The sequence below is a fragment of the Lipophrys pholis genome (assembly GCF_963383615.2).
Source record: "Lipophrys pholis genome assembly, chromosome: 2".
NCBI lineage: Eukaryota > Metazoa > Chordata > Actinopteri > Blenniiformes > Blenniidae > Lipophrys > Lipophrys pholis.
The window spans coordinates 17362660-17432830 of NC_137636.1; the positions used below are offsets into that span (position 1 = coordinate 17362660).

A 70171-nucleotide genomic window follows, 5' to 3' on the forward strand; every position below is an offset into this window, starting at 1 on the left:
CTTGGTCAGCTGGACAACAGGTGTGGATACCTCTTGTCCAACTTGATTTATCATCAGCAAACACAACTGTTGCGGGAGCAGGGGAACTCGAGTGACACACATGCATTTACCATATTTAGCTTATCGGGAAGGATACATCATGGGGCCAGTGTATTGATCCCCTTCTGTCTCACGCAATATAACATCAGAAGCAAAGTAACTTCGTGCTTGACTTTGTTTCCTCCATTTTTTTTTTCCTCCACAAGGTTTTGGTCTACTGACACAATCCACACTCAATATTTTTGATGTTTGCGTGTAGATTAAGGACGCATACTGTTCACGTAGACTGGATAAATTATTGTAAAACTTTTTAATTGTGCTAAAGAGATCTTTGTTTACTGGTCAGTGGCTCACTGCTCTGCGTTTATTTGCTCTGGTCTGTTTGGGTGGCTGACCAGACACATGCAAGCGCGCGCTCCTGGTGACCGTCGCGTGTCTCCCCCTACCGGCCACGAGGCGAATATCATTGGGTCCGACATAACCAGCTCTTGTTGCGTTTTTGTCAAGAGATAGTTCAGGATTTTAGAAAACAATTGATATCATCGGGGCTGTTTCTTTGCATGAGAGGAATAAAGGCTCACATACATTAATAAGTAATAGAGATTATCCGAGTAAATTTCAATGTTCAGAGCGAGAAGTCACCATTGAGCTAGATAAGAAAATAAATCTGCTATTAATTGAATCACCTGGAAGGACACATATATACTGTGTGTGTGTGTATATATGTATATATGTATGTATGTATATATATATATATATATATATATATATATATATATATATATATATATATATATATATATATATATATATATATATATATATATATATATATATATATATATATATATATATATATATATATATATATATATATATATATATATATATATATATACGGAGTATACAACAGCATCAAGCCACATTTAGCTGCTATAGAAAACTCAAGTCTACATGCCTACGTGACATTTCTTAGGTCTTTTGTCTTCCTCTGTACTCAACTCCATTTATTTCATGTGCAATAAAATCTCTTATGCTTCCTCTTTCTTCAGGAACACTTGCTGTTGTAACATTCAAGAGTTCCCCTTTGAGGGATGACCAATCATCATATGTTTTAGTATTATAAATGACATTTAACCAGAGGTGGAAAGTTAAGGGCAACTAAAAGTTTGCACTCTTGTTTACGTTTGACTTGTTTGTGTCCTGGGCACCGAACTTTACTTTGAAAGCCCGTACCGGAAGTGCGATTGGTAATTGCGCTTGTTTTGAAGGGCCGTACCGGAAGTGTTGCTGCTGGCGGAACCGCCGGATGGTTCACGCCATTTTAAGACATCGAGCCCGTTTTAACCGCGAGTGGTTGTTGCGCTGCGCGATCGACCTCTTGTGAAGCTATGCCGATTATTTAGTATTTTGTAAAACGCGCCACTACGTTTGTATTCACACATTAATCCAGTCGGTAACGCGTTTGTTACCCAGATCACTCGTCCAGCCATGACGACCGAGGGAGCAGCCGACCAGGTAGCTACATGCACCTCCACTGCGTGGCTAGCTAGTCCACGGACCCATACGTTGGCGTGTTCCGACGTTTGTTTTCAATCGGATAATATCACAAACTTTGAACTTCTTCTTCAATGTGCATTCAGCGTCGACCTTTTCCTCCGCGATGTTAACCGAGGTCGTGTTGATGCAGTCACTTGAGTTTTCTTGCCGTGCAGCTTTAACGTTAGCATGTAGCACGCCTAGCATTGTTGCTACTTAACGCGAGTTTTAACACTCACGGTTAATTGGACGTTTTCGCAATATCAGAACATGATTGTTACGTGCTTTCATATTGATTTCCTTGAGTTGAATTTTTTTCAAATGCACAAGCTGATTTAAGCCAAGTTATCGAGATCAGTGTTTAGCAGTCGATAACTTGATTTGCCATTACTGTTCGTCTCGTGTTTCTTATTCTAGTACGATCGGATCAACGTGTTTCCAAGGTCCAGTAATGAATGATCCACCCATGCCTTTTGTCTCTGTTCAGTCCCCTGTTGGCCCTCTCCCACCCTGGGCCTTCGTAGTCGCCATCACATTGTATTTCCAAAGAGATCAAGCATTTTGTTCTGTTGTGTTGTGTTGCAGGCAGCAGCCGAGTACATCCCCGAGAAGGTGAAGAAGGCAGAGAAGAAGTTGGAAGAAAACCCATATGACCTTGACGCTTGGAGCATTCTGATTCGAGAAGCACAGGTTTAGTGACACAGAGTTGTATTCCTGGGGTTAAGGAATCTGGGAATAAGGGTGGCTGGGGAGGGGAATCACGAGTTACTCTTTTGTTTAAAAACATCTTTTACATTGTTTCTACCCCTCAACATGATTGACATCACTGCTTTTCTTTAATTTTAGCTGTTGAATAGTTTTCAATGTAAATGCGTTCTCCTTCTTTAGAACCAACCCATAGATAAAGCGAGGAAGACATATGAACGACTTGTCTCGCAATTCCCAAGTTCCGGCAGATTCTGGAAGCTTTTCATTGAAGCCGAGGTTAATACGTTTTCTTTTCTTCAGTGTGCATGGCTGGGTTTTTTCTAACATGATCAACAATGTGAATTTCACACAACCAAATTGTTTATCTCAGTGACGTTTAAAGGCACAATTCTTTTGTTGCACTACAGAGCCTGGTTACTGTCGCTTCTCCGTATTTTTAGTCGAACAATATTAGTAGCTTATTGAATAAAGTCATTTAAAACGGCAGTAAAAAAAAGTTTATGTAGAACTTTTGGACGCAGTGTATCCAGCTTTTGTCCGTTTTATTTATTAATTTTTTTAAGAATTGTGTCTTTGAAGCCAAGCAAAGGGGAAAATAGCTCTAAACTTCTTACTTTTTTACCAAATATTTCTCATGTTCCCAGGATTTCAAAAACGATATTCTCTGCGTCGTTTTTTTTTTCTTTTTCTTTTTTAAACGGGGGTAAAGTGCATTTGTTGCATGTTTGGTCTGCAACAGTATTAAAACTATTTTAATAGTATTGGAGTGCATTATCCTTTTATTCACTTGTCGTGTCAATTTATTGCCTCCTGTGTCATTTCTTTTGGATGACTTTATAAACAAAGTATTTTGTTTGTGTGGCCCATTCTTTCCCTGGAGACAATACGAACCTTGATGACATCAACAGGCTACTGATACTAATAGGGTGATTACTGTACTTTCCCTTGCACATTTATATATTTATGTCTATGCCCCCACCCCCACCCACTAGCCCGAGCAATTCCTGATGCCCACCTCTTCTGCAAACCACTCCCACTCCCTGATCTGAACTACATTGACAGAACCTTCACAGAGGTATCGAGTGGAGGGGCCAGGGTGTATTTCTGGGAAATGGTGACCTCAATGCTGCCAATTAAATATTAACTGCAGATTGTATCTTGAACTTGTAGTAGCTGGTTGTGGAGGAGTTTTTTTGCGTTCTAAAATGGTATGTACTATACGTAGGCTCATCAGGCTAAAACTGCAGGGATTTCACATGATTCCATAATCTGCTACCTAATAAAGCCAAACTACTAAAAAAAAATACAATTTAGTCAGTTTGCGCTATGCAGTTCTTCCCCTAATAAGTATCAGATGAATGAAGTAAAGTGGAGCGATAACGGTCATCTCTTTGGAAGAGGATTAAATGTGAATAACAGTCAATAACTTTGGTTGGAAACTAGTAATTTTGCCTCGTGCAAGTCGAGATCTTTCCAATTATTCGCCCTGAAATACACCTGAAACTTTTTTTTTAAAGCTGTCAGCAGACTAGTTATTGAATCGTTTACACACTGAATGCCAGAATGCAATACATATAGCGCACATAGTTACCTTTTAAATATTGAATCCTTAATTGTTGAAATCTGAGAATTCTGTTCATGGGAGGAGAGGTAGAATGTAGAATAGATTAAACCCTTACATAGTGGGATCTATTTGTAATTAAGATTCCAAAGTTTCAAACAGTGCAAAATAAAGAAAAATACAGATACAAGCACATGACTAGCATACAACCAAAACCACCAACTTGTAATTATTTGTAACGGCTAAGAAAAACAACTACAAATTCTCAAAGCTAATTAGGGAAAACAACTCCGGGGATGGTCATTTGTGAGTAAATATGTAACATTAGTCTGGTTATTTCCTATATTTGTTCTACTGAGTCAGCTTCCCTACAATCAAAATTCCAACTCTTTTTTTTTTTTTTTTTTTTTTTTTTTTTTTCCCCTCCAATATCCTGTCAGCCTTTTATTTTTTAAAGAGGCTGTCTTTCAGTAGTCAGTTAAACCCAAACTACCAATCTGAGGTTTTTGCTTTGAGGTTACCATTTGCAGAAAAGACCAACTGGATACCTAAACTTTTGCTTTAGAAAAAGAAAAAGAAAAATCACTGTTAAAGCATTATACAGTAGTCCAAAGCATGTTTTACTAACTCGGCTTGCTATCATTATATAAAACCTCCTCCCCCGTGGTAAGTATGGACGGTCACTCAGCAGACCTGGCCAATAATGGCCCACGAGCCACATGCGGCCGTCTGACTGGCCTGTGGGCTCAGTGAGAGATTAGGAATAACAAAAATGTCCATATAATGCATGCAATGCAAGTGATTTGCTTTTTGAAAGTGCAAGCCTTATTTTTTCCAGCGTACATAGCTCATGGTTGTGGGTGTCCCTGTCGCTGGTGTTGGGAGATAAATTTGAAATGTCCTATTATCAGTCAAAACATGCAATGAATTGCAACTTTGACTGATGCAGAGCAGAAACGAGCTTATCTGAACCACATGGTGTTTTTTCTTTTTTTTTCCCTTTTTTTAAAACAAATGTCACATTTGCATTGAGCAGAACGGAGTTAAGCCCATGACCCGGCCTTCCACGATAGTTTCTCACCAAGAAGAATCAATAGTTCACTGGAGAAATACAGACAAATGTGAATTTCCATCCACATATCAGCCAAGTGTGTTTTCTGTTAGTGTGTGTGTGACAAACAAATTGCCCACCATGCAACTCACTACAGCTCTTTCATCATTCACACTTTTTAAGGCCCATTTGTAGAATTCACTTAGCTTTTATTCGCCCAATTCCTTCATTGAAATACCCAGCTGACTATAACGGATGTTGCTTTTAGCGAAGGCCAGCAGCTCCCAGCTTGAGCCCTCGGGGTTATTAATTGGTGCGTGCAGATAACTGAAGGACCCCGTTGAGGGCAAACGGCTTCAGGAGACTTTGCTCATGCTTTTTGAAAGTAGTTTTCTTGGATTAATGGTTAAAATACTGTGTTGAACTTCAGTTAAACTATGACCCCAGAGACTTAAGAAATGTCAAAACGTGTTTCCTTATGTGCTGATTTAAGAAACACTGGGATTCTGGAGGTGTGTGAGTCTTTATGTACGTCACAACTTGATCGCCGCACACGTTGCATGATGTGTCTTAACTATTTCTTGGTTCTCGTGCGCTTGACAGGAGATTTAGTCATTACGAGCAGTTAGGAACTGTAGGCAATAATCAGCTTAACTCTTAAGTCTTTCTTTATAGTCTGCAAGTGTTGCCCTCATTCATCTCCATCACACTAACACTTTAATAAAGTCATTCATAGTTTTTCCTTTCCCTCACGTCTTTTTGACATTATTTATTCCTAATACGTCCCCCTGACCCTAAGAGTTTCCGTCTCTAGTGTTCCATACATCGTCCTGCCGAATGTGTAACTGCCTAAATTTCTTCTCCAAGTTGAAAGTGCTTAAATGATGATCTGTTGCAGATATTTTGAGTAAATTCACTTCAGTAACTTTAAAAAAAAAATATATATATATATATATATATATAATATTTTTTTTTTCATTAATTAGGTGATGTTCAAAAGTGCTCAGTCCAATCTGAAAGATGTGGTTTGTGAGTCAACCAGGGGAGAGTCGTTAAAACATTATGAAAATGTGTGTTTATATTTCTGATCAATTTGAATCTTTACATGGGAAATTAGGCTGATTTATTTTATTAAACTACATAAAAACATTTTTTTTTTCCTTTAAGTAAATGTATTTTGAAATGACCCTGTTAATGTGTAATATCTGAAACTTTGAAACCTTAAATTTACTATTTAGACAAACTTAGATTGTATTTTTATGACCTAAACCGGCTGATTTTCAGTCGAACAGAACATGTAAGATAATTGATTCTGTCTTCACTGTACATTTTCATTTAAAAAGTCTGTTCTCTAAACGGTTATCTTTTTAATTCAATTGATTTCCAATTGCTTTATTTAAAATCAACATGATTTAACAGCGAAAAGCTGTACCATGTAAATTGAATATGCTATATAGTAGGAAGGGTTCATTGTTTGTGTTAAATAATATTTTAGCCTTTAAAGCCTCGCAACCCCTGATTAAATCATTAAGATTTACAATGAACTAGCTGGACAGGCTCGGATTAAGTCAGTATTTGTCTTTGTGAATAAATCATCAACAAAGTTCAGTCTAAATTCCTTAGACAGGCCTGTTTTGGGTAGAAATTGTCGTGTCATTTTCTCCAAAAAGACTGTCTTCCTACTCTCTAACCTCTTCCTTATTAGGTCCCAGATAACTATCATCTTGCATCCCAGCATTCCTTTCTCAGTCTGTAGGGGATATTTCCCAGCTAACTACTGCTTTTTGTCACAACAAGGCATGTTTAGCATATTTCTTGTTTTTTCCAAAGCACACTAATGATAATGGAGAGATAAAGCAGGTCTGCAGAGCAAGTAACGGCCTCATTAACGCAACATTAAGTCCACTGCTGTAACCGGTTTCCTCCCAGAAACACACCAGTGAGACAGTGAAAGTAAAGTGATGTTGAAAACAACACGACTGCTTTTCAGGCTCTTTTCAGCATTTTTTTTATTTTTTAATTAATATTCTAATTCTGCATTATCTGTTGTGGGTTCTGTGGCACAAATATAAAGTAAATAAACCCCTTTTCAAAAGTAATTTGTCATTCTTGTGTGAATTTCACTTTGTTGATCCTCTGGGTGTGTGTGTGTGTGTGTGTGTAAGCGTGTTGGACTGGTAACATTTGCATGAGTGCATGCTTCCTGTAAAAGCCTCTTGAGCAGAGGAGAAATTTGTATTAACATTGCATTTACACTCTCATTTGCAGATCAAAGCTAAAAACTATGACAAGGTAGAAAAGGTAAGTGTCCATCGCACTCGTGGAAACTGACAGAACCGTAACCACGTGTTCCAAGTGAACATTTTGGTTTTACCAAGCTGACAGAAGATGGTGTTTTTTCATTTTTCAGTACGAATGAAAAGTTGTACCAGATTTTTATTACAAACCTGCATTTTGTTCTGCCTTGGTCTTGATTGTTTTTATAATGGCAAAAAGTACCTATATGTGTCTGCTCTGACTGATGACATAAGTGTAACCTAAATCATTGTTTTATCTTAGACGATTACATTTTTCACCTCTGCGTTGTTTTTCTCCCCTCTATTGTTTTCATTATTACCAATAAATCCTACAAGACTTTTGCTAAATGTCTACTTTGTTCAGAATTTGTCCGAGTTCAACACATCTTGCCTGATTCAAAGCAGTTTGGAGTGTTTTCTCTTGAGTTTGGAGGAGCTCACTGATAAGTAGGCCACGAGCAGAATGCCTAAAGTGTTGTGCTGGATGGAAGCTGGAATCCCCCCCCACACCCCTTTTTAAATCGGGCTTTGCTGGCTTGTCTCCATGTGGCTGGTAATCCCACAACATGGCATAAACGACCACATTTTTATATCAGTTTGAACATGGGTTTATTACAGGAACATCCCCAAAATGGACATGAGCCTTAAGAAATGTACTCTCGTTGTTTACCTCACATCTTTCTGCTCACACAGTTGTTTCAGAGATGTCTAATGAAAGTCTTGCACATTGACCTGTGGAAATGCTACCTCTCATATGTCCGAGAAACCAAAGGGAAGCTTCCCAGCTACAAGTAAGGCAACATTCTCACATGAGGCGTGTTTTTATACTTTGCTGTGAAATCCATTTGTTATGTCCTCCATTTCTTTCATTTTTCTTTCTGCAGAGAGAAGATGGCCCAGGCGTACGACTTTGCTCTGGATAAAATCGGCATGGAAATTATGTCTTATCAGGTACACACATGCAATCTGCTCAGCTGTGCCAGTGAATATGCGCCGTTGGTAGCTACTGTCGCCTCACTGATGTTCATTCCTCTTTGACAGATTTGGGTGGACTACATCAACTTCCTCAAAGGAGTGTAAGTGTTTCCCCTGTGATGTTGTGAGCCCTCCTGATTCAATGCCCGGAGATCTTCCACTGACTCTTGTGTGTTGCTGTTTGATCAGCGAGGCGGTGGGCTCGTATGCAGAGAACCAGAGGATCACTGCAGTTCGTAGGGTTTATCAGCGAGGCTGCGTGAACCCCATGATCAACATCGAGCAGCTCTGGAGAGATTACAGCAAATATGAAGAGGTGAGTGATCCACCCACACTTATATTTTTCTTCTGTTTGCTCTCACTGTGTTGTTTTAACTTCTCAAATGTACCAGCACTGGAAAGAAATTGACTTTTCCTTTTGGATTAAAGGGAATCAATGTGCATTTAGCCAAAAAGATGATTGAGGATCGGAGTCGAGACTACATGAATGCCAGGAGGGTCGCTAAGGTGAGATACTGAAACAGAACGAAATGTCACGAGCACGTACCGACCTGTCTTCAGTCCATCTGATATGAACTGTTTTCCTCAAATTCTGCATACTGGCTCGCGTTTGGCATAATTCAGGAGTATGAGACTGTGATGAAAGGGCTGGACAGGAATGCGCCCTCAGTCCCTCCCCAGAACTCCCCTCAGGAGGCACAGCAAGTAGAGATGTGGAAGAAGTACATCCAGTGGGAGAAAAGCAACCCACTGCGCACAGAAGACCAGACCCTCATCACAAAGAGAGGTGACCACTTGTAGCCGAGATATACAGCACCGTGACTTTGGAATCATGTTTCTATTTGAGGACTTTAATTGTACTGGCATGTCACTTTAAAGGGATTTATAAGTGCATCACAAATCATTGGGATTCATTGGATTTTGTTCATCTTTCACACCCTACTTTCAAACAGTAAATCTGACATTGAAGATTTTTTGCACACATCTGAACCATTCTCGGCCTTTTTGTTTTATTTAGAAAACAACAAGTGACCATAATCATCCCAATCAATTAAAAAGAAAAAGAAGAAGCTTGAAACGTTTGAGTGTATGTTATGAGTGTTCTAATTTAGTTTATAATATTCCTGTGAATATTGGATGAATATTTCTCTCTGCATGTAGCCACTAGGGGGCAGAAATGTACAGTTTGGTAGTGTTAGAAATGAGAGTGCCGGGCTTTTTCCTCTGGCCTTTGTGATCCCTTCACTTTTCTAACAGAAACTCACGTGTGTGAACATCAAAGATTGTTTTAGATTAAGTGACTCAATATTGTGACTAGACGCTGTAGTTAACTGTTGTGTTGTGGGTTGCAGTGATGTTTGCCTATGAGCAGTGCCTGCTGGTGCTGGGCCATCATCCTGACATATGGTATGAAGCAGCCCAGTATCTGGAGCAGTCCAGCAAACTACTGGCAGAAAAAGGGGTAAGAGATACAACCAGTCATTTCATTTTGAATAAATCGACTGTAAAGTCTGACTTTCTACTGACTCTGAAAATGTATTGCTGTACTTCTCTCTCATTTAGGACATGAATAATTCCAAACTGTTTAGTGATGAGGCAGCAAACATATACGAACGTGCCATCGGGACTCTCCTGAAAAAGAACATGCTTCTGTACTTCTCATTTGCTGACTATGAAGAAGTGAGTATTTGGTTTTTTTGGGTGTTCCAGCATTATCTAACTCAGGCAGTAAGGAACGCCAGTACCCACCAGCACGTGTCGTCTCCTGTCCCCACAGAGCCGCATGAAGTACGAGAAGGTCCACAGCATCTATAACAAGCTGCTGGCCATTGAGGACATCGACCCCACGCTGGTCTACATCCAGTACATGAAGTTCGCCCGGAGGGCAGAGGGCATCAAATCGGGCCGCACCATCTTCAAAAAGGCCCGCGAGGATCTACGCACACGTCACCATGTGTACGTGACTGCAGCACTGATGGAGTACTACTGCAGCAAGGTAACGGCTCCTTTACACTTGCTATCTTCAAAATCTCAATTTTAAGTGTTATTTTTTTATTACGATTATATTTATTTTCTTTAAAGCACACAATGAAATAAATAGTAATCTGGTTAAAAAATAAATAAACTTCACTCCTGTTCCACCTTTAAGGTCCAAACCCACTAGTTTAATGTTTGCACAATGCGTCGATCTCAATACTGAGACATTCTCTCTACTATTGAATTCCTCAGGAGCTTGTGTGTCCTTTTTCTATTTTTTTGCCAACAGGATAAATCAGTGGCCTTTAAGATTTTCGAGCTTGGATTGAAGAAATACGGCGACATTCCAGAGTACATACTTGCGTACATCGATTACCTCTCACACCTCAATGGTATGTAAATCTGTGCTGTTATTTATATTGCATGCAAAATCAACTAAAATAGTGATGTCTTTGTATCCTAAATTTAAAGACACGTGATGGAGGTCAGTCAAACACGGTTTAACATTGTTTTTGTGTTTTGCTCCTCAGAGGACAACAACACTAGAGTTCTGTTTGAACGTGTCCTCACCTCAGGAAGCCTATCACCAGAAAAGTCGGGGTAATGTCGGCTCGTCATTCGGCGCTTCTTGTGATTGCGTGCATCGCACAAGCGATGGTCTTGGTGACATTTTTGTTGACTCTTCCTCCTCAGTGAGATCTGGGCTCGGTTCCTGGCCTTTGAGAGTAACATCGGAGACCTGGCCAGTATTCTGAAAGTGGAGCGCCGGCGTTTTACTGCCTTCAAGGACGAGTATGAAGGCAAAGAGACAGCCTTACTCGTAGACAGATACAAGTTCATGGACCTGTATCCCTGCTCCGCTAGTGAGCTGAAGGCTCTTGGGTACAAGGTGTGGATTTTCTCCTTTGTGGGCTCCCGTTTCTCTTCTTGACGTCAACTGATGTTTAACATGTACTTGCTCTGTTTCTGCAGGATGTGTCCCGTGCCAAACTGGCAGCACTACTTCCAGAGACCGTGGTGGCTCCCTCTGTGCCAACATCAAAGGACGAGGCTGACCGTAAACCCGAGTACCCAAAGCCAGACACCAATCAGATGATCCCGTTCCAGCCTCGTCACCTCGCGCGTACGTAGTCAGAATCAGGAAACTCAGGATTGTCGTCGTAAAGTTTGTCAAGTTTTTCTAAAACTAGAAATGGTAAATTGTGTCAGTTTCAGTAGTCAGTACACAAGATTTAATTCTGCAATTGTGAATATTAATACTGACTTGAGAGTTTTGAATTACAGCAAAAAAACAACAACAAGTAAATTCTTTTTATATTTGAGTGATTCCACTATAGAGGATAAAGATCTTTGATTGTTTCATAGGTCTGCACTGTGCTCACATGCTCCTTTTGCTGTGTGATTTAACTGCGTCTGTCCACATGATCCTTTTATCTCTGATCTTTTCCTTTGGTTTCTGATCAGGAGATACAGAAGCATTTTCCGCTGACACAGATCTGTTGTATTCCCCACAGCTCCAGGTTTACACCCCGTCCCCGGTGGAGTTTTCCCAGTCCCCCCCGCTGCTGTTATTCTAATGAAGCTGCTGCCTCCGCCTACGTGCTTCACTGTGAGTATCAGCAGCTTAATGCGATCAACCTCTTATTGATTGGCCATGAAGAAGAAGCGTCCGCAGCTGTTTCCACCCCCCACCCCCGTGCCGGGACTCAAGGAGTCTGTGATTGTCTCTTGCTGCAGGGTCCCTTTGTTCAAGTGGATGAGCTCATGGAGACGTTCAGGCGATGCACACTTCCTGAGAGTAAGTTGCTTTTGTCAGCACTTCAGCTGAATCGGGAAGCGTTTCATTTTTAGACGGGGAGAGCGAGACGCGGCCGTGGTGATGGAAGCGTCAGTCATCAGTGACCAGCAAGACACTTCTGAATGATAGCTGTCATGATATGGTGTAGTAAAATGTCGTTCCACTGTCGGAATACGTTGCTGACATATTTCCTCTGTGTAGCTGTCGACGCCGCCGTGGAGCTGATCACTGGCAGACAGCCGGATGTCGGAGGGGAGGGCAACGGATCCATGGAGAACCACGCCGTTGCCAAGTCACTCAAGAGACCCAATGCGGACTCGGACGAGGAGGACGACAAAGGAGCCGTGGCTCCGCCAATACACGACATCTACCGATCGCGCCAACAGAAGAGGATCCGATAAAACAACCAACACAGTAAAGGCTTTGAGAATGTAACTTGAACAGGTGATCATTTTTCGTCTCTGTACAGAAAACAAGCAAACACACACACACACACGGTCACCCAGATGTACGTACCTTATGCACACCCGACTGTTTTTGTGCATTTTACTTTGTCAACAGTTTTTATTTTTAAAAACTGAACAATATTCTGTAAATCTTTTTAAGTTCAGCCCCTGATTTTGGCATACAGCTCAGTTTTGGCCTTGTGTTCCACAAATCACAAATGGACGCACGGTTGTTTTTTTTGGGTTTTGTTCTTTTGTCCTGTTTGTTTTTTTAGATAACTGAAGGAACTAAAACTCCTCAATAAAAGTGGAAAGAAATTCAAGAAACTACGTTTCCTTTAATTGACTTTAAAATGATTTTAGATGAAGTCTTTCCTGTTAGGGATTGGATCTGAGTTTGACACCCCTGCTCTAGACTTTTATAGAAAATGGATGAATATGTGGACTTCTCTTGAAGCGCAGCGGCTGTCGTCGTTATGACCACCAGTAGGGGGCACTACTGGCACTAAGTTGGTAAATCTGAATGTTTTGCCACTTTGAAATCAAATAGTCACATTTTCACAGTGGATGACTTTTACCTGTACTCCTAAAGATTAATGTAACGTTGATTACTGAAAATGTTTAACTTCATACTCAGTCTTCAACACAAACAAAGACATATAACATTACTCTGAAATCTACTTTGATATTTTCTCAATTTGGAAATAACTGCTGCTCTGAGGAACTAATTACTCAGTTACTTTGTTGAGAATCTACCAGGTTATTAATTGCTTGGATTTAGTTTCAATTTACTGATCATGCCATTTATAAAGCACCAATAACAAACTAAAAATTAACAGAAACAATGAAACTACTCAAGAATAAAAACTTCTTTTTTTTCATTATCTTTTATTTTCATTATACAGAAAGACGGGGTGTAAAACATTTTATAGTTGACAGGGAACCTCAGTAGTATACAGCAGCATTAGATGTCACAATTATGCCACTCAGCTTAAAAGGAGACTTGGTATCGAACTGAAAAAAACCTCACTGAGTCGAGGCTGGACGCACAATATTAGAGATTCCCTCAAAGATCTTCTTGCGTGGAGGGAACAGACTACATACCCTTCCAGGAGTCATCGGTCGCTTTTTCCTTTCAATTACACGTGTTGCATTGAAACACAGCCATGTAAATGTAAGAACGTTTGTGAAAAGCCCAAACAAGATGTTTTTGGGTTCAACCTGGAAATGTGACAGCGATTTCCTCAAATGGTTAAAACGATAATTCAAACCTCATTTAGAAGCAAACCCTGACGATGCCACTAAAACGCAGCTAAAAGATTCCCGTCGCAAAAGAAAAACGCTCCCAACATCTGTTTCGTTGAGTTGCTGCAACCAGCAGAGAAGAGCCAGAGGGCCGACTCATGAATGCCTCTTTCTGTTTACTATAGTACAACATCAGACTTTTAAATTTCCAATTTCCGTTTGAAGGTTGCTCACTCATAGTTATGCCCTGCATCACATTGTATATGAGAAACCACATGAACATTTTTTTTTTTTTAATTATTATTACTAACACTGTTCCTATTGCACATGCACAAAGAATCTGCCTATTGAAAAGCCATACGCCGATAATTCTATGCCGACCGCAGACTTGTAACGCCATCAAGATGCACTGTAGACAATGTGAAAGGCCTCTGAAGAACCCGGGGTTTATTTAGTCTTTCTCGGAAAGCAACAGTCTGACAGGGACAATACATGTTAGTGTCCTGCACTGAACAAAACATGTAAGACTCAGTTCTTAAATATCGCAGCTTATTAAGACATTTAAAATTCACATTCTTTTTCAGTAGTCCTGGCTATTTACAACTATAAACATTCACTCTCAAACCGGAACCTCATTCTCGCACGCTATATCACACGTTTGCTTCTTGTATGTTGGTTACTAATAAATATTACTGTAGCAACATCTTAACAGTGGACAGTCTGTTTCCAAAGTACTGGACAAAAATCTCCGGGTGACCTTTATAAAACTGCCCCAGCAGCCGCCTCTTTTCTTTGGTGGAGAGTTTGGGGTTCTCGTGGATCGTCTGCAGTAAGGACAAAAGCTCCTCTTTAGTAGTTTTTTGGGCATTTTCCGAGTAGGCCTTAGGACTTGATCGTGTGCAGTATGTTAACCCTGCAGTAAAGACAGGCAGAGGAGGGGGGGGTCAATGAAACAAGGGCTCATCTGCAGTCACACCACTTTTTTAGTTCAAGAACTGAATGTAAAAAAAGAAATGAGAAGATACAAGAAAAATCTCCAAACCTGTTATCAAATCTGGATCCTTCCCCTTTACTATATTAATTATTCTGTCACTAACCATCTTGTGTAACGAGCCGGGAATCTGGTGGAGGAGAGAGGAAAAATAAGCCATGCAGCCTCTGTTTATCCTGACTATTTACCTCGGCTTTCAACAGTCATACCATACAAACTAAAATGTGTCAATAATGTTATTTTGATTGTGATAATTATGTCACCTAAATAGAAAAAAAAAAATCATAGAGGAAAATAATGTCCATCACAGTCAAAGTCTTGAGATGCAACGGTAGTATTTGACTGCTCTTAAAAAAAAAAAAGTAGACTGCAATAATATGTGATCAAAATAACCTGCATAACCAGCATTTCTATAAATCTGCCGGTTTGGCTGATTGCCATGTCGTCATACTGAACACACACGGGCGAAGAGGGAAATCAGGGCCACTCACTTTGAAGAGATCACAGTGGTTATCCATCATGAACAGAACCATCAAGTCCACCTTTCCTTTGGAGAGTCTCCTGCTGTACACGATGGCACTTGAGAAAGACCTTTTCACCGCCATTCTGTTCTCAATCTAAGTGAAGCACCTTGTGTTAGTGAATATTAAGGCCATGATGCATGAGAATCATCGCACTAATTGCGCACAGACCTCTTTGTGCAGCTTGATCTCCTGCGGCGTGGCTGCAATGGCCATGAATCGCAGAAGCCTACGCAGCTCCTCCCGGCTGCGTGAGTCCTGCAGCTTCAGGCTCAGCTGTAACGTCTCCAGAGCTTGCTCTTGCTTCCCGTTCACTGTCGGTAGAAAACAAAAACATCAGTAAAAACAAGTCCAAGGAACCTAAACTGTGGGTCACATTCGCTAATGCGAATATATATATATTTATTTAAAAAAATGTTTTTAAAGCCAGCTCTTACCGAGTAGTTCTGAGATACCAGAGTGGATATCGAAGATGTGGTTGTTGAGCAGAGGCGGTTGTTGTGTGTGTCCATAATGCTGAGCCAGCGCCTGATAGAGCAGCTTCTTACACTGGAGCAGGTCGTCGGCACAGGCGGCCAAACCGCGACTGACCTCCACCACCAGGTCGTCGGGCAGAAACTCAAGACAATCCACCGCCCCTGACATCCACGCATCAGCCCTGAGGAGAAAGGAACGTGTCAGGACAATCTTACTGGTTTCACAGTGTATGAGTGTAGAGGGGAAAAACATGAAATAGTAAGGAGAAAGAGAGAGGTGGGATGAAAATGATAATCTGGACAAATAATGTTGATAATGGTTTTGAAAACTGTCAACAGATTTGTAAAAATGGAGCCACATAGAATAGAAATTGAAAATAGTATAGTATAGTATCGCATAGCAAAGTTGAAGAGCTGCTCCTTTCATTGTGCAAATGAACAAAATGTAACAAACACTAATGGTTCGAGAGGAGGTGTAGATTACGGATAACTAGTGGTCAACAAGTGCATTCATCTTTCTTGGCTGATTTAGAAACACTTTGTGGAACATCGCACTGTAAAACTGTTCCATCCATTCATCTTTAGAAATACACCATTACAGGTAGAAGTTCAAATTCATCAAAAAATCTAATGAAAACACACAATTGTCAACAAGAAGATTCTCTTTAGATAATAAGACCAAATTAATTATATTAGAATTACCTGTGGTAGATGTATCATTAATCCTCATTAGATTTTGAGAACGGGTCAACTGTTTTTTGCTTTTCTTTATGTAAAAGCTTCACCTTCACTTTTAAACAAACCAAGTTAAGTAAAAAGCACCGCCAAACCTCTGAAGCTCTTAAAAAATGTTTCTAGTTCAAGACATTATTTTAAGACTTAACACTGCTCCATGTAACTGCTGTTTTGTTTTGTTTTTGTCATTGACTAATCAAAAGAATTTAACCTTGCCACCTACATGACGAAGCATGACAGACACAAACAAGTAAACATTCTCTGCAGAGCAGCAAGTGAAGGAAAACTGTGCAATACTAATTAAAAAAAAACCAAGCAGCATCTTGAGCACTTACTGTGCTTCACTGAAGGCTTTCAGAACCTCTCGGTCCAGGTAGCTTGATGTGTACAACAGGTCCGGGTCACTGTCCATGCCATGCAGGGGAGCCCGTGAAGCACTCTTGCCCTCTAACAAGCTCTCCAACAGGGGGAGCTCTATCAGCTGCAGCAGTCTAAACACTGCCTGCTGGTGCCAGACTTCATCCACCACTGTGAAAAACACACAGATACAAAAACCTTAAGTGTCAAAGACATGAAAACAGGGCGTCTGTTTGCCGTTTGTGCCCTCGTGTCTCATCACACAGAACGTGACTTACACTCCTGCGAGAGGCCGAGGTTGATCATCTGAGGGGTGATGGTTGAGCTGAGGTTGAGGTTTCTCAGCACGTCCTCCAGTGATCTGTCTGTTTTCACGGGGGAGTTTGGGGGGAAGCTCAGCTCCTGTCTTCTGAAGAGTGGCATAATAACAGCAATCAGTGGAAATGATTGAACTAAATTTAAACAGACTCTTTGCTAGAACAGATGCAGCAGCGTGTCGCCAATGTTTTTCTTGTACCTGAGATTCGGTCGCAGCTTGCTACTGTGTTGATTACATTCATTTCACAATAAAAAAAAAAAGACAAAAAAAATAAAAAAGAAATATTGCCCAATTTTGACCACAATGCTCTCTCTGATGAGCATTAAAACACATGCACAATTCAGCCTTTCAGCCTGGTATAAATTGCTCTCCCGCTGTAAATAACTCGGTTGGATTAAACAGTTAAATCACATGGTGACTCTGAATGTTTTCTCTCCTGTCAGAACCATCACATCTGTTTTGGTCCAGTCTGACAGTCTCACAGCATCAGATTGAAAAGAGAGCAGGGACAAACTGCTGAGGCCACGTGTTGGCGCCTCGTGTGTCAAGCATTCAGCCTCTTTTTGCAATGCGATAAACAATAACCTCTAAAATCGATGCCATCTTTTCAAAGTGATGGGGATTTTGTGATTCAAAGGATGTTGGTCTTTTTCCTTTGAAGACTCCCAATGCTGACAGTCAGCTGACATGTTTGGCGGTTTGACACAAGGAAGCTATAGACACACTTTTTTCAGCTGAGCATAAAGACTTGAAAAAAAGAGTACAGGAACTAATCTTGCTACGTGATGACATCTGTTTATCGTCTCAATCTTTTGTTGTTTTTATCCAAGTCATGGTTAACATTGGTCTAAAAGACAACATATAAACACCCTGAACAAGTCCCCTCAGCACTGAAGGCTTACGATAATTTAATGTAAAGGTGTGTATTGACAAGAGGCTTTCTGCTAAGCTGTCTGTATGTTGGCTTAAATTCTTAAACTAAATCAGCTTCAACTTTAAGTCTTCACTTTAACCTAACTAGACAAGTTACTGCAACTCACAGAGCGATACTGTAGCAGTTTTTTTTTTAACATGTAAATGTTGGTATGTATATTTGTTACCGGCTGAGAAAAGAAAAAACTGTTTTCGCTCTATATATTCCTTGTACCATCTTAAATGTGCCGTTTTCTGTAGCTTCTAATGGGCCATGTATAGAAATGGAAACATGAAACATGAGAAACCATTTCCTTTTAACAGTTTCATATTTCTTAAAATGCTGCATTTAGGTTTTTATCATGGTCACACACAAAAAAAAAAACTCACGGGGTGAAATTGATTGAAAGTCAACAGTTGAATTTGACAGGGGCCTTTATCAAGACGTGAGCGCACGATGGGACTTGAAAAGTTCCATTTAATGCATCAGCAGTTCTCATAGGCAGGAGATCTAAAGCCATACTGGATCGAGGATTAGCTCCGGCTATGAGGAGAGGGGAGAACAAAGCAAATCAAAAGCTGGACCTGAAGATGTTGTGACATGAGTCTGTACCTTTCACGTGATGGACTGTAGCTGCTCTTGTTCCTGTTCATGCTTGGTGAGTCATAGCCGCTCTCAATAGTACTAGTGGAGTGGGAGTTTGTCAGCGGTGATGAGGAGCTGGCGGCTGGACTCAGAAACCTGTACAAACTGCAGCTGCTGTCTTCAAATGAGGCTTTCTTCTTTTCCTTCCCAAACACCTTAATTCCCACTGGCTCAAATACCCTGGAGTCCATGAGGGCCTGACAGAGACGGACAGCCTTGTAGCGCGGCACTGCCTCATCGCCAAAGAACCGGTTCAGGGTGATATGCGCCAGCACCACATCCACAGCCTCTGAGCCCAGGAAGCAGTCCTGGTAGGACTTCAGGTTGTGGCGCCGTCGCTTGACCTCCACATGGGTGTGGAGATTGGAAATGATGCTGGTCCAGATATAGGTAGCCCGGAAAGGCTTCCCAGCCATGCCTTGCTCTATAAAAAGAAAGAGTGGATGGAAAAGGGTAAACAAACAGAGGCACAGAAAAGAGAGCTTTAATAAAGGTGACAAACAGTGATATGAGTCACAATAAGTACAACAGCACACAATCCAAAGGCAAAACGTTGTAATCATAATATTTTTAACATAAACTGAAGTAAGAAAATGTTCGTTTGGTAAATTATTTATTTTTAGCACAGTACTTCTTGTGATAAATCTAATGTCAATTACATAAGCTTTTTAGCAGTGAGAAGAAAGTGCGACCTATATACTCAGGTCTGCTGCCCATCCCACAAATGTTTATTCAGTTATTTTTTAACCTTTTATAAGGGAAATAAACAGGATGTTGACAAATACTACAACTTATTCCAGGTGGAGTGAGTCAGCCACAGGGAAACACACACATTCACAGTCACATCTAGGGACAATTCAGGCTCATCAGTTAACCTGATGTTTTCGGACTGTGGGAAGAAATCAGAGTATCTAGAGGAAACCAATGCAAGCACAAGGAGAACATGCAACCTCCACAAAGAAAGACCAAGCCCAGATCTGAACCCATGACCTTCTCACTAACCGCCATGCCTTTGTGCATCACCCATTTCTTCCGTGAATCAGAAAAAGAAATACATTTAATCAGAAAAATAAGCTTTAACATTTCCTTACACTGAAACTCTTTCATGGCGTATTCAGCTTTCCGAAGGATCTACTTATTATTCCATAACTTACATTCTCAGCTTTGTCTCTTGACGGAGAGATTTCTCAGAAATGACAAAGAATCGGGCCGTCTGTCTTTACCAAACACACACTCCCAGTCCTCTGTGTGTTGCTCCATAATCAGAATCTGTGTTCAATAGACTGTATGTGGGTGTAATAGCATGATATCAGAATCACTGCATCTCACTGAGGGAAAGAACTGAGCCCCAAACTTTCTTTTGAGAGATTTATCTGTAGTGAAGGACTTAATTCAAACGGAAAAATTAAAGACATGTTTCACGGCAAACAACAATAGCCACAAGGGCCTGATTTTCTTATCGTGACAGAAAACAGTACAATCTGACAATACAGTTCACTTCACTCAATCAGAAATGCATCAGGAAACAGAGACAATGATCTTGTTGTTACCAATTGTCTCACAAGAGATAAACTGATATGGTTCTGCTACTGCGTTACCATCAGCCCGTGCACAAAAAACCTGCAAATGGTCCATGCAAATAAACACCGACATGTTCAATGGTAAATCCTGCAGTCAGCCAGCATCTCTTTTCTTCGATGACTCTGTACTTCTGTATTTGGTAGGTCTTTGGCGATGGGATGAGACTGGCGTTATATACCCAAAGCCAGACCAGTGACAGAAAAGCAACAGTGAGAGACGGTGGCCTCAGTGTGTTAGCATGGCTTTCATCTCACAACAGGAAACATTTAAAGCCTGTTGAGCAAATGTTAGAAGAGGATCTAAGAGACCCACCGAGCCAGGAGTCATAAATCAGGCAGTGACAGCAACAGCCAGACTCCATGTTATGATAAACCCAACATGACAAATGCAATTACTGACCCATCTGTAAAGCCTGTATAAGAAAACACCTGGGAGCAGGAAAACAGCAGGCCGATGTTCTCCTGCTCATTTAAAAAAGAAAAAGAAAAAACGAAACGTTCACTGAGAACAAAGGACTGTGTGTGGTACATAATCTTGGTGATCTAGTGATTAATGAAATACACTCACGTCAAACTGCTTCTCCCCCCCAGGTAGGAAGAAACAGAGCAGAGCCGAATATTTGCATATCGGGGAAAACAACACGGGAGCTATTCCAAGATAAATACATTTGAAGCAGTGCAACATTTTCTAAGCAAAGTGGTAATATAATATTAACAGCTGTATAATGGACGTTAAGATATTTAAGAGTTGGACAAAAATAATGTAAATCAGGGGCTTTAAAAGTGTGGGAGGATGAATCCCAGCTCCCAGAGCTTGAACCACACTGCATCCAACAAACCACAAACTCTCACACTTTGTTTCAAGCCAAGAAGTAATAAAAATAGTTAAATATCTGATCTGTTACTTTGAACACTGAAGTCTTGTACAAAAACTAGTGAGGACAATTAGAGAAAAACTGCATTAAGGAAATCCTTTACTTAGGAGTTAGGGCCGTGGCCATCTGGAGAATCCCCTCAGGGGTCCCTGGATTACAAGTTACACATCAAATCCGGATCTGATCAATATCCACTAATGCTTGTTAAAAAAGGAAACAAAAAAAAAAAGTGGGAGGTCAGGTGGGGGTCGAAGCAATCCTGGGAATCCGGCTGCGCTCTGTCACCTCTCGTTGCTTGTGCCAGGCTGAGATTTGAGCCCCTTTGCATAGCTGATCTCTATCCCTGACACCCTGCTCCTATTTATGAAGAAATAGATAGAGAAGGGAAAGGGAAGAACCTTCGGACAGTAGAGGGGACTTTGTGACAGAGCAGTGCCCTGATTTTCAGCACAACAGTGCGTCTTGTTTGCACACATCAGGGGAGGTAAATAATCGCAGGGGGAGCGGCGCGTAATGGACACATGGGGAGTGTCGTCCCACTCGTGATCCCGGAGGTACACACAGCTCTATGAATCTCAACTGTATTCTGCAGCAGCACAGGTTAAACAAAAAAACAAAAACACAAACAAGCACGTTGCAGTCAACCGAATAGGTGCTGCAACAAGTGTCAGAGCCAGTGATCCCAGGTAATGAAAACGCAGCTTGGCACCATCAGAGCGGTAACAGCAGGTTGTTAATAACCCGTGACAGATGCCTTCATTCCGCCAACATGCTGAGACTAGTGAGACGCAAGCTTTAGGGCACACGCTGAGCCCCGGTGGCTTATTGGCCCGTATGGATTTGAACCCTCATATCCTGTGAGAGAACTCATGGCGATCTTTACGCAAACATAATTTCCCCGTTGCCTTGTCTGTTTTCACACAAACACTGCGCTCCTGCAGGCTGAATCCTCAATGAAAGAAATGCCTAACAGCCCATTTGAAGGGAGATGAGGGCAACTCGTATTTCTGACAAGTGACTGATTAACAAATGTGGAAATTTGGGACCTATTAACCCCTAGTAATTGGTGACACATTCTAACTCCTTTCACTCCATATTCAGACAACAGCTTATTTACAATAGTTCGTCTTTTTGGTCACAGATTTAGGATAAAAATGAAGCAACCTTTAGAAAATAAATCATCCAAACACACGGCGTGCGTAAAGTTATTTCAATAATGATGCAAATCACATAAAAACACATTTGAAAAAAGTTTTCTATCACAACAGGGGGTAAGGTAAGCAACAAGCCCAAACTCTTAAGAGTACAAACCCGTTTCACTCTGTAACCTGTGCATTAAGAGTGATCATTAAATAGATAGAGAGTTGGTATTACCTGGTGGTCTGTGCATGAACAAGCCCCTCCAGTCTGAGTAAAAACAGCCATTCAAACCGCGTCTCAAACTGGCTCTTAGCTTCTCTACGTGACGCGCGTAACTCACTGTGGTCAAACCCCGAAACCGTCTCCTCCCACCCTGATACATTATTCATGTCCCAATCTCCGCCCTGCCTGCGTGACTAGGAGGCTCCTGCTGGTTCCTTTAACTTCAACAAAAGGTGAATTACCTCCCCTCTTTGTACGTCAAGCCACATATTCCTAAACTAGAACTGTGATAAGTGAGATAATCAGCCACGACAGTGTGGATGTTACTTCCAACCTGAGGGAGGAGCCACTGATTTAATTCCTCCATAAGTGGATACCAAACCTTACATTTAGGGCTCACCAAGATTCTATCAAAATCACTTGACGTTTCCGTTTAATATTTGTAAAGAGAGTCGGTGTTCATTTTACAGAAAAGAACCATAAGTACAATCAGAGGGAAAAAATACAAAGATCCAACAATCCAATTATGCATTCAATTAAAATTGTTAAAATGTTATAGATTATTGTGTTCTGCAAATTATGTGTAAAGCTCATAAACAAACCCATCTACTCATAAACAAGCGCAATAACAGACTTCATTGGTCAATATCCAGAACAGATTTGCAAAAAGAGAAAGGAACAGCAATCTTCTTAAAACCAAGATTTAAAACTAAATTAATGGAATGCTGCATTTCTGTAAAAAATAGGTAAATTATAAAACAATCAACAAGATTTAAAAAAAAAAAAAAAGTACATAATTACAACCCGCATATTGTGCTAATATAAAGAAATGAAGTAATAGAATGGTAGAAAAACTCGGATGTAAGTGAGAGTGGCTGTGCAGGCCTCTCAGACTCTAAAGTCATTTTGTGTGTTTGCTGTGGGTTTTCATTTTAATGTGGGATATAAAGGGGCGGATTATATGTTCATACTTTCTCCTGCTCCCTTTCATTCAAAACTTTGGAAACGTATCTTTTGTTTTGTTTCAGACTGTATTGGATTACATTTTTTTCTTTTCTTTTCTTTTCTTTTCTAACTAAACTAAGCTAAAAACAAACAAACAAACATATGTTTTGCCATATGTTGTCTTCAGCATGAGCTTCTTCAGTGCAGTTAGTAAGCTATTCCTACTGACACTGTTTTAGAAATGTTTATTGTCACATACAAAATATTTATTTGTGGCAGTGATGGCCTGGAGGCGAGTGACGCGACCCTGTGCTTGCAGGTTTGAGCCCCACTTGTAGGCTCCTGACCTCCAGCTGCTTCCATTGCTCCTGCCACACTGAACTAAGATTAACTATAAAAAAGGGTGACCATGGCTGAGTTTGGAGAGTGGGTCATCTTCCAAGGTTGGTGGTTCTGATGTCAAAGTTTTGTTCAGCAAGTCACTGAATCCCAAATGGAGCCTCTTTCCATTACCATTGGTGTCTGAGTGTGACTAACAGTGTAACAGTGCCTTGAGACGTAAATGCACAACAACAACCAAAAAAAAGACATAAGGTGTCATTCAGACACTTGTTTACCTCAAGGAGATCATTAGGGTATCTAAGGGAAAAGGTTATTTATAACTTATGGTTGCTATAGAACTTTGAGATAGAAAAAAGGAGGGGCCACAGGAGACTACAAGTGGAGGTATATTTCAAGTACATACAAGTGAATCATTATGCTTTAACCAACAGCCATTGTTAATGCTTATCCCACAATAAAAGTCTCTCATCACTTGTGTTAAGCAATTTAAATTAAAACTTTTTTTTTTAAAGTGCTTCAGTAAGAAAAACCTACAAACTCTAAAAAGTTGTAACACAACATTTTCCTCACCAAGACACAGCCTTAAAGTCTACACTACATTCACACTGGACCTACATCTGTCATTTCAAATCAGATCTCCACATTCTATGACAAAGGCAAGATACTTTGCAATGCTGACAGGAAGAAGACAAGCAGTTTCAGATGTCCTTCAGTCAAAACGATCGACGTGAGACAGAGGGGGCCTCAGGTGTCAGCAATGGCCCTGTTGCTGTTCCACCCCGTGTTCTGCGTGAAAGGTTGTTACTGAATTTAAAAGTAACACAAACACACACCTAAGAGTAAACACACACCAGGCGGTGTATGAACAGAACTCATGAACAGAGGCTTTAACCTGGGGCCTTGTCTCTCCTGGTGTTGTCTGACAATGGAAAAGCAGTAAGGTGACACTGTACAACTCAATGTTGGCCACTGACAGAAAGGGAGACTGAAACGTAGACTGCTATTATCAGGAGACACATGCAGTGGTGAGAGGCGAGGCTTGGAACCAGGGTAAACCGGTTTGTTTACTCTCCGCTTTCATTATTTTTCAGTGGGAAAAGGGTCAAGAGCAGCTCATAAATACATTAGCTTGTAACCAGCTGATAACAGGAGAAAACAGCACAAACTCATAAACTGCAAACTGTAAAAGTCTAGATGGATGTTTTTCTGCTGCTGAGCTGCTTTGCAGGTTTAACTAATGAAGTTCATTTATTTTGTTTTCAACTACAACTATTAAATGCAGTTTATCAAGTGAACAAAACAAAACATCAAACAATTCTAATTTAATTGTAATTTGTGTCCAATGACTCATGACTCCATCCACTTCCTTCATCTATCATACACTTGTATTCTCGTCATTTTAGAATACAAAACAGCAGAGTGGGTTTGGAGGATGAGCCACAAACCGTAGTCTGTGATTTAAATCTGGCTTTAGCAAGGTTTCTCCCCTGAATACAAACTGCAGTGGAGGGAAGCAGCGCAGAAGAACGTCTTCTGTGTCCATTAAAGCTTTTTATTTGATGGAAACAAGGGTGATCGTTCAAAATTGCCAAATTAAATGACAAGTTTTACTTGTATAAAAAAGAATCCCCAAGTTCCAGTCCTGTGTAACTACAATACTTATTCAAAGCAGTAAATACAGGGCATCTAAGTTATGTCTGAGAATTACCAGTCAGCAATATAATTATTATTTTATTAAATAAACAGTAAGTTTTGAGACGATAAAGAGAAAGAGTGTAAATACACAAATGTCTTTGTGGTTGGAGGTTTAAACAGAGATAGCATGCACAGTGAGTCTGAAGTGAGAAACTATCAAGCTCAAGGGGAAACTGGTTTCACAACTCTTGCCCTGAATGCAGCGCACTAAGATGCTTTGTAAACTCGTCCTCAGCTGAGTTCAGTCCTTTAGAGACAAACCTGCTCGACAGTCACACCAAGAATGAACGAGAGAAACAGAAAGAGGAAGTCAGTACCTTCACAGCCAGAAATCCTATCCGACAAAGTCAAAGCAGTATTTGCCATGCCATTATTTTGCCTGGAAGGCTTTGCGTAATTCTTTTTTAATACTTATCGGTTATGCATAGTTTGTCAGGTTAGTCAGTTAAAGTAATGATGAATGGCAAAAGAATTTTCTCCGGACCATTTACAATCAAAGGTATTTAAAATATCTGAATAATTCAGAAAGGGACTAAATGAAGGTCACAAGGCAGGAAAGAAGGTGGTTCTGGTTTCAAACTAAACGATGCAAATTGTACATGAAAAGCTTTTATATAAAGACAAGTATTTCAAGATTGCATTTAAATACATGTACTTAGTTACATTGCATGTCTGCCTGAGGCTCTGACATAAGATGTAGAGATGTTAGAGGACCACACCTGGTTAGAAAATAAAAGATCTGGTTGTATAATCCATTTGGATTTGATCATCTCTGGCCAGACTGAGTGAATAGGGGGACTGTGACCACCAGGCATAAAGTGAAACGTTTTGCATTTACTAACATACTTTTTGAGAGAGAGAGAGAGAGAGAGAGAAATGTTTTTTGAGAAACTGTATTGGGGCATTTATTGTGGAGAGCGTGGGGTTTTGCATTATTAAAGTGTCCTAAGAATAACCTGTTATGGGTCTATTTTAGTTAGTGGGAGAGTGTTCAGCTATAATACAGATATAATGTGCTTTTACCATTTTTTATGTGTATTGTGTTTGATGTGTATTATTGCCTGGGTAAAAACAACGCTGGTGGGGCAAAGTACGGTAAAGTTCCTAAAGTCCTCTAAACAACCACCTGCCCTTAAACCTGGTGAATCCTCCATAAAACACTATCTGAAAACAGTCACATCAAAACTGTAACTCTAAAGACCCCGTCACAGATAAAAGCTGCAAACTCTGCAAGTGTTAATATCACTGGGTAAATATAAAGCTTCATCATCATCATCATCATCAGTGTTTTGAGTATTTTGCCGGGGGACATTTTAAAAACTAGAGACAGTCCGTGATCTGCTGTCTTATGCAACACACATTTGTCCCGTTTCTGTGCCCTTCTCATATTCTCATGCTGCTTCGAGGGTCCCATCAGTCCGTCCCCCGCATATGGAACAATGCAGTGCATTAAAATTCATGTGCTTTTCATCTGGAAAGCGGACGCTCAGTATCTATCTGCACCAGTTGTGCCCGTGCTGGAATCCCAAACGCTTGCCTGACTGGCTGCTGTCCTCCGCCCCCAATCCTCCCCAACTCCAGAGCACAGAGGACAGAGGCTTTCCTCACACTGCCGGCGCTGCGACACAGAGACGCTTTTGTTTATTTGGGGATTGCCAGTCATTTTTCTCTTTCTTTTTCTTTTTTTTTTGCATTGTGACCGTACACTCATATTTAATTCAACAGCTCCACGACCCTTACAGACGACACAACGTCAGCCACCCATTCCCAGTAAATAGTTGGGTCATGAGAGCATGGTGGGTGAGCGTCGCGGCCAGTTTCTGGCCCTGACGGACGTGAGCCAATGTTAACTGTGCACATCCACCAAGCCACACACGTTTAACATGAACAGACTGTGCTGAGTTATAGGGGCAAAGAAACATGTTGGCTCTTTGCCACTGTCTGTGATACCAGGAGTGAAAACTGTGATTGGAATAAGGATTTTTCTTCTTCTGAGGAGGTATTTCTATTCTATTGGTTGCAAGGTTGGAAAGCAGAGTTCACCGACACCTCCAGCGGTGTTGCATCTACAGAATGAAGGCCACGATCATGATTTGCATTTTTGATACGCATGATCGGAGAATACTGCTTTAAAATTTCACACACCAACAACACCGTGATCATTTTGTTTGTGTGATCTTTAGATGAAAATTTACTTCTGCGTTCTACTTTGTCGTCCTCAGCTGGACCTCAGGTTGGATTGTAGTGTTTCTGAGGCACATTGTCGTGTGCTTCAGTCTGATGACTGATTCACTGTTCAGCTCAATAATTATTTGAAGGAAGATGCTCCAATACAGGTGGTCATTGTGAAGGCCACAAAAATGTTATCTTCACTACCTGATGGTAAAATTGTGACAGAGTACTCAGAGTACTTGTGAGAATTACGGCAGCCCTTTAAATGAAACAGAAATAAATGAACGTCTTCAGTTTTAGTCAACAACAGTGGTCTGTAACCTTTATGACCTAAAGAGCCCTTTTTTGTCACTTTGCAGTAAATCAAATTTAAGTGGAGCCGCAAAACATGTTTACCTTTGAAATGAGGCGAACGCAGCTTAAAAAGTATAATGCATAGTTTTGATGTACATACAAAATATTGCATTCATGAAGTTTTTGGACCTGATTTTAGCTGTTTTAACCTTTTTTGTTTTTTAAGACAGTTTAGTGCAGTTGTGCACGTTTTTTCCCGCAATTTAAACTTTTTTTCTTTAAGTAGTTTTAGTGATTTAAAAAATTTTTAAAGCCCTTTTTAGCCATGAGTTTAGAGTCTTTGCAGGATAATGTTACTGACAGGTGGACATCTTTTATGTTGTCGTCAGGAGACTGAATTAAGAAGTGGAGTGATATATCTCCACCAGGGACGTTCGGTGACATAGTAACTGTTTGGTCAACACTACATGCTCACAGTTGGCACAATATGGAGAGATGAACCCTCCATGATATGATTGAAATTCTGACGTATTTCAATTTTAGGAAATGCAAGGGTTACCAAATTTCTCTAACCGGTGATAAAAAAAACCCAACAGAACATCAAGTCCATGCCACATTTTATTTACAAACTGCATCATTGAACACAATAATTTTTTTTATAGCATTAAATTGGTTACCAATATAAAAAGGTCAGATTTGGAAAACCGTGAAAAGACAATGAAAAAGTCTTAAAAACTGTAATGACCAAGAAATAATATTTACGTCTGTGAAAAATAGATATGTCATAAAATGTGGCCTAAGTCTGTAAAGCAAAATAAAGAAAAACCCTATTTAATCTTGTCCTCCAATAATAAGATTAATAAAAAGCAGTGCCGAGACCGCCCTGATTCTAATACATTCTCAAAAGCCCAGGCCGTCTGCAGCATCAAAGGGAAGTCCGTGATATAGATACAACATTCTGTTGCTGTTCTTCCACAACCGAATTTCTGCAGTTTCAAACTTTTCTTCTTTTATACAAAATGTACATTACATATTTATAGGTTGGCACTCCATTATAAAATGAACGGTTTTAAAAACAGTATATAACTACAGTCATATAATATATAACAATATAAAGTTTGTTTCTTTTTACAATAAAATCAACTATATGTGAGCCTACATGAATGATCAATGAAGGCTGCAGAAGTCTGAAGTCTGCATTTTGTATTGGCTGTGCTCTATTTTATACTGATTGCTTTCTATCTAGTGCATATTTACTGGGTATGATCTGGCATTTAAAGGTACGGTGTATCAGATGTAGTGGCATCGAAAGGCGAGGCTGCAGTAGACGCTCCTCACCACCTGCTTCCGTCGAGGCTACAATAAACATGAAACCTGTGAGGAGAATGAATCGGCATATTTAGAGTCCGTGTTTGGTTTATTTGTTGTGGAAAACAGTAAAATCGTGAAAGTCAAACTCTGCAGGCTCCATGGAAGAGGACCTGCTCAAATCAATATCTGAAAACATGCAGGACTATGACCTTCAGGACCAGGATGAGACGTCTCTGGTCTATGATCATTAGACACTAATGACAATGGCGTTTTGAATGCTACAGAACCCCACACATCTTTAACCTGCACACACACACACACACACACACACACACACACACACACACACACACACACACACACACACACACACACACACACACACACACACACACACACACACACACACACACACACACACACACACACACACACACACACACACACACACACACACACACAAAGTACAAAACAATATGAATCTACGAAACTGCCAATAAAAGACAGGCCTGTAACTATAAAAACCTACAAAGACAAGAAGACGCACAATATGGACGTCCTCCAAGGCAAAGTCCTCGTCCTCTGTTGATCAATGTGCTGCTTTTTGTCTGAACGCAGTGGCAAACGGTATAAACTGTGTTCGATCGTTCCCCTGCTTTTTCTCAACGGGTTACCAAACACTTTCCAGGCAACTCAGTTGACGGGTCCCTGATTTAAACCTCTGTGGACTGAAGAGGAGACTCACTCCATCTTTCTCAGCTCCCCGAGGCGTCCTCTTGTTTTTAAGCGCTGAACTTGTGTCGTTTGTGCGTTGGTTCTTCAAAACTGAGCCAATCGAGGCTGAATCACCGGCAGGCCTGCTGCACTTGATTGATTAGCTCCCCGAAGCGGTCAAAGAGCCCCTCTACCCAAACTCCATTCTGCAGACACTTCTGCACAGTTTCCTCCTGCCCCAGGTCTCCCGCCTGTATCCGCAGGGACGCAATCTGTGGGACACGACAATATATCTGGAGTTAAACCTGTAAAATACTGAAATACAACCAAATCTAAAGTCATTTATCATTTATACAGACATGAGGTACTGAACGTTATCTTACCTCGTCCTTACACATGAGGTATGTGTGGTACTTGTAATGCTGCAAGGAGTGGTACAGAGAGAACCACTGAGTTTTCTGCTGGTCGACTGTATACTCCTGAACACAAAGGTGAAGAAAACTTAACCAAATGTTCAAATTCTCTTCACTGAGTATTAGGAACTGAAAGCTCAAACAAAGGCAGTGCCAATAGTGCCACTGCGCCCTCTGCTGGGCATGTGTCGAGAACACCGTGACCTCGGGTTGTCTTACTTGAGGCACTTTGTTGGACATCTTGTAGGGCTTCATAGTCTTTTTGTTGTAGGCCTTTCCACTGAGACGGACCTTAAAAGCTGGAGTTTCCCCATCCTTCTTCAGCTCAGTCACCACTGAGATCTCTGGAAAGCTGTCCAGTGCCGTCTGAAAAACATGCATCATATTACAATCTTGCATTATATTTTTGATGGATGAACATGTTACCAAAAAGGACAGCGTGGAATACTCTGTATTTTACAATATTGCACAATTTTTTTGATCATGAAGCCGAGTAAAGGAAGCTTTTAAAACAGAAAAATTGATGCAGACACGCAATACACAATTGTGCAAGCTAATATTACAGTTTCGTACACATGGTTACCTTCAAGACATGTCCTATGTGCAGCTTGTGAAGCAATCGTTTCCTGTTGTCCGTTATCATCCCATCCACTCTTTTCATGTGGGGCAGCAGCAACTCATCTGAAAGAAGACAGAGTCAGTGAAACAAACTAACGTCACAGTGGATTATCATATACTGGTGAGCCAGAGAGAATTCATTCACCGTTTGCCCTCTCAAGTGCTGCCATCACATCTTCATCTAAAGCGACGCTGACGAGCAGTTCCACGAAGCTCCTGAATGTTTCTTTCATGGTTCGTGTGTTGAGGATTCGTGAAGCGAATGGCAACGGGGGGTTTAACTCTGAGTTAAAGTGGGAGATAAATCATCCAGAGAGAAAGGAAAACGTTTTTTCCCCCCAAAACTACAATAATTTTTTGGGGGGGCTGGGGACCCCAGTAGTGTCACTCACCATCATCTTCACCTTCTTCTTCTGCAGATGATCCTGAGGCAGTGGGAGAAAACTCCTTCCATTTCCGCCTCTTTTTAGGTGGAGGCTCTGCCCGGGGTTTAAGTTGTTTGGGTCGAGGTTTTTGGCTCTGGAAAACTGAGGAGGGGGCGGCTGTCAACCCCAGCAAAGTTTTCACCTGAACACTCCTGAGTGGCAGAACAGCAACAGTTATACCAGTGAAGAGCCGTTTGAGCAAACAATTTATTTAGTTTTTTTAACTATATCAGTATTACTCTCAGCATACCTCAGTGAGCTAATGGGCTTGCAGCGTGGCTTCCGACTACAAACGCGTACATACTCCCTTTTGTTTACAGTATCCAGAAATTTCACATACACCCTCTGGTACATGGTCTTTGCATCGCCGAAGTATCCAAGATACTGCGCACACACACACACACAAAAAAAAAAGTCAAACTGCAGGTTTAACGCTTGCTGGTTCACATTCTACCGTACTTGACATGTGACCACAATCGGACTCCAGAGGGAAACGGCCTGTGGGAGAAGAAGATGACGCCTTCCGCAACGTTCACGCTATATACAGATGCTACACGTCAGTGTGTGTTTATCAGTTTTGAAGATTAAATTGGAATCGATTATGACCAAATGAAGAACATTTATCAAAAAAGAAAGACTTTTCTCTCAATGACGTAGAAGTCAGATAACATGTGACATGACTGTTGAGACCTAGATAGCTTTAGAAAACATCAGATTAAGTATTGGATATAGAACCAAGTATCAAACTTATGGCAAAAGTAGATTTAAGGAAGAAAAGAAAAAAAAAAAGAGATATCTGGGTCACACATGGGCAAGAAAAGTCTGCTTCAGGTCACTTTGCCTGCTGAGTGAACGCAGCCTCAGATAAACAAGCATACATGTGTGCTGGCAGGTCTGGTCTCACTTACACTGTTTGTGGCTGAGAAGACTCTCTTCCCATCTCTCAGCTCAGGCACAAATTTTTGCAGCAGAGCCTTCTGGACTTTCCAGATGGCTGGAGGCTCACTGCCCTCGCTCATCGTCACCTGAACAACCGAGAACAAGAGTCAGTATGTTACAGATGCTCTATTACGGGTTAATTAATCGATGAAAAATCTGTTTACACAAGATTACATGACAGCACTTTTTGTTTTTTTAAATGGTTGAGTCACATGTAGAGTGGTATGCCAGATTTCACTTGGCTCAAAAAGCTGCACAATATGAGGTTAACATGTAATATCCCATTATGTTGCAAACATTGTGGTAACGACAAGCTCTGCAATCTAACTAAAACTTATGAACATAAGATTTGTTCTCTTTCTAAATAACAGTGCTCCTGCTTTCACCTTTTACCCAGCTGTGACTGGGCTCTTTTTTATCTTTATTATCTATATTAAGTTTCCAACTCGTACCTTTAAGATTTCGATATCCTCGTTCCTGACAACAAACTCGTCTCTCTCCCGATACATTCCCTCTCCTCCGCTGTCCGACAGCTCCTCGTCAGTCATCCCTTCAATGGCCACATTAATCAGCTGAATGGCCAACTGGTCTGGTGGGGTCTCTTTGTACTCCTCTTTGGCCGGGGGCACCGGTGATGCTACCGCTGGGCTTACAGTGTGTGTGGGAGGGGCTACTTGTGGCAAACGGGTCTCAGTGACAGTGTGTGACATGGTGGGGAATTGATCCGGCTTCATCAGCAGACCCTGGATTTGGTTATCTGAGGGAAGGTTGAAGGAGTACAGGCACGTTGGGTTTTTTTCCTCAGAAAGAAACTCACAAAATTACAATTTAACTGCAGATGGCAAACATAAATTAAAAGAATGCCACAAAAACAGAGGAAATGTTTGAATTAAAGTGTCTTAGTGTAAAATTTTAAAAATGATTTGAATTTGAAGGATTTGAACAGATGTGGTTTCTAATTTTAGCTTAAATGCTCAAAACATTCAAAATCAAATAAATGTCTACTTATCAACAGAAATAATTAGATATAAGCTGTTTGGAGGTTCCTTTCTCAATGTGAACCGAGTTTTAGATCATAATTAATGTTTAATATCTCTTATCCTGGCCTTCTCAGTTTGTTTCTCGAGGTGGATATTGAAAACGAGGATGACATTGGTATCGACTGAAACGTGAAAAAAGCAGTATGAGAGAGGCGTACTTAAGCTTTGTCTGAAAAGTTATTACCTGTCCTGGTTTTCCGATCGGCAGACTCATCCAGAGCAGAAAGTGCCGAGCTGATGCTGTTCCTCAGAGCCTGGTTCTTGCCAGTGTTCTCCTCTTCATCTGAGCTGAACGATGGCAGCGTCTCCAAGTTCTTTTGGAGATCTTCATCGAGACGCTTCTGCTGGGAGCTCACCAGTGGGGTATTCTGGGGTATCAATACAGTGGGCAGAGTTTCCACTTTGGGAGGCAAAGCCGGCAAAACGCAAGGTTTAGATGAGGTGCTGGACTTTCTCGGCCGGCTGATTGCTCGCGCAGGACTTTGAGAATATTGCTGTTTGGGGCCAGATTTGATGAAGTCTAGGAAAGAGCCAATGAAGCCAGTTTTGACTTCTGGCTGTTTCTCTTCCACTTCACGAATCTTCTGCCTGATTCTCTCCTGCTGTGCACAACCCTCATACACACCATGTGAGCCAGATGGTGAGCTGACATCACTACCCCTGGAGTTTTGCCGCTTTGCTTGCCCACTACGCTTGGCTGATTTGGCCAGTCCGCCATCATCCTCAGGACCACCTGGTTTTGTGAATGACTTGGAGCGAACCTTCTTTTTAGGAAAATCTTCGCCACCTGCAACTTCCATGAAGCCGTCCTCTGTTTTAATACACTTCCCACTCTCTTTCGCTCTGTTCTGGGTGTCTGAGGGCTCGTACACCTGCCCCATTAAGTGATAGTCATTCTCAGAGCTCCTCCCATCTCCGTCGGCATTAAGCTCACTTCTGTTGTTGTGGTTAATGGACTGACTGTGACAGTCTGGTGTCATCTGAACTCCATTTAGTGTCATGGCCATGGAATGGGTGTTAGTGTTGGTCATGATTGGCTGCTGTGCTGAGGAGAAACTAGGCGACATGTGTCGTATGTCCACAGTCTGGAAGGGACCTTTGGAGTCAACAGGGCTTGCCATCACTGCCATTTCAACCTCAGCAGAGGACGAGGCTTTGACAAAGTCTTGTGGTGTGACGCCACAAGCTGCAACAGTAGCAGCCAGGATGTCGTCAACATTTGACAAAATGTTTCTCTCGTCTCCAAGCAACACTGAGTCAGGAAAGCAAATAGAGTTCAGGGCAAAGTGGTTCTTGGCATCAATTGGCTCATGAGTTTCCGACTGGCTGTAGTGGTGTTTGGATGAAGAGGAGCAATCTGAGCCTGTTTCAGACACCAGGGAGCGCTGCTGACTCTCAGTTCCATTGACACTAGGATCCAGCATGTTTCGATCCATTTGAAGATACTGGACATGAACAGGGCCCAAACCGTGGGTTGGTTGGATACCTTGTACCGATGTCACCTTTGAGGAGTTCTGATTATGATGAACAAGGGGCTGCTGGAGCAGAATCATTTGGCTGGGCTCGAGGAGAACCTGAGTACTTGGTACGGTGATGAACTGGGTGTGGGCTGCAGAAGTCTGGATGTGAGACTGGGTATGATTAAGGGCCTGTTGGTTTTGTTGATTTGGCTCAGAGGATTTGAGTTGAAGAGTGTGCTGGGCTGGATGTGAAGACACAATAGTAGAGTTCGTAGTTTTTGTATGGGCAGTGTCATGACCATTGGTACTGCTTAAATGAATGTGCTGTTGACCAAGAGGACCCAATCTTTCATCCTTTATCTGCGCTATATTTGTGTGACCTATTCCCATTAGCTGATCATCAGAACGCGAGTTGCTTCGAATGACACTTTGTGTTTTGTGGTGATCATCCAACTTTGAGACAACATAGATGACATTGTTGTGAGAAGTCATATTGATATCTGTTGCAGAGACTTCCATGGATGATTGCTGAAGAGATCCAAAGTCCTGGAGTGGAAGCTCTTCCAATTTCTGTTTACTGTATGTTGGTTTTGTGTCCTGTGCTGAAGATCTTATATCATTTTGTGATGTTTGAACAGTTAAATTGTATGTGGGTAAAGACAAGACATATTTATGAGACTGTACTTGCTCCTGGGGAAGAGTACCATGTGTTTTACTACCAACTGAGGCCTGCATGAGGGTATAATCCACTGTAGAATTTGATGCCGGCAGACCCTGTCCACATGTCTGTTGGTATGAAGAATTGAGAGGTTGGCCTGTGAAGTAGCTTTGGGACTGAGTCACTGAAGCTTGTTCCTGTGATTGAGATGTAAAAGTCACATTTGAGGCACCTTGAGAGTGAGATGTGGGGTAGCTCTCAGAAATACCTCCACGGCACAAGCCTCGAACCTGGGCTCCATAATCGATCTCTTGCTCTTGGCTCAGTTCAGGAGTGGACGAGTAAACAAGAGTGTGATTAACAGACGCAACACTGTCGGACTGACCAGGTAGTGAAGGAAGAGTCTTGTAAAGTGAAGCAAGTTTGTCTGTGGTGGGATGGGAAGTCTGTGACTGTGTGTGGGGCGTCATATAGGTTTGAGATAAACTGTTGGACATCAGGCAAGATAACTCGACAGTGTGCTGATTAGCAATCACTGAGTTCTGTTTCTGTTCAGGGGATGAGAAAGATTCAGGAGAGTGTGTGGTCAGGCACTGAGAATTACTCTCTTCATCCCCGTCAGAGTGTGGCGCTAGTTTGGATGAGCAGTCTTTAGCTTTTGATAACAAAGTGGATGAATAGGCTTGTGACACGCTATCTGTTGGGGAATCTTGTGGTGAGGCGTGGACTCCATGAGTAGAATCTGCTCCTGTGGAGGGGCTGCTAGTTACCGGGGTCTGACGAGATGGGTCCTGCTGGTAAGTCACATCTGCTTGGCTGCCTGAGCCAAAATACCCCTGTAAGGATTGCTCTGAATTGGGCAACTGCTCTGAGGCCATATGGCTACTTGAAGGCCTCTGGTGGTGTTTGATCACACTACATTCACGCTGAAGAGCTCTTTCAATAGAGCCAGAGAATACTGTAGCCCCAAAGGGCTGAGTGGCACCGTGAGGGGAAGACAGGGATGAAGGTAGAAGGCTGAACTGTGGTTGAAGGAGGTGGGGTGCTGACTCCTGGGCTGAACGGTAAGTGGAAGACTGCACTGGCAGAGATGAGCCCAACGAAGGGGTCGAGAGATGAGTGAAGGCCAAGGCAGTGGGAAGCACGGATTGGCTGGCTTTAAGATGCAGCAGGGAATCATGATGAGGAAACAGGCCATTGGTGGAAGTGCTGAAGGCAGGATCCTGAAGAGTCAGGGAAGGGTTGGTAGCATAACTCCTGGGAGGGTAGGCACCAGTGTGCTGATAGGATGACAGTGCGGCAGGAGAGGGGAAGGTGGCAGTAGAAGGCAACGCACCAGTAAGATACAACTCTGTTGTTGAGGAATTGGTACCTGCATGGGAGAAGACAAACAAAGTTCAGGGAAGGGAGCATGGATGAGAAGTAACATGTACAGATTGTTGTGAAACATCAGTTTATTATATTGATATTAGCTACTTTTGGTTAATGAGTGAGCAGACACGTTCTTACCAGCAGGCCATGATGGCGGTCTAAAAGGAGGAAGCAGGGAGGCACTAACAGGACCAGCCTGAAGGCTTCTCGACTCCATGGCCGATAGGAAGCTCATTATTGAGGTCTCAGGAGTATTACTGTTCGATTCAAGTGATCCTGACAACCAAAACAAACAAAAGAAAAAAATTAACACAAAAACGCCCCAAGGTGCAAAAACTAAAATAGCCAAGTGACTAGAAGCCACGAGAAAGATTTTCGTTTATTCATCGATACCAGACCTTTGAAAACTGAAAAACAGTATTACCAACATCCTTCACTCACCTGCTGTAGCAGGAATATTGGATGTAGTGTAGGTGGGAAGCTGGTGTGTGGAAGAGTAGCTCTGCCGCTGGAGGAGCTCTGCATCGAGGTGAGCCGCACCATAACTGGAGCTACAAGCACAAAACAAATGTACAGTTCAGAGATTTCGAGAACAATAAGCAGCAGTGAGCCACCCAACTAGAGTGGAGTCACTAATCACTTTTACCTGCCGCAATTTAATTTTAAATAGCCAAAATTCACAGTTTCAACCAATAACATCAATAATTGTAACATAATTCTCAAAAGGCGTACACTTTGTTTAGTTTCAAGACGATCTCATTGATGGAGCTTTACTTCGATAGTTAACCAGGTTTCTACATCCCAGCAAAACTCTTCAAAATTCTGTTTGATTGACTGTGGCCAGGGCCTTTTCAGCACAGTCGCTCAGGTTGGCTGAAAGGCTGACAGAGAGAACAGTCTCGGTGGTCCCAAACATCTTACATTTCTCATTACATGACTAAGACCCAACGTCGTCCGGAGAACACTCAAAGCTTTACAAGTCATAATGTCAGCTCCATCTCTTGTCAGATTTTGAAATCCCACAGCGAGTCACAACTTCAAATGGGTAAATCTTCATATTTGATCAGTGCCCAAGTGACTTTTGTTCACTCTTTACACAAAATAAACTCCTTTCATGTGCTCATTCTGTAATGTGTTTACTGATCAGTGATCACAAAGTCAATAGAGACTAAATCTATCTCCAGAATGATTTCATAGATATTTCAAGTTTATCATTGATTTGGTTTCTTTCCAAGAAACCAAATAATTTCTTTGGAAAAAGTTTCTTTGGAAAGTCATAGAAGTCACAGCTAAGACTAATAACTGAATTCTGAAAGGGGAAAATTAATGTTTGCCATAATCTTAATTCAACTTAATAAATGTGGAGGTAATTCAAACAAGATTCCTTCTGGGAGAAAACCTCAAATCCTGTGTTGGAGGTTGTAGCACATTGAAACTTTACAGCTCATATAATATAAAGTTGTTTTTTTTTCTCTCTGAACTTTAAAAAAATTAAACCAGTTTAAAAAGATATGCCTAAATGCTAAATCCCTGGTTAGGATTGTTGATGTTTAGGAGTATTTGGATTTAAAATCTATGACAGACTTGGTCATGCTTCTTGGTAACATTTATAAAACAGTCAATGTGATTTTAAATGGTGCTGTTTTGCCAGAGGGTAAACATCTGTGGATGAGAAGGACCAGGATAAGAAGTTGTTTACTCATTGTATCTGTTACACAGAAATCAGGAGTTCCTTTAATGTCGCCCTTCTCCTCTAAACTATAATGGTAAAATAAAAAAACTAATGGAACACATGATAATACTAGTGGAATAATGAATTTGGGCCAATCTAAACCATCACTGCGCATCATAATGACCATCTAACAAACATTTGATTTGACCTGAAGCTCTACCTGCTCAAAAATGACACCTAATGCTGCTTTTGTGAACTATTTGAATTCCAGTAGCAGATACATCAGCTTTGCCGGGCATGGTCCATCTGAGTTATTACAACCTGCCAGGGGTGAATCACTCAATTGAATCTCGGAAACGTTTGCAGTTGCATTCATTCCTGTTTTTGCACCAATAACCCTCACAGATTTCTGCAGCCTTGCTTCAGAAACAACACCAATCACAATCAGTGCACCTACTGACGTGCATGCATTGGTTGTTATTGAGGCTGACACTGAGGAGCACCTGTGTGTGTGTGTGTGTGTGTGTGGGGGGGGGGGGGGGGGGGGTCGAAAAGGTCCTTAAAAGACTATCTAGTAGTTCAACTTGATGTTTAATGCAAGTCAAGTGTGTTTTGGAGTTTTCCGTCCTGCTCCTGCCCATGCTGGAGAGAGAGAGAGAGGGAGAGAGAGAGTGCTAGCGAAACTAGCACGGCTCCGGAGCCACTGACAAGTCAGCCGCTGAACTCTCATCAAACCCCCACAAATGCCCCCGATGTTTCCCCACAACCACACGGACTCCCCCCCCCTCCTCCTCCCGCACTCTTCTCCACCACAAACTAGGCCCTCCATCACCGAGGTTTCCTTCAGAAGGTGACCCGCCCTCTCCTTCATCTCCTACCTTGGCTTGTTGGCAGCCGAGCCGCGGTCATAGGCCCACGAAGCGACGGTCTGTGCTGGTGGAGCCAGCGCGTCCGCGAAGCTGGAGCTCGGGTAGTTTCTGTCCATCATCCGGCGAAAGATCCACGTCCCCAACAACGGAGCTTCGCGGGGCAGCGAGCACACATCGTCGCAGCCCGAGGTCTCTCCCACCCGCTCCACTCAGCGCAGTGTGCACTCCGACGAACCCGCCGTCAGGGCAGCCGTGTCCCGGATAAAGTATCACCTTTCCTCCTGGGTGATTTCGCTATTTTTTCTCCTCCATCCCCCCCACCCCCCCCCCCAGTCATGTAACTTTAGTCCGACAGGAGCTCTCCGAGGCGCGGACACTTGGCTGCAGCTAGCAGGCTAAACGGAAACTTCTCTCGGAGCTTATGTGCAGAAATGCTCCGAGACACGCCGCTCGACTTTTGGAGAACAAGTATTGGAGGAGACGAGAAAATCCCGAGAGCAGCTCCTCCACCACACCACCACGACCAGCACGCCAAGGGGAGCACGTGACCGCCGTCCCCTGACCCCCCCTGTACCAGGCTGCTATCAGAGCCGGGGTCGTCACTCCGGGGGGGGGGTTGCAGGATGCCCTGTGCACCCTGGAATCCAAACAGACACCCAGTTCCTTCTGTCTGCTGCGTCGGACTCATTCAATAGAAACCTTTTAGCAAGAAGAAATAAAAAAAATAGAAATGAAATGATAATGCAACCAAAGCCTAACAGATCTTAAACTTTACCCAGTCTCTGGAGGGATACTTAAGCCAGACTTGGAAACTTGAACCTAAAAACACCCATAGCTACTTTAGGCAAGGCAAGGCAAGGCAAGTCATCCAACATAGAAATGATGAATTTCTGATGCCGTGAAGTGTTTTAAAATTAGTCCACTATTATTTTCAAGGAGCAATTTTTTACTCAATCACAGTTCCCAGTGTGAGTTAAAGGGCTTAAAAACAGATCAACTTCTCTCCGCTCTTTTTCCATATTGGTGTTTGGCGTCCCAAATCACCCACAAATCTTACACCCTCTTGTCAAAGAAGCCCACATGTCACGCTGTTCCGGGTGCCTGACTTGACCTGGAGACTTAAAGGGTCACAGTGGTGTAGTGGTTTACACTCTCACCCAGTGAGCTTTGTGAGGGTTTGAATCTGGTCCTGGCCCTCTGTAATAGACTGGCGAACCCCTTTAACTAATACATTTGTCCAGTGGTGGCCTAGAGGCTAGAGAAGTGGTCATGGGATCAGGAGTTTGCCGATTTGATTCCCACAGCAGATTCCATGAGCAAGACCTTTGACCCCCCACCAACTCCCCAGTGTGCCATAATCTGACTGCCCAACGCATCCCAGAAATAGGATGGGTCAACGCAGAAAAGGGAATTTCCCCATGGGGATTAATAATGTATGATTAGTTTAGTTCACTAAGACTATTTAAACAAAGACCTGGACTTTGAACTAGACTCAGACTGTTTTAGGTGGACTCTTTGAACTAAGTTGAGACACTTATTTAAAATGAGAACGATGTTAACGAAAATAATGACTTCACATCAGATATAGTTTTTCTATTGAAACTAAAACTTTTGAACTCTTGCTTGTTGTTTGCTAATTTCTCTCCAGATGTAAATCATAGGGAGCACAGTGGTGTAGTGATTTGCACTCACACCTCACAGCAAGAACATCTCCAGTATTATTCAAGCCAAAACAACTTTAACTTTGTGAGAACTGCAGAGAAGATCCCTACTTGTAGTTTGTGTACAAGGGCAGTGAAACAGTGTTGAGGGGAGGGGTACATCAAGGATCAGCTCTGAGCCCCTCCACGTTGGTATTGACGCTTACAGATGATATTATGAGGCAAGAGTGCTAACCATTACAAGTATCTACTCTCACCCCAACTGTGCATATATGGAGTTTCTCAAGGTGGTCTGGTTTCCTCCCACAGTCCAAAACAAAAGAAGAAGCATTTTTGGGGACAAATCGTTGATTCAAATTGCCCCGAGGTGTGAATGTGACTGGGTGCGACTGTGGTGACTTGCCACATCAATCCAAGGTGTTCCCCTGGTATAGACCCTCTGGGCTCCTAATTCAGAAACTTGTTTGTGTTGTGGAGTAATAAAAGGCCCGTACACTTGGGGTAAACTCCAGGTACTGCTTGGAGGACCTCAAGTGTCAATTTCAAGATGGCTGCATTCTTCACCCGTCTGGAGGACTCATACATACATAAAGGTCTGCCACAGTGTTGCCTGTGCAAATGAAGTTATGATGGTGCTGAACTTAAATGCATCATGGTATTTTTATTTACACTCAGAAAAACACAGCAGTGGGACATGCAATGTTGTAAATATTTCAACTCCATCATCCATTTCACTAAAGAAGTGGTTTCATCACAAGTTAGGAATGTAAAAAATGGCCCATTTTTATATATTTAGTTTAGCAGAGAAATGGGCTTCAGATGTAGAAATGTGATGAAAGTACATAAAATCAATTGCCTGCTTCAATATGTCAATACGATAAAATATCCAGTGGGGTTAGTTAGAATGTAATAGATACTCTGCCGGTATTGAGTACTTTCAGAAGAGTACTTTGCACATGCACACAAGTGTTATATGCACTTTTACCTGCAATTTGAGATATACATTGGACTTGTACTTGAGTACACAGTTTCAGGCCATTCCATCTCTAAGTGTGTTATTAAATGATGACAATGTACAACTTTCTCAAACTACATAACTGAGGAATGCTACAACAATAGGCTATATAAACTATTATTAAATGAATAATAACTAAATGTAAACAGACAAGTCTAAAGTAAGTTTCTGAATTCAGCATAACCTTTTTCATTTCACTCACATCACCTGTGAAACCTATAGTTTACGGAATTTTGTAAATAAACTCACACATATTTTGAATCTTTAAAAGTTCAAACATCAATTATCGCTGTTAAGAGTTTAAGAGCGCAACATGTGAAGCATGTATGTAAAACCACTTTTGTGCATCAGGAGGCAGTAGTGAACTACTGGAGTTTGGCAGTTTGTCTTGTAGTGAGTGAGCGTCAACAGGCCCAACCTCTTTCTTGTGTCTTCATCACTTGATCTGCCATTTCTTTTCTTTGAGGACCGAGGACAGACTAGATGCTGACATTGATGGAACAACTCCAGAACTGTTCAATTACAGACCGTCTTTAAATATTTGCTTCAAGACAGAGAAACCTGGTCGACAACACACCCGGTGTAAAATGTGCAAAAGACAGACCCACTGGTTAAATCGACACCAAACAGGCAAAGTGGATCTTCAATGTAAAACTTAAACGACTTACATTAAGACGATGTTTTCTTACAGTGTGTGAGGTCAGACTGCGGTATAAGAGTGTTCGCACATTTTTTGTTAATGGACAATCTAATTAAAGAACCGAGTACAGCTAACAAGAAAGTGTCTGTGATTAAAAGATAATCTGTGAAAAACTACTCAGTATGGACTGAAACGACCCCCTCACATACGCACAGTTAAAATAAGAGACCAAGATAATCAAAATATCAATTTTATTCCAATGAAATTGTTCTACTTCTAGCAGTAGCTCTCCTTCAGATGACTTCAAAGAAAAAAACACTAAAAAGACTTCAAAAATTCTCATTAGGTCTTAAGATTTTACAGTAATCCTGCAGTGGATCATTAGAAAACATGCATTTGAGCACAGCAGCTTAAATGAACAATTTTTATACATCTCCAGGGGAATGCAAACCTCCCCCCGTTGGCAGTTATATTAATTACTTTGTGTAGAAAAGTGTTTTCATAAATTTTCTTCAGCATAAATATAAATCCTGTCGAGCCTACGTCTCTATGTCTGTGAGGAACATCTACAAATCATTTGCAATGTGGATTTGAAAATGAAAATTATGACTTAATTGTTGGAGCAGTTTACCAGCTGGTGAACTAAACATACATTTTTCTGACACCATAGTCACAAGTAAACCTATTAAACGATCGGAGTAAAGGGAGACGATATGAAAATACACAGTGAACCCGAAATAACAAAGAAAGCTGGGGAGTCAACAAGCAGACCCACTTCCAGCATTGGTAAAAGCGTTTCCTTCACAGCAATAAATAGCATCATGCAAATACAAAAAAAAAAAAAAAAAAAAAAAAAGCCTTGAATTAATGATTTTTCCTTCAGAAAGAGACAAAAAGAGACGGACTACAAAAAAAATGACATTACAATTAATACTTAGTGTAATCATACATAATCCCAATTTTGCAGTCAGCCTAACTACAGAGCATCGGAAACAATTCTTCCAACACACACACACTCTCTCACACACACACACACACACACACACACACACACACACACACACACACACACACACACACACACACACACACTTAGTTAAAAACGTAAGTATTGAGGAAAAACAAAATGGAGCATTTTTTTTTTTCACAGGACTGGAGGTTCAGTACAGAACATAATCACCCCAGAAAAACATTCTTGATACTTTTTGGAACTAGAAGTTTAAAAAAAACTAAACAGAGGGAAAATAAGAGGATTTTATCACTAAGGAATAACAAATACTTTAGCACATCCGTAATACCTAAATGGTGGAGTAGAGCTTTATCAAAGCAATAAAAAAGTAGACAACAAGGCACCATTTTAAATATTGTGACGATCGAAAAACAAGAAAAGATCATAAAATACAAAAGAATTGTGTAGCTGTTGGTGGTAAAGTGTCTGCTGTAAGCTGGCAGACGTCTCAAGATTACCGGCGAATACTTCCAGGTCGTGAGCTAAAAAAAAAAAAAAATGAATTATCTATAACATTAAATCATGTGTGAATTACTTCATTTTGACATGCAAGTTATGGCAAATCTGTTAACACAGCAGCCTAAACACGTACCCGGGATAGGGAGGGGGTGGAGCATCGTGCGGTCCACTTCTCGCTATTGCCTGTTCGTAGGACGGCAGCCCTGGAGGGTCATCATCTTCCAATTGGGGCGGGATTCCCGGGGGAAACACCGGCTGCATGGACACTTCCTCCAGCCGTCGTATAATTAAAGTAGCATTACTTCTCCTCCTCCGACGTACTGGAACAGAACTGCGAGAGGAGAGTGGATGTGGCTATCGCATCACTCACTTATGACCTACTTAAGGTGTTCAGGTATCAAAGGTTAAGTCAACTTTACAGTTGTTCTACAACATGAAACACAGGTCTACATTTTCATTGCAAGTCCATCAGTTCAACATTATCAGGAAAGGATTTGACCAAAAGTAGTCGGAGCTGCAGATATTTTGACGATAGATCAATCACTCTACCGAATTCTAATCAGGCGCTATAACTACGTCGATGAAATACAGATTTACGTCAAGCTTTAACCAGGAGACCAGAGTCCAGTACAAAGTCCAGCACAGAAACTGGATTACTGCCGTCTTTATTGACAGGTGATTCAGAAAGACCAAAAACTACAAACGTGTACGTCACTCCGGGTCTCAGACCTTTGCACGGGCTTCCTTTCACTCAAAAAAGTGAGTTTAAAACACCTGTGCTGGTTTAGGGAGCTCGGAAAGTTTTAAGCCCAATGTATCTGGTGGTGTTATGAACCATCCAAACCTGCTTTCCGTGTTCACATTTTAGTACAAAACATGCAGAGGCTGCTTTCAGTTTTTCTGTACCGACTCCGAGTTCCTTTAAGACAAGCCTGAAGATCTTTCACTTAAGCAATCATTAGTTTCATGTGACAATGTGTCTTTACCCGTTGTACTAAGTTTGCTTCTGGAGCTGCTGTTCACATCCGTTAATGTAAAGATATTTAAATTCCCTAGTTACTGATATTAGGGCATGATATTTTGTGTAAATCCCTGTAGTGATGTAATATTAATAATAAAAAAAAAACACACTAAGAAATTGAATTTCTTTTTTTTTTTTTAAAGCGCTGCTGATTATGAACATTTCCAAACCCTGCCCATTGTGGCCAAAATGATCAGGCTGCTTGATTGATGAATTCTGAACCTGAATTACAAACATGTTGTACTTCAGGTGCCATACAGAGGGAGTGAAGCGGAAGAGTTGGGAGTGTTGGAAGAGAATCAGGAGAGACAAGTAGAACTAAGTTTGGGTAATGAGGCTCCTCTGACTCACTTTCCACGGCTTAAGCTGTTCTTGCATTTGCCTTGACAGAAATACCAAATCAGGAGTCCAGCGACAATAATTGCCACTCCAGCGGTGATGAGTCCCACCAAAAGAGACGTCACATCGACCCGTGACGACTCGTTCTTGCTATCTGTAAATAACCACAGTGAGATGATTCATAGAGTCGATGAGTTTTATGACAGCAATGGGAGTGACTATAAGTAAGATAAAACAGGGTGTTTCCACTTCTCCAGCTCGTACACAGACTCTCTGGGTTTGTATGCTTTGAAGGACTGTAGTTTGAGTCCCTCAGATCAGAAACAACCCAAAAAAACAACAACAATTGAGTAATCACAACTAACAACAAGTAAACAGAGCTGGAATTTCACCAAGTGTTTTGGCTGTCGACCCAGCTTGTAGCTTTAAAACTGCCGTGCGTTGTTGAACAAGTGGTGCAACAGGTTTTAAAAGTATGAATAGCAAAGGGTTTTTTTTTTTTTTTTGTGTGTCATGATTGACAAATATCCCTCAACAACATATGATACCTGTCATGCTTATTATATATGCAGTCTCTTGTTACATACCTCAACAAGAAATATAGGAGTACCTCTACATTACCTGATATGTATATTTTCCAGAAATTATTCTGCAAATGTAAAGAAAGAACAAAAGGATGAAAACCTTACAATCAATGCTCTCTTCTTGAGCTTTACGAAGACCACTGAGTAGCATCACTTAACTGTACTCGGGACATCCTCAAAGACCTCCCTTGCTTCTTCATAATTGCACACTTCTTCGTAGCACTCCCTTTCGAGGTTTCCAGGGACGAAAATCTCAAAGTCAAACCGGTTGAACAGCAGGTGGCGACCCAGGAACGAGTTTGCGTCCCCCTCGTCTACAAACACTAAAAAAACAAAAAAAAAAAAAAACAAAGTGCACAGGCCGATTGGCAACTCAAGATCTGAGACAACCGCGCGAGGAAAATGTATTGATTACTAATCTTTAAAGTGAGACACTTCACCCTCATGGTCCCGTGACTCTTCGGGCTCAGAGAGCAGTCTCCTGACGCAGACCAGGCCTCCGCGGGTCAGCAGGTGAGACAGGAGGATCAGACGGAGCAACATGGTCAATCCTGCACCTGCGCGCGGACACCAGAGGCGGATCAATGACGGCCCACCCGGCTTCCCAACACTTTCACTTGACAAACCGACCACGGGTGAAAGTATATTGTCCATTACCTGCAGTAGAAAGTGGCTCATAATGGTGGTCAGAGGTCAGCGGCAGAGAGAACGCAAGGTACGGGAAGGAGCGGCAGGTGCGTGCGTTGCGCGCGCGGTCTCCGTGCCAGCCGGGGCCTCAGTGCTGATAAGATGACTCAGGAGTCCGCGGTAGTTAGCGACAGCTGCTTTACCTTTCTTTCTTCACCGATCCTCTCCCACAAACACACAGAAACTCCACTTTCAAATGTTACAAGGGAAGAAAAAAAAAACCTGAACTTTGACCAAAACTTGTCTCTTAAAGAGTTGAATCAGCTCCAGAGCAGTGAGAAAAAGAGGGTTTGTTTACTCCCAACAGATGAACCCTCAGCTCCTCCTAAACTACCTGCCAGACTCGACTAATCGATCAAGTTCACCTGGATCACACCATGAATTATGGAATGCAAAGTGAACGCTAGATGGCAGCGGAAACCACATGTGGAGACAAACAAACATCAGAATACAGCAATTTTTAAGCAACTGTACAAGTGAACACGTACAAGTCAGTTCACAATTCTGATTAACAAAAAAAATACTCAGACCTGTCCATAATCTTAATAAAGAAAAAAGAAAGCATACTTTATTAAGGCAAGGGACGTTTATTTATATAGCACCATTCAGACACATCGCAATCCAGAGTGCTTTCCTTGGGAAACTCTAAAACAATAAAACACCTTAATCTAATTGTGAAATTAACACGTTTAACTTTGTGGCAGTAATATCTCATACATAAGTATTACATCTGATTAGTAGTGATTAAGGTTTCCTAATCTTGTTTGAAAACTTGCCACTGACATTGACACGTTCACATCAGTTTATATGTTAAAAGTAACAAGGAAGGAAGGAAATGTACTTCGGTCACAGAAGGACAAGCACAGAATCTAGCTCTGGAAATATAAGAGCCTCTTGTGAGCTGTGATTGATGAGGTAGTGTGCACATCAGGGATGGCCAACTGTGATCATTATAGAGGTCGCAAAACTTCTGCATCTCCAAACCTTATCGAGGGCCAAGTTATACAGAAATGATAAATACTGCCGCTCATTATCTTAAAATATCTTTATTTTTCATTCAACACTGTTAATATGAACAAATGATTGAATGAACACTTATATACAAGACAAGAAGGAAACACAAAGTGATTCACGAGTTAGTAAAGAAAATAGTCCCAAGAATGAAACTCCCGTCCCAGCAGCACAATGAATGCTCAAAAGGACAAAACACACATAAACACGATCTTGCACATACAGACGAGTAGCATACGTTTCTATATCCACACCCTCACCCTCACACATACACATAATGAAGATGAGGACAAGAGTTCATGAAATATAATATTAAACTTTGTAAAATAATATAAATGAGTAAATAAATGAAGAACATGCTATTAAAGGCAAAAGAAAGTTACATAAAAATTTTAAACATTATCAAAAGATTAATTAAAGGATTGATTGAAAAAAGAAAAAGTCTTGAGTTTTCCTGTAATACATGTAATGTTCCAATTGCTCTCTGGTTCCTCAGGAAGACTGTTCTTGGAAGAACAAAGGACATCTGAGGGCAAAGACAATTTAAAAGGAACTAATTACTCATTTCCTTTTAGATTTTCCATTAAAAAGAAATAATGAGAAGGTAAAGCTATTACTTAGTGTTTGGAACCACATATTTCTATTACTGGATTTTCTGGGGACAAATTGTAATGATAAAATAAGCTTTGGTGGAAAGTCAAACGTTGTAACTGTGCTTTTTAGTGGCTGTGGATTTTAACAGAGGTTAATCATTATTTCTCATTATGTGTAAAAGATTAGGAAATGTTGCATTCAACCACAAATTTCTATTTGATGTGGGACTATTGCATGAGCGTTGGGGGGAGGGGCGAGTTGCAGTCAAAACCCTGAGAGGGAGTGTCATCCTCCCACACCTTGGGAAGCCCCTCTATTAAACAATCAGCTTGTTTAATGCTTACAATGCAACATAATACTGTTTTGCAGCAGTGACTTTTCCAACTATGGTATCATGGTTTTGGGACATACCAGAAAATCAAAGGTCAAAGGCTTTACTTTGTCTAAACATCTCAACTGCCTCATTCTCAGCGACTTGTTTCATGTTTACAGAAGATTAATGTTTCATGGATGGGCACAAATTCTTTTTGTGACATAACCCTATCTTTTGGCATCACAGCACTAAAAAGGTACTAAAACCTTTCTCATAAGATCACTCAGTAGCTCGGGAGTTGGTGACTACATCACCGACTACATCACTGAGCACCTTGTATGGAAAAACAGTAATATCCATCCATCTTCTATACTGCTTTATCCTGTTTAGGGTTGCGGGGACGTTCAGTAATACCTGAGTGATTTTTTTTTAAGAAAAGCGGAATCTGTGATAACGCAATAGTTTTTTTTTCAGCAATAATGTTTTTCACTATAGCAACACCCAAGACACTCCAAACATGAAAACATGCAGTCGTGCTCGTGAAAGAGGACACGGCTCTGAAAGCAGAGCATGTCTCATTATTAGTCTACTATCGTCCATAATAGTGTTTATGTTGTACGCTCTCCATGTAAATAGATATATCGAACTCAGAGCCTCCAGGCCTCTTGGACAGTGTTTATGTAAAGCAGAGATAGGATACAAATGAACATTATCTTGCAGCCTACTGGATGGTGCTAATTGAAGAGCAGTGAGAGCTCCTCTCTTCTATTTGGCTTCACGTCTGGACACTGTCAGGCGCTTAAATTTACCCAAAGGAATGTCGATACCAAGAAAAGGGGTGAGGGATATGAGAAATTCCAGACTTTGTCGACTGTGTGACATCAGGCATTGTGTCCTTACGCTTTTGTTATAAAACCTAAGTTACAATGATGAATAGGACTTAATAGGAGAAACTATAAACCCTTGTTTTCGGCAAGTGACCGAAATTTCTTCTTTCATTTCATCTTGTTTCTATCAAACCAAGCACTCGTTGTGGGTTGATCACAGTCAGATAATACATGATCAATTGTTTTGCTCTCTGCTCCAGCAAAGCATCATTGACCTGCAGTCAGTTCACCCGATTGATGCTTTTCAATTGGCTGGTTTTTAAACATAAATAAACAATCAAAAACTATGTTTGCTCACTGTATTGTACACATTGCAAGTTTTCACACATATGCCCATGCTGTTGGTAAGTCATATTGAGGGTCAATTATAACAAAGTGGTGCTCAATGGCACCACTCTACAGAAATCCAATGAGAAAGCCTCCAGTTTTGAACAGTTTTTCCAGCTAGAAATTGTAAAATACGAGTGATTTTATTCAGTACAATGTCTACAATCATCTTATATATTTCACTTATGAAAGTTTTAGATTTACTTTGTGTTGAAGAAAACAGCCTCATCATTTAAGGACTAATAAAACCAAAGAAAATGTACCTTTAACTGACATTACACAAAGTGTGTTATTCCCCTCAACTATGTAGATTACATGTCATTGTAGGTCATTAAAAACAAATGTTGTCACAGTGTGTTAATGGTAGCTCTGTCCAAGTCTTTCTAATGACGTACAAATCAATGAAATCCAGTATAGTCCATATGGTGCCAAATATAACATTGCTCTCTCATGGCACTTCACATTTAAATAACATATTGAGGAAGAGCACACGTCATTATTCCTCTTCAGCATACTTTAACAAAAACGAGTGAAAAAAAACCCCAGCTCAAATACTTATTTGTTATGCTTGCCGAGTCCTCAACAACTTGTTCTTATCGAAGCAGGATTGCACATGTGCAAAACCTGCTGTCTTTTTAAGCTTATTGCACATTTTATGTAAAACCCTTGACATGAAAGTAGAGGTGGAAGGAGATGGAGCAGAAGGATAAAATAGAAGATAAGATTGACTTAAAATGGTAAGTGCAGTACTAAAGTAAACAACCACCCTGGATATATATTAACTGGGTTTAATGTGCAAAAAAACAGCCAGTAAATAAGCTCAGCTTACCAGTAAGAGGCCATTTATTTTTTGCACTTAACGCTGCAGAATTGCCTCTGTGACTGCTATTCGAAGGGGTCACGGTGCTCAGATAGACCATCCACACCACGCAGGGACCATCTGTAATACTGCTGCTTAAAACCCCGTGAGACAAATTAGACAGTTAGAAATAAAGTAGCTGAGAAGGGAAAAACAAGTGTCAGCTGAAAGATGGAAATTATGATGTAGGGGCTTTGCAGTCTGTTGAGCCTCTGCTGCTTTAGTTTCTATTTGCGCTGTGCTCCACCTTGCGGGTGGCTCCGATGAGGTCGCGCTCCTGAGAATGTGTTTTGTGATTTACACCCTCTGATAAGAGCTGGAGATGCTGCTCCCTGCGGGCAAGTGGACTGAAGTGAGCAGTGATGTTTAACAGACCTCTGGTATGATAAAGAAGGAGCACACTATAGAGTTAATGTGTACCACTAATGCCAATTGAGTTTAGGTATATTCAAGATAAGGACTGAAATTATGATGGAAATAACAGCAAACAGGTGAAGTTAGTAAACACTACATTTAATCGATGGGTGACGGTTGTTTCAAGAGTGCAACGTCAGCAGTCTGCACTCCCAGAAAGACGCCAACAAAACTCCCTTTTAACACCTTTTTGCCAGCGCCATATATCACATGTGTCATTAGATTGCAAATTTGAAAGCTGTGGAGTGAAGAGACCATTTTGCCACAGAAGTGGAGTCCAGATTGAGGTGACCTTTGTGTTTTCCACATTTGAGACACATGGAAGAGGCGGTGACTCTGGCTGACTACAGCTGAACACTGTTAACCTAGCAGAAGGTTTAAAAACTGCAGTTGCAGTGAATCACCTAATGCCGAAAGTGTTGACGTTACAGTAACGCAGCCCCGACTTCAGCAGACAGGGTCATCTTGAGTTCACATTACCGTTGCCACCTCTGATGTGTTTCAGGACAAGTGACCCTCTTGTTGCAGTCCATTTCTCACCTGGAGCCACAGCTCATCTAGTAAACTGACTGGCATAATGTCCTTAAACTCAAACCAGATGTCGACAGCTGTGAGAGGAAAGACTCCTATTAAAGTCACTGTATGAAAAGACAATACGACTAGTGAGGTATTTCCCCCCAAAAGGATTTTACTGTATAATTATCATGCATTAATAGTGAACTATGTACTTGACATAAAATTGTTTTACATTCAAAAACAACCTGCATATTTGATAAACAAACCAAGGAGACACAGGTTATCTTCACTGGGGTTTTTTTATTTTATTGGTTGAATAAAAATGCTGGGATTTTAGTCTGGGAATCTTGAAAGCAGTAAAGAATTGAATGTTACGTAGTCTACACGGTCAGGTTTCGGGGAATCAAGCGGAGGGTGACAGAGCCTGCAGGCTGGTCTTGACGGTTGCTAGGTTGGCCTTCCAGGAGCTGAGGCTGTCAAACAGCTGCTGCCACTGCTGCTTGCCAAAGGTACGGTGTGTGCTGTGGCTGCAAGTGTGGACACACAAAAGCAAGACTTTTAATCTTGTAAAAAAGATGCAGACTGAGGCCATAACTTAGAGAATACAACACAACTGAGCCACAGTCAACGTTAGGACCGTGAAAAACGCGTACACCGGTAGAGTCGCGTCAAACACAAAAGATCATCGATTAATTTAACGACTAAAGTTAGTTACACACCCTTCCAAAACTACAATTCTCACACCTTCCTGTTACAATCTCATTCATCATTACGTGAGGAATCTCGCCACAATTTGTGATTAACAGATTAATTAAGCACATAACAAAAAGCTGCTCATATTCTTTTTTTCCACTCCAAGTCAGAATCCTTCTAAAAACGTAGGCCTGGAGTTGTTTTTTGCATCAACCTCTTCTCAGTTTCAACTTCATTTTGATGAAAGCTAAGCAGACACAAACTAAACAGAAACTTCTGATGAAACCTGAAATGCTTACAGAGTGTGAACTGCATACACAAAAAAAGAACAAGTCACTGCAGCTGTGTGTGTGTGTAGGAGTTTCAAAACAGATAATGCACAGGCTGCTAACGTTACACATTAAGCATGTATCATAAGAGTCATGGAGGCACTCACCTCACAACAACTTTCCTCTGTGTCTGGTCGATTTTGCAGTAAACCATTTTGGTCCGAACAGCTATAAAGAAGAAGCACAACTTTACCATCAGAGCTTAGACAGAAAACTTCATGTGTCCCACAGATACTATAGGTAGAGTGTTACTTGCTTATTAATTACTACAACAGGGATGGACAAAGAAAATTTAGTAAATACTTTGGAAAAACATGTAATGTAAAGTATGTGTGTTTATGGAACCTCATCAATGCAGTAAGAGTATCTTGATGACAGTTTCATATTATTATTATTTTTTTAGTTTTGATTCAGTGTCAGGGCTGAAAGTTGCAAGAGGAGAAGCATCTAAGACTTATTGAGGTGAAGTGTTTGTACCGTCGATGACAAAAGCCTCGACGTCGTCGGCGCCGATCTGCAGCTCCTGTTGCATGGTGTCAAAGCAGATCTCCTTGAATTCCGCCGCCATGCCCATGAATGTCAGCAGACGCATCTTGGCCATATTTTGCTCGTGAGACAGGCCTGAAGAGTAACAAGCAGGGATCATTAAGCACAAAACAGTCACAGCCAATTAGTCTCCGCTCGGGGAGTTTCCCTGTGAGAATTGTTTCTATGGTCGGGAGCAGGCAGTCAGGTAATCTACACACTAACACAAACACCGCTCCGTGTTTGTTTTCAGTGTCCATCCTACACATGCTCTTAATTACACATAAACCTTAAGTAGTGAGAAAAGGTCACACTGCTGACACACACATTCCTGTACTTTGTTGACACGGTGCAGGAACTCATGTGGAACACTTCTTTCTTAAGATAAAGAGAACAGCAGAGTACCAGGAATCTCCAGTGACACTTAAAACACACAATGATCTTTTTGATTATATGTATTGCTATTTTTGAGTGCATTTAAAATATGGCAGTTGTTTGTAGATAAATAGGATCAGAATAAAACCCTTTAACAACTTACCAAGAGAGTCAATGAAGTCTTTGTTGCTCAGGTAGAATTTGACATATGCGGCAAGTTTTGCACTAACAAAGATGGTTAACAGCTGAAAAGAAAGAGGGAGAAATCAACGTTTTAATTATGTGAACATATTCAGCAGGCAATTCGCATACAATTATATTACTCTTTGATAAATCATAATCACAATTGGTTGGTTTAGTTTTGTTTGAACATAGTATTTCATTTATAGCGGTCTCCACAGCCTACACAAACAGATGAATCCATCATGTTTAACTGAGGAAAATCTCCATGAAAACATGAACAACACATAAGATCTTACTTAGTAAATCATTTTAAAACATAAAATAGTGGAAGACCCTACACTTTTTTCAGTACTCACATCATGGATTAGTTCTCCCTCGAGGAAGCGAACGGGTTTCAGAGTGAGCAAGTGGTCGAACAGGAAGGTGTTGGGGTCTTTGAGAGCACGAACGATGCATCTAAAAGAAAACAAACACCAATGCAAGTGAAGCAGGGAGTCTGTGTTGGAGGCCGATTGACAGATGTAACCCCTTTGGTAACAATTTACCTGTGTGCATCAACGCGTGCTTGGGAAGCATTATCTTCTGTGTAACTCCCCAGCAGCTCCACCATCACCTTTGCTGCGGCCTCACTGCAAAACAAGAAGTCATAGTTAAATCCGTATTGCACTTGGAAGACGGAGCTAAAACAATACAGACCCTCATTAAACACACAAACATTTCATTCTCTTAGTTAATTCCACTAGAACTAGATACTTAAACTGTGAAACAAAAAACCAATCAAGGACGGTTTTGAAATAATTACTCTATATGCAAGAGTTGTATTTCCACTTTGGTTCATTTTAGCCAGCAGGCCGTCACCTTTTTTTGCAGTCAACCAGTGCTTCATACACCAGCCTCAAAAGTATGTGCTTCTTTTCTGTGTTCAGGTTCCAGTCAACAATCCACTTGCGCACCTGATTAGAATGACAGACATATCATAAGTAAGTTTTACAGAAAAAAAATGCAAACCCAGACAACATTTCTCTCACTCTCTCTCCAATAATTGCTTTCACATAATCATTCTTGACGGCAGTTCAACTTAAGAGCAGTGAATATATTTACCTGATCGAGGTCAGTGGGGATGAAGGCAATGGCATTACAGGTGGCAGCCACTTTGATGAGGCCGCAGAAGACTGTGTACCTCACTGGAGTGTTCTCATCCATGCCATGGAACAGATTACTGAGCCTGTAACATAAACAAAGTACATACGTCAGCACTTAGGGTTCCCCTTCATAAGTTACCTGCTTGCTTTCAAGACCAACCCCCAGGAGATGCACTTTTTAGCAGTCTGTGAGAAAGTGCACAACAGCAGCATTACTCCAGCTTCACATCGAGCTTGATTTTGATCATGGCTTCTCTTAGGAGTTTGATTTGAGTATAAAATGAAGGGGGACGTGAACACCGAGACATGATGAAGAGAAAACAAAAGCAACATATAATCAAGTGACTTGGGCAAAATAAAAAAAATAAAAAGGAGCCAAACAGACTTCAAAACTTCATTAGATGGCATCTACGCAACTCTGCTGATAGATCACACATAATTACTAACTAATTTTCTCAACTGTCTTTTGTTTCAAGACAAGAAGCAGAGCAGTAAACATTTTCCGCAGGCTGTGTGATTAATCTGGGTCCTGTTCAAAAAAGAAAAGCTGAGGTATTCGTGTCTGGGGGTTTGAACGGTCAAAAGCCTGCGTGAACTCACAGTTGCATTCTCAGGGAGGGTCGCTCTCCTTCACGGAACTTCACCAACTTCTCACAAAGACTTTCAATGAGAGCTTCCTGCTTCTCCGTCTCCAGGATCAGCAGCAGAGACACAATGCTGTTCATCACACTCTCCACATCTGCAGAGAGATAGCCAGAAGTTCAAAATTAAGGGAAAATTTAAATCTATTCTGGAGTAAATGTTATTGAAGACAAATAAAAACGACAAGTATTAGATGGTGTACATTCATTATGTGCTTGTCCTCAAGAGTTGGAAAATTTTGGAGAAGAAAACATCAGGACCAAATATATAGGCAATGGAAAATGAACGCAGGAATGTAGTATATCTGAACTCTCTATCTGTGCTTGTGTTTTAATATCTTTTTTAAAAACTGACTCCTGCTGAGAAAAACACGTGCACTCATAAGAGAGATACTTTCCACCACCACCACCTACCTTTATCATCGTCTTTGAGGCAGACATCACACGCCTCGATGATCTGAGCCAGATCTACATGAAGTCCACCTTCAGCGTTTTCCTCAGAGATGTCAGCTCCTTTAGCCTTGATGTAGGCTCTCAGCTCGGAAGCCTAAAGAGTTAGTCACATTTTATTATCAATTGTGGATGAATGAAGCTTAGCAGCATTAACAGTGTTGCGCTCAGCAAAAACAAAAATGTCATTGTTATACAGCTTTTACTTTTAGACATGCATGAATAAATGCAATTTAACAGAAATTTAGTGGCTCGTCACACAAATAAGTTCACAAAAAGTGAATGGAGTTATTTTTCGACCATGAAGGCCTGTTCATTCACGGATGTTTATTTTCGGTATGCGGCTAAACAAACAAGATGGCAGTTTCAATATAAACTAAAAAACTAAACATAAAAGTTCGTATGTGGCAGCCTCTGTGATAAATTACTTGGATAACTGGCGTTACTGTCAAATAAACTGTCAATAGGCTGGATTTGTGAGAATAATAGATGTGAACGCGCTGCTTCCGACAGTCCAGACAGCAGCTAACGGGCGCTTTGTATCCGAAAGCGGTTAGCATTTCAGCTAACTAGCATGCTAAGTAACGCTGTTAAACTGTTTTCATTTCATGACTCATCCGCCAACGAGAAGAAGTTCATGTGGTTTCTAAGCACACGCTGTACCTGATCTTCTTCTGTGATGTCGATAAAAGCCGGGACGCTCATTTTGGATGATTTTGTGAGCCCAGATGATGAAATCCACGCTCGCGCTGCCGAGGGGACCCGAGCGGAAAAGAAACGGCAGCGTAGCAGGGGACGCACATTCACTTCCGGGTCACGTTCTTAAAGGCGCAGTAGCCTGAATTAACGGATGGCAGTGTGATAACATAAAACAAGCTTAAACCCCACTGGTGGTACTAATAACTTTACGATCCATGCTACACAAGCTCAGTGCAATGGAGACGACATCCATACGTAGTTTGAAATGGGTACTATATTTCTTCAATCCAACCCCCCCTTTCTACTCAGCCACCTGGCTCCCAAACACTTCCTTTCTCACTGATCGAGACATCACTCTTCTCTCTGAAAGATTACCCTGGATGTTTTGGATGAGAGTTATGGAGGTGAATCTATTCCACAAGAGAGGTTATCAGATTGAGCTTCAGTCCCTGTTTGTGGACCACCATGGAAGACTTGACCCTGGACTGTCCAACATGGAAACCCTGTCAGTGTCAAAGGGCAACTCTCTTCCACTGCACATCCGCTGACCTCTGGGTGCACGTGTTGGACCTCAGTACCTCATGGGATCCTGTGTATTGTTACCATGGCAGTTGACTTGGTGATTGAGGTGAAGAGGGTAAGTGGAGCAGGAGGTCACCTTAAAGCTATACGGAGTCAGGTTACTGAGGTTTGGGTGTTGAGCAGACTCTGTCCCAAGATGATACTGTTGAATGTTTTTCCTTTCCAAGCTGCACTGCTAACAGTCAATCTGTCATGCAAATGTGTGCTTTTGTGGAGATTCACAGACTACAAAGACACACTGTGGGATGTCACAGTTCCCTGAAAGTCACATATTTCTTTGGCAGTCAGGGAAATTCACTATCATGCTTTGAAATAGTGTGCTGATGGGAAATGGGTGATGGAGAGTTTCACCATAGTGCTTGTATGATGCGTCATTCAGAGGGGAAGGCAAGTGCCTGGTACCAAATCTCACCTTCAAGCTCTCCCTGCCCTCGTATTCTGTCATAGCAAAGAATTTATAGTTGTTTCCCCACATGAGTGCTTGTGTAACTCTTAGGCTTTCATTATCTGATTAACAGCTGTGGTCAAGTGCCTGGTGTATTTCAAGCCCAGAAGAAGACTTTCAGAGGCTTTGAAGCCACAGCTGCATGTGAGACATTGTTTTTGTCTTCTTTAAAAGGTCTTTAAAATGCCACAGTGGGTTACGGTGCTTAATACTCTTAATAATATTCGTGGCAGACTGTTCCGAAAATAACATTGACATTTGTCCAGAGTAACCTTTTAAACTCCAAGCAGTCTGTACCTGGTACATGGCATTCAGTCTGTTTTTTATCATTCCAAAGTTAATCTAACAAAGTAGTATCCTCAAGATATATATGTTTTCTAGGAGCAGATATCTTTTTTTCAGGAACATACACTGATGACGGGAGTGTTTTTTTTTCTTTGCTGGTGTGTTTGTGCACAATTATTAGATAGTCTATTGTTAATTCTGCTTTTATTCTGCCATGCTGCTTCTTCGGGTCACACGTTTACTAGTGAAACAAATTTCAGATATTGGCAGACAAAAATCATGTATTTTTTTTTAACTGTCTTTACTTTCACCGAAATTCTTTGACATGTTTTTTTTTCTTTCAAGAAATCTTCTTGAAAAAACATTCGTTGAACAAAAACCCTTCAGTTGATACACACAGTTTAGAGTAGGAATGGATATATGTGTATAAAGTAGTCTGCTAAAAATTAAAAGTGTAGCATGTGTTGACTTCTTCCTTGTTTGCTTGATAGGACAGAGCACATGCTCTTCCTAAACCACTGGCAAATTGCCTACTCAGCCTCCTCAAAGATAAATGGCTGCGTGTTGGTTGAGTCCAGGTGTCTGCTTTCTCCCTGTCAGCCAGCCAAGTGGTGAGTATCCATGTAAACCAGTCTCATGGTCATCATCCAACATGGCTGCCTACCTTCCACCCACTAATTGTCTGGTTCCCACAGTTCTGCTGCCTTCATAGTCTCTGAAAAATCCCCTTGCTCAGGCTCATCTATCAGCCAGTGACCTTGTCAGAGTGCATCGCATGAGTAAGTTTCCTATTTCCCTAGGCGGGGCAAATTGCCTGTTAATTACTTGTCAGCTGACCCACACGCTGCAGATACGAACACACAAATAAAATTTAACAAATAAACAAAGCCCATATTTTAAACACGGATGAGTCCAGAGTTCACAGCAGTCTAAGGTTTATAAAGTCCCACTGGGATATTCTGTTGGACGTGTAGTCTTTACAACTGATGTGATACACGATATGTCAAACTCCTTACCTTGCCCTTGGTTTTTTTTTAATTGAAATTTAAAGAGTTCAACATTTATTTGTCAATTCAACATGTGAAATCATTATATGCTATTTGTGTTTGCTTGAGACACCTTTTTTCCTTTGGGAAAATTAATAGGCAATAATAAACCTGGGTCAATTATACTTCCTACACTGAATGTTTATGTTTCTTCTTTAAACTGGACGTCTGTGGTCTGTTTCGATGTTTCATCTCTGTAATCACTTATCTCCTCTTCTACCAGATGATCAATCACACAGTTTCGTTGCAGTTGGTTGCACTGCCGAGTTAGTGAAGTTATTTAATTGTTGCTTTTATTCATTGAAAGTGATTTGTTTTGTGTTGATATAAAACATTTGCTCGGCTGTGGGGAAGGTTTCGTTCACAGACCAGCAAACTCACACATGACCAGAACAAGAAGATTGGTACATTAAATGCCATCGGTATCGTGCTATATCACCAGATGACCAGCTTCATATCAATCTGATGACTACAGCTATCAATCATTTCAAGTGTGCATATGCAGTTTTGAGCTATCTGAGGTCAATAATCCCCCTATTTGGAATGTGTGTGCTCTGTTTCATGCTAATGGCAGCAGCAAGAGTAAAAGGCGCAGTCTTCCAGGAATTCTGACATTCCTGCCTATATAGATCGAGTCACTGCAGAGGGACTGGGGCTTTTGTTTCTGAGGAAGTGGTCTTTTGTTACCATAGAGTGTTTATATTACACACACACACACACACACGCACACACACACACACACACACACACACACACACACACACACACACACACACACACACACACACACACACACACACACACACACACACACACACACACACACACACACACACACACACACACACACACACTCACCAGCCAGGCAATGCATTCCAAATTAAAAAGGCATGGTCAAATACAGAAGTAAATTAGTTTCAATTGTGGGTGTATTAAACAATGTCTGGCTGGAAGCTATAGATGTCACACCTCAGAAGTACTAATAACAGACACATTCAACCGTGTGTGAACTGTGTGTGTTTAAATGTATGCATCACTGCTGATAAACATAATCGTGACGATACATACAATTTTCCAAACAATATTTAGTATTTTTGACAGTCCACACAATCTTTACCCGACTACTTTACAGAGCCTTGCCATAAGATAAAAAAATATGAAAATCAGCTTTGTCTATATGTATTTTTTTTTACACATGACATCACTGCAACGTTGTACAATGATTGCAGAAGTTTTTGTAAAGCGGCATTTCCCTGAACTCAAGTGTCAGCGGTGACAGTCACATTCTCTGCTGAATTTGGCAATTGGTACAGTTTCCCATCATTGTGCACATATCTCGGAGTCATCCAGTAAACGTCTGCACACCCTGCCTCAGAATGAAGCTCAAGGGTATGACAACACACAGTAACCACCAGAGATATCTAAAATGTTTTCTGATGACTGCTTGCACCTCAACCACAGCTGTTCGGGTGTGACAGCTTGGAAGAGGCCATGGTTTACCGTAAAGAACTGATAAAGGTCGGCCTTGATCCTGACACACAGGCACCTGCTGGGATGAGACAGAAGTTACTCAGCAAATGTCAACACGACGCCGGCATAAAGAAAATCAACTAAACATTTCATGATATAATCTAAACTAGTAGTTATTCAGAATTCAAAGCTTGGGTTTTTAAAGACCGATTTGAATTGTTCCACGGAGTGCTCGCTTTCTGGATATTGCTCTTTGGTTTATACGTCATATTATCACATATCAGTCACAATTATTGCTCAGACATTACCACAGTCTTCTCTAGCAGTTTTATAAAAGGCGTCATTGTTCTTTTAAGAATAACTAAATTATGTAGGTTTGCTTTTGATATAGTTAGAATTGAGTTATGGTTGAGTGGCAAGTTTTATTGAAAGACTGACAAAGACATTATGAGCTCAAATCTGGTGCCTGGCCACACTTACACAAATGAGGATTACAAGTGAATTGAATGCTATTTTGGCGGTACTTTTGGCCTCACGATGAAACTGTGTACAATTATAAAAAGGAGATACAGTGTCAATGGACTCTGAGGCACACTGACATGTGTACAGCACACTTTGACATATAAAAGCACGGTCCACTTTGACCTATTAACAGTATGTACAACACACTCTTAAAAAAAGAAAATCTTTGAGGGTTTAATGAGAGTGCTGTGTCACAATCACTTCTGATATTCAGTGGTTCTTTAGCTTGATTGATTCTTCCATTTTCTTACTCTTGCAGGAGCTTATGCTTTGTAAAAGGACTCTGGGAGATGTGAGAATTGTGTATTCAGTGATAGGAGACTGTGGTCATCTGGAGAGTGAAGACAAGAAGTGTGTGAAGCATCATTGGAGCTGTGTTGTGCCTGACTCATGAACCATGGCAATGCTCACTCTCCCACAGATCTCTCTTCTCTGTTTCTTATCTCTTGTTTGATATGCAGCACTTTGAAGAGAGCTCAGAGCTGATACAGGATAATTAAAAACTGGCAACTGCAGTTTGTCTGTGTGGGCTTAAAGGAAGAAGAACATTGTCGATGTGACTTAAAGTGGGTTTTGGCATAAGCTTCAAGAGAAAGTCATTTTAAGGTATAAAGTAAATACTTCTGAGCATGTCCGTAGCTGTTTAGCACCACGACTGACGGTGACCGGGACATGCTCATATTTCGTTATCTCGCAAAGCAGAAGTCGGGCTGTTACAGACTTCCACATAATGCTCGGAGAAAGCAGTGAGGGATTGCACTGCCAAAGGTTTGTTTTAAATAGTACCCATTCTGTAGAAACTGTGGTCAGATAGCAAAGAAATGATGAAACATTACAACACAGCGTTGGGTTTTTGTTGTCCACTTGTTTCCATGCTCACAGAAGGACTGGGGCTTCTTTAATACTGCTGTCAGCACATCGAAATAACACATGACTTTCTCTGGAAGTCCTTAGCTGGCAGGTGGGTGTGCCAATCAATTCACAACAGTTGTAAAACTGATCACTAATATTATAAAAAAAAAAAAAAAAGGGTGAATAACTAATGTCATCAGTTTAAGTCACCAGTGTTTGTGATTTTAATTGAAGCCGCTTAATAACTCGGTCATCTTCACTTGCAGAAGCACAAACACAGATGTTTAATAAAGTGGAAAAAGCAATTTGTTTTTCACATTTCCTGCCAGGCCACATATCAGTGCAGTTTATCATGCATTTCTCTGGCTGAAAGAAACTCTTCTCGAATTCCCTCTTAGTCATCCTACTGCAGAACGCTCCAGTCTCGTGTATTTCTTGTTAAGGGTCAGAGGCAGTATTGACCATTTCCCTTCTTCTGCACAGTTATGTTGTTTTAAACCCGGAGTTAACCAGAGATTGATCTGAAGAGTGGCTTTATTTGGGGGCCGCCATTAGTCATAGGAGCTGAAATGGTTGTTTTCTCCCGGCCTTGTCACCTTTGATGAATCCTTTCTAAAGACTCCACTGTGGAAGAAGCAGCCAGGATTTGCCTTGGCTCGGAGGGACTGCCTTTGCTTTCCTTCTCTCATCTTTGGAAAGAGAGTTTTTATTGTGCCTCAACCTTTTGTCGGCAAAATACATTCTTTTCCTTTGTTTTTATTTGTGATGGGGGACCATTAAGTATTGTTTTTGGAGAAATTAATTTTCAGAGCTGCTATTTTTGAATCTGCTATGTGGACATCTACTGAATATCCGGGTGTTCCTCTGGGATATGGTTCTGCCTTTGCACTTGTTTATTTCCGAGAATAGAGTTAGTCAGGGAGCACTTAATCTTGTTCAAGGCCACAAACCACCCAGATGAATCTGTAATTAGCTTTTAGGAATATTTGTAGCAATTATTTTCATTGTAATAGCTCTCTTTAGATATGCTTGGACACATCAATTCAAGACACAGCTCAAACTATACCCTTTTATACAGGCTTTTTTCTTGCCCTATTGTTTACACTGCATCTAAATGAGCCTGCTAAACGTCACAGCGTCAGCTTACTTTGGATTAGAAAAGTGGAATATACTGAAATTAAGGGGTTCTGAAACATGCATTACTTTAATGTTGCGACAATGCCTGAACAATATTCTCTGTACCGCCACTTCAGCAGTTTGCCCTCTGATTTCATCACTCTAACAGTGACTCAACTCGTTTGTCCTCTTGTCTGGCCGTTTCAAGCGTCCATCCCCCACCCACCATTTCTTCTAAAGTTGATTTAGGGGTCAACGACATTCTCAAGAACCCCAAACTATATTCCAGATGGTGGTGGTGACAGACGCTGCTTAACACTCTTTGCTTTTATACTCTTGGTGGACACCTATGAAGATAAATGATTGCTTTTTGCATTATATTTAATTGTGTCTTACAGTCATTTTAAAAGTGAAAAGTGCCATTTGGCGAAGGAACATTTGACAATTACTGTGATTTTAGGGAAAACAAGAACAGTTCCAACTACAGAAAACTAACAGCAAACAAAGGAACAAAAACATTGATTTGTAACACATTGTGAATCCTTCAAGCTCTTAAAGAAAGGAGGAACCCGAGTGCTGATCTGACAAATATTATAACGTTAAAAGATCCACAGCAGCTGTCTGGGTTTTATAGGCGTATAGAAGTTAACAGATTCCTGCTGTAGTTCCTTTGAGTTCAGGTCAAAAACCTCTTGTGTCTTCATACACAAACAGACACATACCTTCAGTACTAACAAATAATTATCCATTTTGTGCTGCGGCTTTGCTCTGAGGATGTGCATCGTTTCTTATTGGCTTTTTAGTGGCATATATCTGAAATGACAACATTTATAGGGTATATCATACATGCTCTGCGATTCTTACATTTTGAGTAATAATTACCAACACGTGGTCTCTGAATCTGTATGTTTAATTAAAAAGTGATTTATTGTGTAAAAAACACAACTACAACTGCATTTGCATACAAAAATGTTCATATTTTAGAATCAAAATCTGTTAACATGAAAGGTACTCTTATGACTTGTTTTGTCTTCAGATTCACTGTCCTAGTTTCTTTAGTTACATGCTTTGCATCATTCAGTTGATTACTTATCTTGAAAGTGGTGTGTAGTTGAAAACAGAAGAGTCATAAATGATGCACATTTAAGAGAGGTGTCAATAGGGCACATCTAGAAAAAACATTCCGTCTTGGTGCGTTTGAAACATTTTAGAAACATTTTAATGGCTTTTTATTGAAAGTATTTTAATGCATGAACTCTGGACGGTGAATATTTGCATTTTCACAAAACTTTTCATTACAATTAATTATGCTTGCAGACATGGGCAAATGGAACGCTTCAGCTAACTGTTAAATTACTCAGTAACCACTGTGCAGATATTTGACATGGATCCTTATGTCAGAGGAATCAAGCAAGCACACTTCACTCAATTCCTCACCAACATCTTAAGATACAACAGAAGCATCACTTAAACTGGAACAAAGTATGAAGAGCAACACCCTCTTATGCAGATGTTATGTTAGTCAGACTCTACTCAGAAGAGCAGCCTGTGCTGTCCGAGGCAAAGGAAGGGAGTCATCCTCTTCTCAGCCTGTCTCGCTCCTCCCCCTGTTCACTGAGTTATGTAGTATTTGAGCCTTCAGCAGAATAAGGAACACCAGACATTATAGGAACAGAAGAACCGGGCAGTATTAACTTCCAGACTCCCTCTCCAAATCCACTGCAGGTATCCGGGGAGCTCGAAATTTGGCGTCTCGGTTTTCGTCATCAGTCAGTTCATTTCATACTACACTTCATTACATGAGGCAGGAAAGATGGCTGCAAAAGCGCTTTTTGAGCACTGATATTTGTTTCTGAGTTTACTTCATCCTTGTTAGTTATTTTTGTTGCACTCTTAGGAGTTTATGACAAAGTGACTTTTTCATTTCTCAGCTGTGCACACTGGTGGATTACTATCATTCTTATTTGGACTGTCTTGACCTGCCTACAGTAATGCTGACTGAACCGTGTGGAGCCATGTCACTGGGGTCAGACATTCGTGATCTGACCCTCCTACCACCGGCACCTGTGCCATCCTTACCAGGAGGCAGTGGCGGCTGTGGGATGTCGGTTGGCGGTGGCCAGTGGACCCAACTGCTGGACCTGCACCCTGGCTCTCCCTACAGCTCACTGCCCTCCCACCACTCGCTCATCAAGCAGGAGCCCAGCTGGGGGACGACCGACCCCATAGAGGACCCTCACTGTGGACTTGGGGCCTTCACAGTGCACTTCTCTGGCCAGTTTACAGGCCCAGGCCCCTGTCGGGTTGGAGCCTTTGGAGAGCCAAACACAAGCCAAGCAAGGATGTTTCCTAATGGAGCCTACCTGCCTGGCTGTGTGCAGGACAGCCCGCCCGCTGTGAGGAACCAGGGTAAGTATCACCAATCTCACCTCTGTCATTTCACATTAGGTTGACAACACGAGGAAGCAGCCACAGATATGAAATGAGTCCATTATCATAAATTAATAAAGCAAAACCTCTTAAAATTTCTATATTTTTTATTCAAACAAGCATTGTGTCGCTAATAAATCTAATAAATGATTTCTACATCTGACTTCTTATTTATCCTTACGGGTTTGCATATGCAGTTTAAACATGTTTTTTTTATTGCTGTGGTGAATTATTCAGATTGCAACATCTGCATTAAACTCCCACTGTTTTGCATTCCTAACGAAAACTAAATACTGGAAATACACATAGTCTTACAAAAAAATGTATTACTTTTTGATGAACCCCAAAACTCTTTGCCGGTGAATTGAAATAAGCTACAATGAAGACACTGATTTCATGATTGCGCTGTGTGCACGTGCAAAACATAAAATTATTTATCCTTAAAAGCTGTTTACAGCCATTACTCTTCTCCCAGAAAATGAAACAAGAAAAACAACTCAGTGGTTCATGACATTATTGAGAGGCATTTCCTTAGAAGCATTCCCAAAATCGTAAAATATTGAACGTGACATAGTAATAAATGGTAAGTTGTGAATCGCAAACTATCATGATTATCAATCTGCAACACCTAGGTGCCGAGACTTTCTGTGACGAGCCCTGTAAAATAGTTGCAGCACAATAGACACAAATGCTCTGTTTCCATTGATGCTTTTACTGTCAACATGGCCTGTGTCTGTTTTCTCTCGAGGTTCATTGTCCTCATTACTCAGACGTCTGCGCTTTAAAGATGTGTGTGTCTGCTGATGTGACTCTCAAAGAGCATGCATGGCAGTGAGCCCTGACTGCCTGAGGTGGAAAGTAGCTTTTGATGAAGTGGTAAAATAGTCAGCGTGGCCTTTTGCCTCCTGTGGGGATTTAAGAAGATCTGACCAATTTTTCCAGGAAACCCCTCAGCATCTCTCTTGGGCCTCGTTGAGCTATTGTAGTTTATGATCAACAACTTTTACCTATCCTCTGCTTCAATTTGTGTGTGGTTTTTTTTTCTACTAAAAATAACTGCATTAAAGATATTAATTTCTCCTGAACCTTTTTTTTAACATAACAAAATCAACAGTAGTTCGTTTTAGCCTGTCTGCAGCTTGTTCGCCAAACTAATTTTTGCACCTGCCATAAATGATACAATGGCAAGGCCAGAGATAGATAGGGGGAAAACAATATGTTACAAGGAATGAGGATTCAGTGGTGTGATGAATGACTCTCTGTGGTATCCCAGAGCTACTTCCAGGGGGGATGCAGATAACTGACCAGATACTGACGACTTTGCAACTTTGACAATGCTCCAGTCATGCGTGAGAACGTTCACAAGATCCTTTTTGTTTGCACTGCGTTTCTTTTTGTTTTTCTCTCAGGTTACGGCGCAGTCGGTTTAGACAGCAACCCCAGTTACGGCCACACTCCGTCGCATCACGCCGCTCAGCTCTCCAGCCTGTCCTTCAAGCATGAGGACACGCTGTCACCGCCAAACAACATCGGTAACTGTCTGTTTTCACTAAATTGATTCTCGACGCAGACTGGGGAACTGTCACATCCCAGCAAGGTTACATAAACAACCCATCTTTTTTCATATCACAACTGCATTGCTATTATGAATTTTCTCTCGTCTGCTTCCATCTCTGTCTGCACTCACATTCATATCTGCATCCATAAACAAAGTCTCGCTCAATACGGTTAATGACTCTGGAAATCATAACTTTAGCAAATAGTTTTAATGTGACTCTGTTAGAATGTCAAAAACTGTCTGCGGACCAATTTACAATATGAACCAGAAAGAGGTTGGTGTTTCTCACTGACCCTGTCCCGTCTTTGAAAAGAAGAGCTGCACATGGGACGATGTCTTTGGAATCCTCTATTATTCATTTTATAGAAATAATTTATGTTAAGGGTTTCATGTCCCTCCTGAACTATTGTGATGTGTTGTATCTTGTGAATAAAGATTTTTTTTTTTCAATTAAATATAACTCAATCTGTGATAATATACAACTAAAATTAATTAACCAAAAATTGTTCAACATATTAATTGTATGACTTTGGTTTAATTTTAGTCATGTTAAAAAAAATAAATACACAATGCAAATGATCCACGGTTTCCCACTACATTGGTATGTTAGTAATCTTATTTTAAAACAAAATGTCCAGTTGTGTAAATCTTTCTGTAAATCTTAGCTCTGGGTTCTGTAACATATTGTGATTTTAAAAGATAATTTCTTTTGGCATCTGGAAAGAAAAAAATTATTTCAGAGCATTAAACATTTTTAACACCCAAAATCAATCTAATTTACTTTATCAAGATATGTTGTTGTATCTTAATGCCTTTTTAATGACATTCTCTTCTAAGTTAGTAATACATCAGTGTATAGAATTGCATATTAAGTGACTATTTAAATTGTTATTAGCCATTTCCTTATTTTGAAGCATCCTTTGTTTTCTTATGTTCAGTTGACCAGCAGTATCCAGCTCCTAATCCCATGTTTGGTTGTCACAACCCTTCAGAAACTTGTCCGAGCAGTCAAGCTCTGCTGCTGAGGAACTACAACAGGTACAATTATTTCTCCCTGCATGAGTTTATTGTTGCTATATTTGACTCACTCTACCGTGAATCCCCCTTCAGCGCAATTCCACTTTTCCTGAAAGTTTTCAGACTCCTCATTCATCAGTTGATGTCAGATTCTTTTTTTTGCCACTGACACCGCATGCAGCCTGCTCCCTTGCTGGTCATTTTGAGGAGTGTGAACTCTCTCTGATCCCAACATTAGCCCCATGTTTGCCTCTACACTGTCTGGACTGTGAATCCTAATTTGTTCTGAGGTTAAGTGCTGCCCAGTGGTGCCCAGCAGGCCAAAACAAACACTGAGTGATCTACTGCTGAGGTGTCCGATTCCACCCTGAGGAAAAACGAGGAGAAAAGTAAAAGAGACAAGCTCAGTGAAAGGGAGGGAGTTTCGTGAAGGGCAGGGAAGCCAGTGGTTGGAAATCTGCCTATTCCACTCTCTGAATGTGTTTCAAACTTGTTTCCATTTTGATTCAAAACATCTCAAAGGGTAAATTGGGATCAAATTCTTTAGATGCCGGCCTGCAATGTTGTTGGAGAAAAAGAACATGTTCAACCCAAATACTGGGACAGCGGCTGATAAGACGGAAGAAGACTGTAGTGTTGTTACAGCTTGTGGCATGAACTGGAAGCCCTCAAACGAACACGCGCGTGCACGCACGCACGCACACACACACACACACACACACACACACACACACACACACACACACACACACACACACACACACACTGCATATATGTCAAATATCAGTGAGTCTTTCCACAGTTGAACATAGTTCAGAGCTGATTAGTGAACCATCACAATCCTTCCTTCAAGGACTTCTCAAGGAATACCGTCCAGAATTCCCCTCCGAAACTTCTTCCGCCAGTAATGATACCGGGGAAGGAGTGATGTCATGCACTGGTCCACGGTGTGCTAGGCACGGAGGCACTCACTCCCACAGAGTGCACCATCGCATCTTCAAGCATGTGTGCTTCTCTGCTTAGTGTGTGTATGTGTGTGCTCTGGTGTTATCTGCCAAGGTAAAGAATGGCTCAGTGTCCATGTTTTTAATGAGGCCAGCGAGGAGTGCGGTGGGTGGACAGGATGTGTTAATAAGCGAGCCATTTGGAGTTCCCCCTCACTAAAACATCTTCATTCCCCTAGAAGGGAAAAAAAAAGAAGGACGGGTGGATCACAGAGTAAAGCAAAAATTGGGAGGCTTTCATCCAAAAAAACTACTGAACCAATACAAATAAATCTCAAAAAAATGTTTCAGAATGTCCTTACTAAAGCGCTTCATACTCGTTTCATTTATTTGTGTACGAGTTACAAAACTTAAAAAAGAGAATGGTATAGTGTGCATTCACTGCATTGTATGTTTTTCAGTGATAACCTGTACCAAATGGCATCCCAGCTGGAGTGCGTAACGTGGAATCAAATGAACTCACTAGCATCTTCAATGAAAAGGTGAATCTTTTTGATTCTATATAATTTTGTTGACCAGAGTTTGTAGTGATAGAGAGGAGGATTTCATCACAGGGCAGTTGGCTAAGCGTTTGGAGAAAACAGGACACAGAGAGAAAAAACAAAACATGTTGTTTGTTCACTTCTCCTCCATGTTTGAAGCCTCATTTTTATTTTTGAGGACACGTCGACTTGACCTCACTCCTTTAAAGACCTGGCTTTGTTTAAATATTGAAGTCAATATTAAGAGATCTGAGTCAAATGGAACGTCACAGGGGGCAGGAGTTGTATAATTATTGGACATCTGAAAGTCTGATCGACTCGCTCGGTTGTTCAAGTAAATTAAATTAAATGCCTCTGATTGCCAATGCAGTTACATTTGAAAAGTATTCAGAAATATTTTTAGAAGTGAATATTGCTTTCAGTTGTTATCTAAAAAAAATTCAATACTTTTACTTGAGTACTTCAAAACATTGTTAGGATTTTTTTAAACCTGTGATTAAGTCTAGTTTAAGCAATGTACGAGCAGCTCTGCTTCATCGTCTGACAACGCCACGCACGGTCATCAAATACCTACAACACCTTTTGATCCACAACCAATCCCGTTAATTGTTTATTAATTCAAACTAATTAAAAACTAAAAA

At 41.1% G+C, this 70171-nt stretch overlaps 6 protein-coding genes across 14 annotated transcripts in view; 2 read left to right on the forward strand and 4 right to left on the reverse strand.

The window, feature by feature from the left end:
• The first annotated feature begins 1325 nt into the window (after positions 1-1325).
• On the forward strand, positions 1326-12715 carry cstf3 (cleavage stimulation factor, 3' pre-RNA, subunit 3). The gene is made up of 20 exons (XM_080458512.1): positions 1326-1557; positions 2164-2268; positions 2467-2562; positions 7167-7199; positions 7889-7986; positions 8080-8146; positions 8237-8271; positions 8360-8486; positions 8600-8677; positions 8795-8957; positions 9523-9632; positions 9734-9850; positions 9948-10166; positions 10437-10539; positions 10678-10747; positions 10841-11036; positions 11120-11270; positions 11662-11756; positions 11885-11945; positions 12147-12715. The coding sequence occupies exons 1-20, from the start codon at positions 1531-1533 to the stop codon at positions 12344-12346; spliced, it is 2151 nt and encodes a 716-aa protein (XP_080314638.1). The 5' UTR covers positions 1326-1530; the 3' UTR covers positions 12347-12715.
• A 571-nt stretch (positions 12716-13286) lies between these two features.
• depdc7a (DEP domain containing 7, paralog a) lies at positions 13287-22542 on the reverse strand. Its single transcript, XM_080489598.1, has 9 exons — positions 22423-22542; positions 18561-19017; positions 16995-17125; positions 16695-16887; positions 15586-15806; positions 15320-15462; positions 15119-15244; positions 14679-14757; positions 13287-14549 (listed from the first exon to the last, which is right to left on the reverse strand). The coding sequence occupies exons 1-9, from the start codon at positions 22436-22438 to the stop codon at positions 14326-14328; spliced, it is 1590 nt and encodes a 529-aa protein (XP_080345724.1). The 5' UTR covers positions 22439-22542; the 3' UTR covers positions 13287-14325.
• A 5916-nt stretch (positions 22543-28458) lies between these two features.
• Positions 28459-39631, reverse strand: qser1 (glutamine and serine rich 1). The gene is made up of 13 exons (XM_080490418.1): positions 39358-39631; positions 37249-37358; positions 36946-37083; positions 33503-36808; positions 32731-33035; positions 32248-32364; positions 31590-31723; positions 31307-31491; positions 31060-31197; positions 30880-30977; positions 30516-30662; positions 30267-30362; positions 28459-30155 (listed from the first exon to the last, which is right to left on the reverse strand). Exons 1-13 carry the CDS (start codon positions 39465-39467, stop codon positions 30015-30017), a joined length of 5025 nt encoding a protein of 1674 aa, XP_080346544.1. The 5' UTR covers positions 39468-39631; the 3' UTR covers positions 28459-30014.
• A 3267-nt stretch (positions 39632-42898) lies between these two features.
• prrg4 (proline rich Gla (G-carboxyglutamic acid) 4 (transmembrane)) lies at positions 42899-47113 on the reverse strand. Of its 2 annotated transcripts, XR_013935165.1 has the most exons (8): positions 46734-47113; positions 46517-46633; positions 46236-46399; positions 46114-46141; positions 45505-45646; positions 44266-44463; positions 43717-44155; positions 42899-43679 (listed from the first exon to the last, which is right to left on the reverse strand). XR_013935165.1 is itself a non-coding variant. In XM_080458470.1 (7 exons), exons 2-7 carry the CDS (start codon positions 46617-46619, stop codon positions 44128-44130), a joined length of 663 nt encoding a protein of 220 aa, XP_080314596.1. In that variant the 5' UTR covers positions 46620-46633; positions 46734-47113; the 3' UTR covers positions 42899-44127. The 2 variants fall into 2 exon arrangements, 1 of the variants encoding a protein (XP_080314596.1); XM_080458470.1 differs by having other exon boundaries at positions 42899-44155.
• A 4851-nt stretch (positions 47114-51964) lies between these two features.
• Positions 51965-56829, reverse strand: eif3m (eukaryotic translation initiation factor 3, subunit M). The gene is made up of 11 exons (XM_080493420.1): positions 56686-56829; positions 55987-56119; positions 55532-55670; positions 54891-55014; positions 54648-54742; positions 54335-54418; positions 54146-54245; positions 53770-53851; positions 53184-53327; positions 52814-52874; positions 51965-52211 (listed from the first exon to the last, which is right to left on the reverse strand). Exons 1-11 carry the CDS (start codon positions 56725-56727, stop codon positions 52088-52090), a joined length of 1128 nt encoding a protein of 375 aa, XP_080349546.1. The 5' UTR covers positions 56728-56829; the 3' UTR covers positions 51965-52087.
• Positions 56830-64687: 7858 nt separating this feature from the next.
• The window catches only part of wt1b (WT1 transcription factor b), an 8759-nt gene continuing 3275 nt past the window's right edge, over positions 64688-70171 (forward strand). For 2 of the 8 annotated variants that reach the window (XM_080458599.1, XM_080458602.1), the window contains exons 1-5: positions 64698-64764; positions 65029-65448; positions 66879-67001; positions 67966-68065; positions 69450-69530. In XM_080458599.1, the coding sequence (XP_080314725.1) occupies positions 65031-65448; positions 66879-67001; positions 67966-68065; positions 69450-69530 (722 nt within the window). In that variant the 5' untranslated portion in view covers positions 64698-64764; positions 65029-65030. Of the gene's footprint in view, positions 65449-66878; positions 67002-67965; positions 68066-69449; positions 69531-70171 lie in introns of all 8 variants that reach the window. The other 6 variants (XM_080458600.1, XM_080458606.1, XM_080458601.1 and 3 more) reach the window with 6 other exon arrangements.

Excerpts from the sequence above, each read along its gene's own strand:
- prrg4 (XM_080458470.1), bottom strand. The coding sequence starts at position 46,619 with ATGTTGCTCCGTCTGATCCTCCTGTCTCACCTGCTGACCCGCGGAGGC. Across the intron at positions 46,400-46,516 it reads AGAGTCACGGGACCATGAGG|TGTTTGTAGACGAGGGGGAC; the intron begins GTGAAGTGTCTC and ends TTGTTTTTTTAG. Across the intron at positions 44,464-45,504 it reads AACAGCTTAAGCCGTGGAAA|TTCTGTTCCAGTACGTCGGA; the intron begins GTGAGTCAGAGG and ends CTCCTCTCGCAG.
- cstf3 (XM_080458512.1), top strand. The coding sequence starts at position 1,531 with ATGACGACCGAGGGAGCAGCCGACCAG. Across the intron at positions 7,200-7,888 it reads ACTATGACAAGGTAGAAAAG|TTGTTTCAGAGATGTCTAAT; the intron begins GTAAGTGTCCAT and ends CTGCTCACACAG. Across the intron at positions 11,757-11,884 it reads CTCCGCCTACGTGCTTCACT|GGTCCCTTTGTTCAAGTGGA; the intron begins GTGAGTATCAGC and ends CTCTTGCTGCAG.
- depdc7a (XM_080489598.1), bottom strand. Across the intron at positions 16,888-16,994 it reads CCTCGGCCTCTCGCAGGAGT|TGGTGGATGAAGTCTGGCAC; the intron begins GTAAGTCACGTT and ends TGTTTTTCACAG. Across the intron at positions 14,758-15,118 it reads ACCACTGTGATCTCTTCAAA|ATTCCCGGCTCGTTACACAA; the intron begins GTGAGTGGCCCT and ends CTCCTCCACCAG.
- qser1 (XM_080490418.1), bottom strand. The coding sequence starts at position 39,467 with ATGATGGACAGAAACTACCCGAGCTCCAGCTTCGCGGACGCGCTGGCT. Across the intron at positions 36,809-36,945 it reads ACCGCCATCATGGCCTGCTG|GTACCAATTCCTCAACAACA; the intron begins GTAAGAACGTGT and ends TCTCCCATGCAG. Across the intron at positions 30,156-30,266 it reads ACCTCATGTGTAAGGACGAG|ATTGCGTCCCTGCGGATACA; the intron begins GTAAGATAACGT and ends CGTGTCCCACAG.
- eif3m (XM_080493420.1), bottom strand. The coding sequence starts at position 56,727 with ATGAGCGTCCCGGCTTTTATCGACATCACAGAAGAAGATCAG. Across the intron at positions 55,015-55,531 it reads CCCTCCCTGAGAATGCAACT|GCTCAGTAATCTGTTCCATG; the intron begins GTGAGTTCACGC and ends TTTATGTTACAG. Across the intron at positions 53,852-54,145 it reads AGGGAGAACTAATCCATGAT|CTGTTAACCATCTTTGTTAG; the intron begins GTGAGTACTGAA and ends CTTTCTTTTCAG.